Below are 72,089 nucleotides of genomic sequence, written 5' to 3'. Positions count from 1 at the left end.
CATTAATTGCCAACAGCACTCTAGATTAAACCCTTTCTTCTAGAATGAACAAAAGACTGTATTAAAAAAATAAAGGGGGATGCGTGCAATCTGTCCTGAAATATCTTTCACTTGTTTACATGGATTTTAAAAGGTAAGGAAATGGGAAGAGAGTTTACTAAAAAGGCTGCAAAATTGCCTCACTCTGCTGGTAATAACTATGTTTATTGCAATAGTAATACAAGTTGCACTTGCTTAAAAAATTAGTCATTCACTTGTGGATCTTATCTGAACTCACTGTGCTATGCTTGAATTCCTGGATTTATGAGAGTCATTGGAATGCATAGTATCTCATAAAACTATCACAACTAAAAATGCCCCCCCTTGCTCAAAGTCCTATTTTCTTTTCACAACTTGCATAAAATTCCTCTCTGTATTTATTATATTAATCCATAGATCTATAATGAAAATAGAGAAATGGTTTTACTTAAAATATCAGCTTTTGGCATATTAAGAAAGTAATATTCAATAAACCAAGTCCCCAACTATTGATACAGAGTTCCTTCTTTTCAGCACCATTCTTTTTTAGGAGATGTCAGTGGACCAAAAAAATAAAATGAAATGAAATGGGAGGGGGGGAGAGAGAGAGAAGGAGCAAACAGCAGTTAAAATTAAAAATTTTGCTTGGTGAAAATAATGATGAGAATATGTTGTGTTAACTCAAATATTAGAATTTTATTATGTTTTCTGGAAATAACCATAGGGTAATATTACTAGATGGCCTCAAATTAAATAATAAGTATCCTATAAGGGGAAAATGAAAACATTACTTGCATACATAACATTAGGATGGTAGCCCAAATTTTGAGAGACATAAGGAATGTATTTGCTCTATATGATTCTGACTTCATAACTTTTGCAGTATAAATCAGTTTAGTTATAAGAAAGGTGTCTCAATTGTGTTGAGCTTTTAAAAACAACTTGAAAGTAAAAAATGATATACTTCATGATCTCTTTCTGTGTCTAGGAATATAATAGGTTTGTAGTAAATGTTCTAATATGAATATTTTCAGAGGCTCAAAATATTTTTTAGATCTCATGACTTCGTGCTTGATTAAACAGCATTAGGATTTAACTTCACTTTCTTTGCTAAGCTCTCCCTAGTTTTTATGTATTATAATTTTTAATTAGCCCAAATCATGTTGTAAACAACAGCTCCAGTGCACAGTCCCTTCTCTTAACATACTTGTATGTCTTCAGTCTGGTGGGAAAGCTTTCAGTGCCAGGTGGGAAACAAAGCTGTGTGTAAGCTTCTTCCACTGGCCCAGCAGCCGCAGGCTCTGTTCAGGTGGCCAGGGACGGTACACATTCTGTAAGGTTAAGGCCTGTCGAAAGCTTCTGAACTGCCTTTCCTCAGTTCATGTTTGAATGCACTCAGGGCTGCTTTACCCAGTGCAGTGCTTAAACAGTTCCATGATGCCATTCATTTATCATTAAGACAAGGATGGGCCTAATGGTTATATAGTTATCTATCTTTATGAGGCAGGGAAAAGTTATGTATGTTTACTTAAATGATGAAAATTGAGCCTCCTTAATTCACAATGATGTATTTCTTTACTAAGGAGTATAAGGCAAACTTGAATGAATATATCCCCAAGCCACACCCTCAATAAATTGGCATAGACAGTATTTTAAAACATACTAACTCTGTTATAATAGTTGTGGGGTATATAAATTGTAGTTGGAGAGTTCAAGATTTGTGAAGTGAGGGTATATTCATTAAGAGTTAATTACACTGAGATTGATTTGTTTGGAAAATTAATAAAATCTAATGATAGCTTTGTCCTAAAACTTTGAATATAAAATATATTTTATGCTCTTTAATAAAATGAATTAAGCTAATAAAATGTGCACATAAATATTCTCATGGTAAAATTGCTCAGAATTTCCATGGTGTGCTTTCAGTTTTACATGCACATAGGGCATTGTTGATTAATGCAAAGCATAAGCTCACTCTAGTCAATTTAGTATTTGGGGCTGTCTCTCCAGCTGATTCAAATGCCTCATAGCTGAGTCAATCAATTATGCATAAAATGACCATTAATAGGATTAAATATCATCACTGTGCTGCAACTAATTTGGTCATTTCTTAAAAATAGGGCCTAAGTTAACTGTCAGTCATTTAGAATGATGCCTTGCCTGTTATCTTTACTACTCTGTGACAGTGGTTCTGAACCAGGGATGATTTCACTCTCCCTGCCCCCAGTGGTCATTTTAAAATGTCGGGAGAAATTTTGTCACGTGGGATTTGTGGGGAGAGGGGTGCTATTGGCATGTAGTGGCATATAGTGGGTAGAGGCATATAGTGGGTAGAGGCATATAGTGGATAGAAGCCTGTGATGCACAGGACCACTCCTGACAACAAAGGATTATCCAGCCCAAAATATCAAGAGTGCCACTATTGAGAAATGGTGGCCCACAGCAAGCATTACTTTGTGGAAGGAAACCTGTTACTTACAGGGTGACTCTTCTGAATCTCCATTTCATTATTTGCAAGATGAAGCTAGGAATTACCTCATAGGGTGTTTGGGCAAATTTTAATAACAATTATAATAATCAATTCTTTGTTTCTTGTTGTTTCTCAAATATTCTAGGCATAGTCTCACATCAGAACATCAAGGGTTAACTTTTCCCTCTATCTGGAATGCACTTCTCACAGATTTTGTTAGGTCTTCCCTCCTCAGCCAATTCATGTTTTGTGCAAACATAACTGTCTTAAAGCGGCCTCCCGATTTGCTCATTGGCAATTGTGATCTACCCCTCTTGTCTCCTACGGTCCCTGTCCTCTTTCCTCTTTTCTTACTTTTTCTCTATAGAACTCATTACCACCTGGGGAAAAATATGTTTTTCTCTTTTTAAATCCCAGCACTTAGCAACTTAGCACAGGAACTGGAATATACTTTTGCTTAAAATTCAATAAGTTAAAGTATTGTGGAGTGCCTCCTCTCTCCAGCATTGTATATAGCACAAGGAAGGGGAAAAAAAAAAACCCTCCTTCTTCTTATGGAGCTTACATTTTAGTGGGGAGTCGTAAAATAAACACTCCAGTGTGGCTTCCACCTCATCTACCTCTCTCTGCAAGACAGATTCTGCAACACAGCATTCATGTTGTAGAATCTGTTGGAATCATTGCAGTAGTGTTCAATGGTTGATTAACTCTTCTTTCTAGAAACCCTCTCTTAGCTTCTATAAAACCAAACTTTTTTGTGGACACTCTATCTCTTACTTTTCTGGACATTCCCTAGATGTACAAATTTCTGAAATCTGGCACTCATAATTAAATCTTACTATAGCACTTCATCTAATGATATCCAAGGTCAAGTTGGTATTGAAAGTCTACTGTATAATTGTATTCTTCCTAGCACAGACAAATGTAAAAACTGTTACCTACCACACGTAGTATTTCATTTTTAAATTAAAAATACTTTGAGAGTAATGTCCTAAGGAAATAGATGTAAGAATATGACTATTTCACTTATTCATGCTATACATATTTTTTATGTTGAAAAGATTTTCTTTAGAGCTCAGAAAATGATCAGCAGATGAACAGCATCTGAAAGCTTGTTGTGTGTAAGATTCTCTGCTAAGTTATAGATGACCCACAAAAACAGTAACTTTGAGTATTGAATATATAATTCCTCTCTACTAATAATCTAGTTGAGAAAATTACATATACGTACCTACTCATACCTATCTACCTAAATACACACACACATACATACATAGCACAAGTAAAGACAAAAGCAATACTATATATTAGCATGGTTTGTAACACTGCATTTAATGTGTGCAATATGAATATGTATGTATCCGCATGCCAGTTAAGCATGCTTTATTAGAAAAAACATAGACGTTAGAATATAGATTTGAATCCCAGTTCACTTCCTGCTAACTGTGTGACTTAGGGCAAGTCTTTTAGCTTCTCTGAGTGTTGATTTTCTCATCTGTAAAATAATAATTCTTACTTTCAAGGGTTCAGAGATGAGAGACAAAGTATGTTTGACATAGAAGATTCTGAAAAACTGTGGCTGTTATTTTTAGTATATAACATAAAAATACCTTACCACCCTGAACAGCATAGGAAGCATCAGTTTATAATTGCTTTATTTTTATAATTTGCTTGCTTTTTAATTAACTATCACTAGTTCATTCCCACACTAAGCTATGCAGAAAAACTGAAAGCGTTCCTGTTTAATGTTTAATGGCCAAATATGTTATTTACTCTATTATTTCCATTTGTACTATTGGGGAGTTCTCTCCTTAACGTCCTTTATGCTTCAATCTAGACTTGTTCTTAACAAGTCTCATCTATGTTTTCTTTTGCCGTCACCCTGGGAATCCCTTCCACCTCTCTTCTGGGATTGAGACTTATGTTTTCTTGATCCCATGTTGTCTTGCTTTCTCAGTTTACCTTCTTGTTTTAGTGGAACATATTCACCAGTAACTTTGTCAAAAGAGGGCAATGGAGACATACTTTTGGAGAACTTGCAGTTCTGAAAATGCTTTTAAAAATTCACACAATTAATGCATGATGAGAATATGAAGTATTGAATTCAAGATTTTCATTCAGAATTTTTAAGACATTGTTTGACTATCACTGTTGGTCTTAAGATATCTGATGTGTTCTAGTTCTTATTCCTCTGTGTATGATATATATTTTTTCTCTCTGAAAACTATTAGGGTCCTCTTTTTATAGCTGAGACTTAAAATTACGGGATAGTTTGTATTGGTGGATGGCTTTTATTATTGGTAGTTTTTCCTTGGTAATTTTTCTTTCAAGTTCTCTTTTCTTGGAAATTTTATTAGAATAGTTGATCTCGTGATATTAGTTTATCCTGTGATATTCCTAGTTTTTCTTTCCTATTTTCTTTGTCTGTTTAATCTTTTTTTCTGGATCATGTCATCAAATGTATCTTCCAAACATCTACTGATATTAAAAAATTAAGTAATTTTATGTTTAAGTACCAAGATCTTACCTTTTTTATGATTCCGTTTTTAAACCTTCCCTTCTTATGTGCACAGGATCTTCTCATCTCTTTAATAATATCAATTGTAGTTTGTTTTTGTTTTTTCCTTTTTGAGGTTGCTCTTCTTTCTGTATGGCTATTTCCCTTGAGTTCATTTTCTTTTTCAGTTTCTTTTGGTCTCTGTCTTTCATATTGGAGCCTCCATCAAATATTTGGTGACCCTCAGCTCTCTTTATGTTTAAGAGTGAAGTATTAAGGACACCCTCAATGTTAGGTGACTTTGTCAACTGGTTGGCTTCTCTGTTCATTTATAGAGTCTTTCACCATCCAAATACTCTTGGCAGCCATTTTCTTGGAGACAAAAAATATCAGCCTCTGAAGATCTTTTTTCTCGGGTTAGTTTCTTCTGAAAGAATCCGTTAATCTCCCTTTCGGGGTTATAAGCCTGGCTGCTAGCATCCTGATAACAACTAGGGTAAGATGGGCTCCCCATTCAACCTGTAAACTGTCACTTAATTCCTATTTTTAGAATGGAAACTCATCAGCTATGGCTGATATCTTTTATAACAGATACTAGAGTCTGTGGTTCAGTTTCTTCAAAGAATAAGCTTGCTGCTGCAGAGTAGAAGTAACAGCATGCTGTTTGGATGGAGAGACTAAGTATGTCCAAATGATGATTTGGTGCATTTTGTTGCTTTCCTAAGCCACTGTATTTAAAATATACTACCTGAAACACACTGTTCAGAGAAACATTAAATAAAAGAAAAAGGAGAAAATAGCATTTAGCAATATTCCCAAGGTAATGGGGCGTGAAAGATTCTGGCTGGAGGCCTAAGACTGATGGGTGAACTGACGACTTCTCTAATCATTAATGCTACATGGCTATGGTGTCAGGATGCAATGATCTTTGGACCATTGATTAGAATTTTCCCCTTGGTTGGATTGAACTGAAAATAGAGATAATACAATAGCAACTCAATGATCTAATGAAATAAATAAATGATCCTATGCCAATGGGGAAAACAAACAGAACCTCTGAATAGTGAACAAAATGGGAAAATAAGCTCTCAAAATAAGCAATTTCAATGTATATTTCAAGAAAACATTTCTGTCACCAAACCAGATGTATAATCAATCACTGAGCTGAAGCTTTTTAAGAAGACTGAGCTCTTGATTGTATTATAAGGCTTGATTTTCTTTCTATTATGAGGGAAAGAAAAACTGGAGGGCCTCAGGAAATCTTCACTGCCTCTTGACACTGAAGAGAATAGCCAAAGTCAAGTCTCTGATCCCAAAGAAGAAAGATACTTTCACTATAAAGGTCATGCATTTGAAAATTTATTGTCTTCTTCTATTGTGCTTAAAATTGTCAACCTAGCTGTTTTTTTGGGTTGTTTGTTTTATTTTGTTTTTTATTGAGGACATGAATTTAACACTTAAACCTTTGCATTCATGTTAATTAATGTCTCTTAGTAAGTCTTTAAGGTGGACCAAGTACAATTGTGATATTTTTATTATAGAGGAGGAGACTAAGACAAGTGTAAGTAATTCACTCAAGGTAGAGCTAGAAAAGAACCCTAGACTAGATATGTTTAGTATAGTTGTACAGTATTTTATGTAGTTTGATTTTGGAATAACTTTGAACATTAAAGTGATAGAATTTGCAATGAAAATACAAAATGAGTTCCCCTTCTAATTTCTTCCAGTGTAATACCAGTACTGACTTCCTCTGTATGCCCAAGAGATGGCAAAACCTTATTGATAGGATATTAGAAGAGCTGTATTTAAAAGAAAGTTTTCTAGTTAAAGGTAAAAACACTGGATCATAAATGACCCTGAGATAGCATGCTTATGAGATCCCAGCAAAGGTAAATATTTAGGTATAAGAATTATGATTAGATTAGATTGTATTTATACCTGACACAATTTATGCCTAATCTAATAATTCAATTAGAATCATGTCCGAGAAGAAGCTACTCTAGGAGAACATTCAGATGTAACAAAGCTAAAGATTCTTATGGGAGAGAAACTCCAGTGGTATCGTGGCCATATAAACAATCTGGATATCTAGGAAAGATGTGTTTAGGGAAATGGTTTTTAGCTCCTCTAACATTATCACTGGTATTGCCCCATTTTCTTAAAATATTTTCTCTGTATTTGGTTTCAAATACAAATGCAATTAATGCTCATCTGTTTCTGCTTCTTTTTGATTAGCTTGTTAAATCCTAGTTCTGATAATCCCTTTAATGTTTGTGACCAGCAATCAAAAAATAATGTGGGATTTTTTTTGTTCATCCTGTTTCAGTTCATTTAGCTCTCCTATCAGCTTTTTAATTTGACATCTCATAAAGAAATGAATGAAATTCTTTATTCAGTTTCATTTGCATTGTATATAAATGGAACTTTCCTTAGCTCCCATATTATTTATCCTATTAAGTCAATGATGAGGAAAGAAATTTATTTTTCTGGTAATTTAGTTTAGATACATATTGTTTGGGATTTTTACATGTGTTAAGAAATATTTTATATCAAAGCTGTAGCTGTCTATGGTTGGAGGATGCTACAGCTATCTGCACATCTGCAGAATGGTTCTCCCATCATTTGCCTCATTTTTCTCGCAACAGTGGTGTTGCCTGTTGCAGGGGGTCACAAGTTAGATTTCTTAGGAAACAGACTCTGAGGCAGAGATTTGCAGGAAGTTTATTGTCCAGAATAGGGGATTAAAAGAAGCACTGTTGAGCAGGGGTTGAGTGTGCCTCACTGCTCAGCTGATAGCACGGAGAGCTCATTTGCTGGGATGTCTCTTCTGAGTTATCTGAAATTAAGGAAAGGAGGAAAGCTTTTATGCCCTACAGTGGCCAGTCATTAAGGTTCAGGCTGCCCCAGGAAGAGAAATTTACCCTGGGTGAAGTGTTCTCTTCGGCTGTGGCTGAACTCAGGTGAGAACTCTCAGCTTCTAATACTCCCAGTAGCTGGGAGAATGAATGTTTCAGTCCTGGGACTGGGGCAAATAATCTGCATGGCTCACCAGAGCATCTGCTACCATCTATTCCTTGTGCTTTGCAGCTCCATGTGCATCATGTAAGTTCTTGGAGAGTTCCTTCAGGATTTTGGTGTGGCACTTTTCCTGGGAAGCACACAAAAGGAAAAGTGATCAGATAAACTGCAGGCCGTCTAGCTGCACCCCACTGCAGTTTGTTCTGAAGCTGCAAATGATAGTCTTTGTCTCCCTCCTCTATCACCCGTTATAGATTCCCCTCACTCTTTCTGCCATCTCTGCTGATCTACATGTCTTAACTAGTGAGATGACACAGAATTTTACATTTATGGGATCTGAGCCACTGATCACTATGATCTGCTTAAGCCATGGCTGCTGCATTTGACTACTTATTGACAAAGTTGGGCAAGCATCATTGCAAGGGATCCCTTAGACGCCAAACATATTTTTCTTTGCCCTGCCTCCTGCTGACGGTCAGCATCAATAAACCTTTCTAAATGGTGACTCCTTTCCTTGCCTGGTGGCCTTTTGGCATGAAGATCTTGAGAAAAACATGTTGCAGCCATAGCTTAAAATATAATGGGAAACTCAGTGTCCTTTTGTGGAAGTGTTCACTCTCTGTAAACCTGGACCCCTAAGCAACCCACAGAACTGAGTTTCAGGGATGATAAGCAAAAATAACTCAAGTGGATCCCTAGAAGTGTTGGTAAATGGAGCCATTTGTATTTTTATTTCTTTGTTTCTGGACCCATGTATTCTACCTTAAAGGGACACAACACCACGTTATAGGTCATTGATTTAGTGTGTTTACCACATTTTAGAACTATGTACTCTATGCTTTTAGGATATCATCTCCAAGGTGGTGTTTCAACTGTACTTTCCGTAGAATGTTTCATTGTTCTACCAGGCCAGCAACTTCTGGTTGATGTACTATGTGATGGAATCATTGGATTCTATGGTCAGTGGCTACCACCACACGTCTTTTGCTATAGATTGCTCTTATGCAATATTGTATGGGATCCTGTGTCAGTGGATAAAATACTGTGTAAATCCTTGAATAGTGATACCAGCTGAGGTCCTATGAGCATAATAGGCAAACCCTTACTTTGAATATGTGTGTGTTAATTTTAGTTAAGGTGAATAACTGCCCTGTACAGGTTGAAGGGGCCTAGTGGAATCAAACTGCCATCAAACTGCTGGTTGGACTCCTCAAAAGATGTTGCCATTTGCAGAGCTGAGCTTAAGTCTCTGTTGTTGAAAGTTGAACATCTGGTAGCAGCATTAGCTTGAATAAACTTCTGTGGTCCCCAGACTAGTATAGTAGACCCAGGCAGAGCCTTTGTCCCTGTCACCATACTGTTCTGTTTATCTATCCATTGCTCCATTCATGGCCAAATTATAGTCTGTCTGACATCAACTAGCTGACTCCATCAAAGATCTTCACAATTGTTCCCAGGGATTTGTCCATATGATTCTTCCTTGGACCTTCTTATGCCTGATCTACCAATACTTCTTCTAAGCACTTGACTAAAGCACCAGATCATTATCCACTCCTCTAGGATACATAACAATTCTACCACAGGCTACTTCTCTTTCCACAAAGAGTAGATTGTTCGGAGCACCACCCAAACTTCTTCCATTGAGAAAATGTATCTGAACCAAATCTCATCCCTGAATTAAATGTTGTCTTCTTCTTCCTCCATCAACTGCATTAGGTATCCCCATATGGTCATAGGCATGAGCTGAAGGAAAGGTACTGCTTCAAGAGTGGAGGCTCACGGGGATCTGGACCACTTAATCACCCTACTTACTTATGCCTGCACCTCTTGGTGACCCTGTTCATGTCTGATCTGTTGTTTCCCTTGAACTTGTAACTTGATGTTTCTGACAGAATACAACACTTGATGAGCAATTTGGGCTTCATGGTCACTTGATATCCCATGGTTAAGTGCTTCATTTTTTTCAAGACCCAGTAGCTCCCAAGAAGCTGTTTTTCAAAAAGTTTGTCATTCTCCACTGTGAGAGACCCTATATCCTGAACCCTATGGGTTTATGTTGTGATTCTTTTATGGGAGTTTGCCATAAACTCAAAACTCTATCCTTTCTGGCTCTATGTTTCACACGTTAGACCTGCTGCAGAGACCTTTCCTGCTCTAGGTCCTGTAAAGCTGGAAGCCTTTCTTATTATTTGTAGTATAGGTTGGAGAAGCATTCCCAAATGAGAAATATGCTGCCTCTAGTATCTGAAGAGACTTAGCAAGTATTGTCCTTTCATAATGGTGGGAGGTTTCCTTTGAATTTGGCATAACATTTTTAATTTGTTATTTAATATTCTAAAGTAAAAAATTGATTTAAAATTGTTACTATACATTTTGCTTTTCATCTTTATATCATGTAATGCTGGTTTTAGAAGTGAATGTAAGGGCATTTACTCATATGCAGAATCATCAAAATGACATAATTAGCATTTTATAACTCATACACGCATATACATTTTATTCTTACCAGCATAGCAGAAATGCTCCATAAAACTAATTCAACTATTTTTATTTCACTTCTTGATATGCACACATTCTACCAACACTCTATCTTCAAGTTACTGATGAGTAAGGAAGGACTGAAGGAAAAGGAACGTAGGTTGCTCTTTCTAAGTCATTTTCAGCATTAGTGGTTGGCTAATACAGGCAAGTAACAAGAGTAAGAAAGGATGTGATAGGATTCCCGGGTCATTTGTGTTTCTTGGAATGTAACTGCCTTCTTTCTGAGTTCAGTTCTTTCTGAGCAAGTTCTGGTTAAGTTGGAAAGTGTGGCCCTTCAGGGACTCTGCTTACCTAGTCATAAGTGTAACACTATAGTACTCACTCTGAGTCTCACTGAATTCTCAAGCTTCATGGGTCTGCCAGAATTCTCTTGTCATGGGGCATTACAACACTATGCAAATGGAATAGCAAGACAAGGAGGGCACACAGATTGTGCATATCCAATCTGCTCACATACAGGCTCTTTTGTTACATCAGACTTCACTTGCAAATCACAAGTTCAATGACAGAATTATTAAGAATTTCAAGATGGTAACAGCAGAGCACTGAACCAAGGACAGGGCCCTCCTGAGTGATGAGGAAGATCACAGGCCCATGAAGCTTGCCCTGCCCATAGGTCATTTTTGGGAAAATTTGGGGAAGTTATTACACAGCCACTTGCTGCAGTGTTGTGGGGTCCTTCCTCTTCAGGACCTGGCTTCTCTTTAGGCCACTGGTTTCCAGATCTGAGATTTGGCTCAGATCCTGAAACTGAACAATATACTGTGACATTTTATTGAGATGGCTGCTCTTATATTCCAAATCATCCATTCCTGATTTTTTAAATTTATTTTGTTATTACAGATGATAAATGACCTTTGTTGTCTGCGCATTTATCTTGCCCCTAAGAACTCCATAGCTTTCTGCAGGTTAGGATCCCCTGGCTGCCACTCCGATTGTGCTGTTTATTATAATAGTTGTGCACACATTCCTTCTAATAGCTAACCACTGACACTTCGTCTCTTGGGATCCTATAATCCCTATTGCTGTCAAGGAACCCAGTTTTATAAGAACATTTCAACCATTCATCCTGTCGTACCAAAGGTAGCCACCACTGAGCTTCTCAGTGACGTTGCTGCCCTTCTCACCAGTGTATACCATATCACTGGTCAAGTGAGTGTCCTCTGGTATCTCACATGTAACATAGTCATCTGCCGCCTTCATAGCATATCCCGCCAGCATGCCCGCATCCCTGAACTTTTTATTCCCCCTTTCACTATCTTTTACAAGAGTTCTAGCACTTCTGTTTCACATAATACGAGCCATCACTTTCTGAAGCTTCTAAGAACCATCCTAGTAGTATGTGATCATTGTTTTCTGGGTCGAACTAGGGTGTGAAATTCTGAATAATAGAAGAGTACCCCAATATAAACTTTTTTTTTAATCCAAACTTAATGTTTTCATCTCTCCTTGATTCTGCACTCTTAGGATTCAGTGTCATGCATCTTCTACAGAATCCTACTCGTACATACTGGTTAACTTCTGTAGCTTCTTTGAGGCTGGTTTCTTTCTGCTTTAATAGACCCGGCACTTTCCTGGACAGGTTATATTGGGACATATTGGTGACCAGAAGAGCAGGTGGCAATACATTTTGATGAAGTCTGTATTTTCTTACACGGAAAACTTGTTTGCATCATATTTGGGAAGTGAGATATTTCTGAAGGTCAAAAAGTGCATTTGAATCTAAGTTTTCAGATGCATTAACACAGATATCTCTATTCCAAGTCCCAGGATTTCACTCCGTCCTAATCAAGGCTGTCTCCTTGACATAGAAGATCTTTCAGAATTGAGAATCCAACCTGCTATCAAGCCTTTTTAAGTGTTAAGATATGACCTCACCCTCAGCTTCATCAGTGCTTCAGCTGTGGGAGATGAGAGTCTCTTTATACGCTGCCAAGGTTTTCACGCTTAATGTTTAATTGGTGATTAATCAACCTCAATCCTGCATTGTTTTTCTCCAGCACATTGAATAACCCATTTAATTCTATAATCCTTGAAATTACTACCTCAGCCTGAAACACTGCACCTGCCAGTGAATTTCCTCCCACCTGTGAACATTTTAACAATCACACCACCACAGCATACCAGGGACTATTAGTGCTCCACATACCATCAGTAATGGTTCCTCACTGCCAGCCAGTCGGAGGGCCATTCAGCTCCAGTATCTCCTTTCAGTACCTGTTTTCCTTTAACCCTTTTTGGCACCAAGTTTATAGGTCAGCTTCCTGGGGAAAGAGAAACTGATGTGGAGATTTGCATGCAGGAAAGGTGTTAGTGACTACTTTTGAAATCAACATCTAGGAACATTGAAAGAGACAGAAAAGTAGTGAAAGGAGGAAGTTCAACTGTGATGCAATTGCAGCAGAAGTGTCAGCTGATACCATGCCAAGGTCTAGAGCTCAGCGAGCCTCCCACAATTGTTCCAATATGAGCAGGGGTCTTCACTGACCATTCATTGGATGTGGCCTGCCCTTGAGGAGTGGTCCTGACCTTAGACAAGGCAGCTGTCTTCAACACAGGGAAATCCCAAGCTAAGAGGCTGCCCAGACTTCCTGCAGCTGGGGAATTAGTGCTCCAGTTCAGGGAGGTTAAGCGTGGAGTCAGTGTGAGCTGTGTCACATAACATTCACTGCCTAGGGTTCCAAAAAACTGTTCTGGGGAATGTCATCAAGAAAAGATTCTAACCAATTCTGGTGTTCTTTAGTTTATTTGTTTGGTCATTTGTAAGAGTGAAATGTATAAAGTGAAATGAAGATATGATATTACTTTCCAGAAAACCTAATTTAGAACAAATTATTTAGATTCTCAAATATCAGTACTTTTTGCATAGTAAAGCAATGGTACTATCTACACAGCCTTAAGTACTAATGTAAAGCCAACAATGGTTTGAAGCTATAATCGTCTTACTAACTTAAATAACAAGATGTGCCTTGTTTAATTTCTCTTAATGACCTCACTGTATTAGCCAGTAAATTAGAGTTTCTAGCTTGGTAGGCAAATCAACTTGGCCCTAAACAGTCAATTTACTTTGGCATTTAGAGATAGTATTTGAGCACTTCAGCTTGTCTAAAAAAATTTTTTTTTAAAATACAATGTACTAGGTTTAACCTATATTAAGCAATTTTTAAATTTACTTTTTATTTACATGAAGTAAAATTCACTGTTTTTGGTGTACATTTCTACTAGTTTTCAAAAATATATAGTCATGTAATCAGCACCACAAGAAAGAACTCTTAGATCACCTTCAAAAAATTCTTTTATGCAAAAGGGGGTCATCCTACGCCCCCCCTTTTTTGTGATCAAGTCCTGTTTATTTTAGTGGCATAAACGGAAGAACTAGGAAGGAATGATGAGACCACCAGCCCCCTTGACAGGGCCAGATCTAGCACAGGCCGTGTGTGTGTGTGTGTGTGTGTGTGTTTGTGTGTGTGTTTGTGTGTGATATCAAGGCCGACCCACCAGCCCTGACCAGTCTTTTCTTGTGAGGAGAGGATGGGAGGACAGCCTGAGCAGAAGTGGATCTTCCATGAAGGTGGGGTGGTGTAAGTTGGCTCTGGGTCCCCCTGGACCAGGTGACGAAAGCCAGAGGGCCCACAACACCCTTGGCTAAGAGCATCCCAGGTGCAAAGTGCCTGGTACAAAGTCACATTCTGGAGGAGAATCCATGGTGCCCATAAGTCACCAGGAAGGCCCCAGGTGTTCGAAAACAACCTGCAGTAGACCCTTTGGCCCACACGTACCCATTTCCTCCAGCCCCAGTCATGTCTGTAGAGCCCTCGAGGAGGGGGCATCCAAGGTAGCCAGACTTCTCTGGGCCCTCTGTTTCCTTTACCTTTAATGCTTAGTAAATACTAGTATAGTCTCCATTTCTAAGTGTTGTTTTTTCCAAGCAGTCATATATATGGGCTCATACAATATGTAGAATTTTGAGTCTAGTTTCTTTCATGTAGCATAGAGATTTGAGATGTATCCATCTATGTATAAATTGTTCCTTTTCATTGCTAAGTAATATTCCATTGCATGACCATACCACCATCTGTTTCTCCATCCTCTATTTGAGGAACATTTAGCTTGTTTTCAGTTTTTGGTGATTTTGAATAAAGCTCCTGAAATATTAGCATGCAGGATTCTATGTGAATGAAGATTTACATTTTATATGGGTAAATCTTTAGGAATGGGATTGCTGGATTATATGGTGAGAATATGTTTAAACTTTTAATTAACTGTTGAAATGTTTTTAAGAATGTATCCCCATTGGTAGTGTATGAAAATTCTAATTGCGCATGCTCTTTAGTTCTTGGTCCTGTGAGGTTTATTGTTGTTGTTTTAGCAGGCAATAAATCTTTTTGGTTTAGACTACAAGTTCTCTTAAATCTTCTTTAGGTTACAGTAGTAGTTATATTTTAAAACTTTTGTTATGCTGTTTGGTTCTGTGGCTGGTATGCTCCTCTCAGGTGTTAGTGTGTGACTTAGGTGGTGATTTGTATTGTAGTTCAGTTCTCAAAGCCTTCATTATACTTCTCGGGTGCATTAAATGTGTACACAGTTTGGAGGTGGGCCTGGGACATATGGGTTCATACCCAGAATTAGGGGGCCCCCTTCTCTATTCCTTGCCTCTCAAGCATTTTCTTTACACTTGTAGGCTCCCAGTAGTCTTTTCCCCAGTTTCTCTGGCGAGTACATGTCCTTTTAGCATTTTTATCTCTCACACTATTGCATAGTTCCACCTGCTGAATGAACTCATCCTTGGCTAAGTGTTGAAAGAAAAGGAGAAAAAAACTAAACAAACAAATATTTCTTCCAGTAGTATTTGCACCAAAACGGCTTTTTTCACATTTCCTCTCTGCAGAGAAATGATTTTTCTCTTGAGTTTTAGGTGCCAAAGCCATCACTGAAATCATGCAGATTCATGGCCTTGAGGTAGAAACAGTAGAGAGAAGAGAGCATGAGAGAGAGAGACATACAGACAGACTGTCAGAAACAACAAGAATTTCTACCACACTTTCCAGCTCACGGGGGCTTCTTTACCCAGTTCTTCAGCCAGGAGGATGGGTTTCCCCTGGATGCAGTTTATTTTTAGGGTTGCTTTGTGTATCTTATCCCAAGTGAGCAGTAGTGTCCCTCCTCTATTCTAGCCACCACTGGAAGTTCTGGATCCTCTGTCCAAACAAGTTCCTTGCAGGCAGCATTTCACTGCTATAGTCCCTGCAACTATGGCACAACATGGCATCTAGAGCTATGGAGAAGTGCAAGTAGTGCCCCAGGGAAAAGTTTGAGCATCTCAACTCTTGGTGTGGAAAGCAATTTTTTTTTTTTTCTATCTCACCTGCTCTGCTTAGGCTCTGGAAGTCAGTTCCTGTGCCCTCATTCAGCCGTTTTTAAGACACCTTTAAATCTTTTTTTCCCCTTTAATTTTAAAACTCACTTTTAAATGTTGACCAATTAGTTATCTTTCATGTGATATCAACCATAATTATATATATTTTAAAGTTGGATAAAAAAGTAAATTTAGTGACCAACATGATATTATAGTTATTTAGAAAATATGTCCTATAGTATCACTCCTAAATAAAGAATATGCAATTAAATTAGTTTGCAAATGTCACCATTACTGAGAATGTGTCATGAGCTAAAGGTGAATGCATGATAAATGAGCTTGGATGAAGCATTTAATTTCCTGCCAAACTTTTCTGAGAAGTTCTCAAAAGTGTCTTCCATCACATCATTTCCTTTTATCATATGAGGTGTTATGCTTTACTCTAAATAAAACTATTTATTTCCTCTTTTAACCTGAAGTCTTTAATCCAAAAATAAATAGACCTCACCCTTTGAAAAGATGGTTTTTAAATCTTGGTTCAAGAGTGTTTAGGAAAAATAGCTTCATTCATGTCAGAGAAAGAATAGCCTACCTGCCCTTATTTCTTGTTGCAAATAACAGCACATAATTCATCTACGCAGACAAAATTAGAGGTGTACACTGTGGAATTTTCACCATAATACCTGGTACAGCTGACATAACCAATAACATGCAGAAGAAACATGGTAACAGTAGATATACTAGGATAATCTCAAATAAACTAAAGCATAAGACAACAACAAAAAAGTCCTTTTTGAGTTTAGTCACTGAACCAATATACCACAGATAAAGCTCTACTCAAAGTGTTAGGGTGGCTACTGTATCTCTACAGTCTCTTGTTAATACCCCAATGTACCCATTGCCCTCTTATTTTCTGTTCACTGTCCAGGAAGATGTACTGTGGTGTCCTCTATCAGCAGTAGCACTTCAAGCTATTAAATTGCTAATACTTTGATACTGCCTCAAGCAATATATTGTAGTTTAAATCTTTGTTCAGTGTTTATTTGGTGAAGGGGCTAAAAGACACATGGAGGAGAGGTAGAGAAAATGAGTATCTCTTATTAGTGGAGTTTGGTTCTTTTCGTTATGTACCCAAGGAATGTAGATCTGATCCCATTTTTTATCCCCACTAAAGAACCCAAAAGCACTTCAGGCTATAGGAGTCATCTGTGGTAATTTTGAGGATTTCAGAGTTGATCAAAAAAGAGATAGGAGTAGGGCTTCCCTGGTGGCGCAGTGGTTGAGAGTCCACCTGCCGATGCAGGGGACGCGGGTTCGTGCCCTGGTCCGGGAAGATCCCACATGCCGTGGAGCAGCTAGGCCCGTGAGCCATGGCGGCTGAGCCTGCACGTCCGGAGCCTGTGCTCCGCAACGGGAGAGGCCGCAACAGTGAGAGGCCCGCGTACCACAATAAAAAAAAGAAAATAAAGAAAAAAAAGAAAAAGAGATAGGAGCATAAGAGGTGATAAAATATACAAGCTTTATTGGACAGTATTTAGACAGGATTAAAAGAGAGTGCAAGTCCCTCCTCCTAGAGGAGACCTTGCAGAGATAGTAAGGCAAGGTGGTCAGCTTCTGGGCAGATAGCCCCCAAGGGAAGCAGCGGTTTGGGGTCTTTTACAGTTACAGTGTCTGTCTTAGTTATGGGTAGCAGATTTGGGAGCAGTTTCACAGGCTGGGTGAACTAGGTAGGCTCTAAATGGCTGAATTTTGTTTATTTGGACTATGTTTGAAGCAATTGTCTGGTAAGAATTTGAGTTTGGCACCAGTGGACTTTGGGTTAATGTTTCTAGCTTGCTGTGAAGACGTAAACAAAACAGGGGCCATTTGAGACTATTAAACAGGGACCATCGTTAGCCTATTTACATAACATTTTTCTCCTAAGAATTCACTTAAGAGCAAACTTTTTGAAAGTGTCTCTTCTCTGCCCCCACCCTCCACCCTAAGACCCAGACAGCTTTTAAAAGTACTCCTTCCAAGCACACATGGTATTGTATTGCAAAGAATTCTGGTAAATGCATTTTCCCACAGTGATGTTTTGAGATCTTAGATACACTCTGGGCAGTCTCTTCTCTGTCTCACCACTGACTCCGGCCCTGATCAGATTCCCTCATCCCCATCATCATCTCCCTAAGGTCTTCCTAATTGACTGCTGTTAGAGTATATTAGGAGTCATTGCTGGGATAAGGGAGATAAGGTTTGCCAGGAGTCTGGCATTCATAATCAGGGCAACTTTAGAGAGGAGTTAACTAATAAAAAAACAAAAATAAACAAAAGGTCAACCTATTTAGTGAATGAAAATCAGAACTTTACAGATGGAGCTAAGACTGGGTTAGCATAGCCACAAAGAAAATACATTTAAGTTTTACTTGGAGAGGAGAGGTGCAATGGGGAAGAAAACCTGATATTATATATTTTTATGTGAAAATATTATGTAATATAGAAATATTTTGAAGGGCAATTTTCTATACTACATAATTCAGAGGTTTAAAAAATGTATTTTTGAGTGTGAAGATTAGGATATATCCTGTCAGAGATTAATATGTTAAACTAATTGAGAATCTTTTTTAATATAATGCAATTGTTAATATTGATTTTTAAGAATGTAGCATAACCTATTTTCAGAGCTTGCTTTCACTCTTAGAGAACAACAACAACAAAAGTTTGCCACTCCATTTATGTATTTAAACAGATCTTTGTTGCACAAAAGTACACTATCTTTTGAAGTGGAAAAGTTATGGCAGAAATGTTAATGACCGTTAGCCCCATCATTTTAATAACCATTGGCACCAGCATATCCTGATGTCTGGAAGAAACCACCTGTCCTCCAGTTGAATGACTTTCTTGAAATCATACGTGTGATCTTGGATAAGTCACTTAATGTCTCTGAGGCTCAGCTTCTTCATCTTAAAAAGAAGATAACTTTGATTATAATGGTACCTACCCACAAGGTTATTAGGATTAATTGAGATAATTCATGAAAAAGATTTAGTACAGGGCTTCCCTGGTGGCGCAGTGGTTGAGAGTCCGCCTGCTGATGCAGGGGACATGGGTTCGTGCCCCAGTCTGGGAAGATCCCACATGCCGTGGAGCGGCTGGGCCCGTGAGCCATGGTCGCTGAGCCTGTGCTCCGCAACGGGAGAGGCCACAACAGTGAGAGGCCCGCATACCACAAAAACAAACAAAAAAACCAAAACAAAACAAAAAAGATTTAGTACATTTCCTGGCACTGTAAACATTAACTATTATATTTGAGTGAACAGAATATACTGGGCAAACTCTGAGTTATGCTACTCTCTCAAAGCCACACAGAATTCTATCACCATGTTATAGACAGGAGCAGCAAGTTGGCAAGACAATAAATACACAAGTTCCTGATGACTCATAATCTCCGCACTCACACCACTCATGAGAAATTGTGTGTTCTCTGTTTCTTTGATGATGGAGATTCTAAGATCTTCAGGAAAAGTAGATATTTTTTGTATTCTGAATACCAAGCCCTGTTTTGGTTTTCTAGTTTATAGTCAAATTTTCTAAGAAAAATAGGCAGTCACTTCATTTTTACCTTTCATTTAGCAAAGAAGTTGTTTAGTATTTTCTAGAATAGACAAATAAGTTGATGGACTGAATTTTGCAGTAAAACTGCTAGAAAGGAAAGAATAAATTTTGTTTGCCACTTAAAAAAATATAAACTTTTTTTAGTTTTTGAAAAAGTTTTCTTTTTGTTCCAGACTCACTGAAAACCTGAGACCTGATCTACTTTTCTGTTTTAAATAAACAGATTTATGTGTGTGTGTGGGTGTGTGTGCACAACTTTGTAATTATCTTAATGTGGTTTAGTATGATTTGTAATGCGTCAAGACTATAAAGAAACAGTCAGTGGCCTGTCTTAATTCTTTATGAAATTCAGCACTGTACTTCACTGAACAACTATTAATTAAGATAATTGCTCAATTGGAATGTTTCAGCTACCAGTAAGATATGGAAATTAAGCAAAATGTGCTATTTCCTTAATTAATATTGTAAGCAAGAAACTTTTTTTTCTTAGTTAATTCACTACGTAATGAATAGGATAATATAGCAATATTTTTAAATAGATTGTGGAAGAATTCTACTTATACATGCATGCATATGATATTTTTATAGTATGTAATACTTTATATAATACTATGGAATGTTGAATTCAAAATTACATGGAAAAAGAACATTTGTTGAGAACAAGAACAAAAGGGGCTCATGAGGCTTGTGTCAATCAGGCAAACAAAAAGTATCACTCCAGAAAAATAAAAATTCCAGCTAGTGCAGAGCTAAGAAACATTCAAATAAAAGAACAAATATTGTATGGTTCCTCTTATATGAAATATCTAGAATGGGCAAATTCACAGAGACAGAAAAGGTTAAAGATTACCAGAGGCTAAGGAAAGGGGTAATGGGTAGCTTTTGCTTAATGGTTATAGTTTTTGTTTGGGGTTATGAAAAATCCCTGGAAATAGATAATGGTAATGGTTGCACAACATTGTGGATATCATTAATGCCACTTGAAGTGTACACTTAAAAATGGTTAAAGTGGCAAATTTTATTACACACACACATAAATTTTAAAAAATCACACACTAATATGGCACCTGGGGATTATAAGAGTTGTAAGGCCTGTTGGGTGCTTTATCTGTGACATATTATCTATTACAACAATCTTTGGAGTAAGAGTAGCTGAAGGAGATTAACAGGGCAAATAGTAGACATTAGGGAAAACTCGCTTTCTCTCTTTGAAATAGGGGAAGTAGTAGGGGTTCCACTTTGAATCTAAGTACTTCCCCTCTTTCAAAGTTTTGAAAAATTGATGAGACCAGGCCCCTTTTCCACAAACTGAATATTTGGGGGAGGAAGAGTAAACTGTAGCAATAAATGACCATGTTATCATGTATTGTGGTTTGTGGTAATAACTTGTTGTAACAGGTATAATAGTTTTGCACATATTAAACTTAAGTATTTTAATTTTGGCCTTTAAGCCAGTGGTTTTCGACTTTGGTTGCATAAATGGAATCACCTTGAGTGTTTTGAATAAATCCTGATGTACATGTTGTACCACAAACCAATGACATCAGAATCTCTAGAGTAGAGCCCAGGTATCAGGATCTTTAAAATTTCTCCAGGTAATTCCATTATGCAGGAAAGGATGAAAAGCACTCCTTAAATCATGTTGTATTACAGGCTTTTAATCTTAAGGGGTATTTAAGTAAATACAAATGAGGATGAATATATTTAGCCAAAAAAAGATTTTCAGCCAAAAAAAGAAAAAAAAAGGCTTGATAGGGAAGAACTATGGAGAGAGGGGGTTTGCTAAATTATTTTATCTCTTTAGTATATCAAGTGCCAAACTTGAAGAACTCAGCCCATAAAGTTACTCTGTATGGTGGAGATTCTGATAGAAACCTTGCCCACTAGTATAATCCAACTGAAACTGGGAAGAAAGAGGGGAAGTAAAAAAAAAAGGTGGGATATATACACCCCAGAAGTTACACAAAATAATCTGATTTGTGTGTGGGAAGAAAATACTAGATCCTATATTTAAATTTAATATTTATCTAAAAAAATTAGAATACTATAGTTTACTAATACTTAACATACAGATTTTAAAAGGTGCCCTAATTCTGTCCCTTATGATAGAGGGTCAGTTGTCACCTGTTTCATGAGCTACTCAGAGGACCTCGTAGGGGCTCCATAATAATAAGTGATGATGTCCTTACCAGTTGGCTTATCTTAACATATTGTGACATACTGCAGTAATATGTATCTGATAAATGGATTTTCAGATTATACCATCTCATCTCAATCAAATGCAATCCTTACAAAATGGATAAGTTGCTTGAATAATTTATGCAATGAAGCTGTGCATTGAAGGTAATACCCACATGTAGACCAGCAAACAGACAAGAAATTGATGGCATAGATATTTCTGTTTCTTGTATGAAGGCACACTTGAACATATTATGAAATAAAGAAGTGGCAATCTGACAAAAAGTTGGAAAAAATGACTGTCTTAAAAATTGATATCATTTTCAGTCCCTAACAACTGACCTGATCTTTAGGTTTCTTGTGCTTTGAAATAATAGTTATTGATATCATGGTGCTGTTATGATCGACAAAGTATTTTTAAAAAGTCAATTCATTTTATATTTATCTGATTTATTATTATCTATTTTTGAGTCACTTTATATATTTAAAAGTTACCTTTTAACTACTATACTTACTAACATAATTTCTAAAAAGTAAAATAGACATTATCCTGGAATGGACAATGGCCATTTCATAGTGGTAAGTAGTTGGTGAGCATACAACTATATATTCTAGTGGTACTACTGTAGATACTCCCTTTTCTAACAAATATTAAGAAGGGTCTAAAGTAAGCCTATGAGGCATAATTGTAATATAGAGAGTAGCCAACTATTAGGTTTTTCTGAACTCACATTATATGATTTGTTGGAATGTTATATTTTATTACTTGTATGCCAGCCTAGCTTTAAAAGGTTCGTTTCTGACTGCCCAATTGTCTTAGTTGCCTTTTATCAGTTTTTGATATGTTAGATGACTTTTGGGAAGTACCTGAAAAAAAAAAATCCTTTTGGGCTGATTTCTATACAGTTTTGTCTGATTGTTTTTAAAGCAGTATGGTGAACTGAGAATGAGAATTTGCTTTTTTCATTACCCCTCCTCTACCTCAAAAAGCAGTTTTTCAAAGCTCCATGAATTTCATAAATGCCAATAATAAATCTTAAACTTTTTGTGTGTAAAGTATACTCCAAATCCAAATCTTTTTTATGTCTTTTCTTGTTTTCCAACCATAACATATATTGTGGGATGTAGTGGATTCTGTTGGTGCCAATGAAATCCCCTTGGATTCCTTTCATTATTTTTAGATTCCCCAGCTTCTGTCTATATTTTCTTTCAATGGTGCACACCTGTGGTTCTCTTTGGATGGCTGCAGCTGGAGCTTCTTTCCCTGCTGGCACTCAGAGCTAGAAGTCTTGGGAGTTTATCTTCCCACCGCCCCATTCCCCAAGGAGCCCTTAGCCAATGACTAATCAAGGCAGGAATAGGAAAACTCAGCTTCTCTCTCTTAAGCTAGGACAAACTCTTGAGGCATAATTTACACTTAGGGTTTCTCTTAAGACTCAGACTAAACCTGTATGCCTAAGACTGCCTGAAGTTGCACTTCTGGTTGGCCCCTTTCTCTTTTCTGTTCTGCTTCACCCATTCTGTAATCACTTTTTCCCCTTGAGTACATTTCCTTAATAACTCATTTGCATGTGAATTCTCGACATGATTTTTACTTGGGAGAGTATTAGATCAAAAAATTTAGAGACTATTGGGGCAGAGGAGAGAAACCAGTTAACTATTAAGCCTGAGATAGAGCAAGAAGAATAGTAAAACAAAATAAAGCAAAAGGCACCACCAACAAAAACCCTCTAGCGTTAATCATCAGCACCACCTTGACCATAACTGCACAGTCATATTTATAGCCCCTAGAGATGTGGAAAGAAAAGAAGAGAGGTACATAGTAGTGTGAAAAAAGCTGACCTGTGTCCCAATTTTTCCTCTTTGGCTTTCAAATAAAAGAAAGTATTCTGCTTATCTATTGCTGTAGAGCATATCCCCCCAAAGCCTATTGGCTTACAACAATGAGTAAAAATGATCTTGTTTGGGTTGCAGCTCAGGTTGATGGTTCTCCCTTGTGGTTGCAATCAAATGAAGGCTGAGACTAAAGTATTAGAAAGGCCTCTTCCACTACGTGTTTGGGTACTTGATTTCCAATGGCTGGAAGAGCTAGAGCTGGTTGAGTATTTTTTTCCATGTGTCACTCAACATGGCCAGCTTGGGCTTCCTCACTGGGCATTTTCAGGGTATTCAGATTTCTCACATGGTGGCTTGCATTCTGAGAAAGCATTCTAAAGGACTAGGGTGGAAGCTGTGGTGCTTCTTCTGGCTTAGACTCAGGAGACTTGCAGTATCACTTCTGCCACTGATAAGTGAGTCATATGGCCAACCCAAACTGAATACTCTGAGGTGTAGTTCACTGGGGGCCATCTTTGGATATGTGTTTAATAGAATTAAGGGATTACAGAAAGCACAGAGCGCTCACCTTATTCTCAGAGGAGACTCCGAGCAGAGGCCCCACTACAAAATGGGGTAATGTATACTGGTCAAGAGGGTAGAGCACGATCGCCAGGCCCTATCTGGAGCATCTGAATTGCCCTCAGTTCCCTTGAGATGTGGGTTCTGAATTGAGAGCCCGTGGGTCTGTCAGGGGCCCTGCTGTATAGAGCTAAGTGATTTTAAAACAGAGATGGAAGTAGACAATTTTAGCAGAGCCAGGCAGAGGCTATACCAACCCTCAGATATCTGATTCCCCTTGTCAAGGGGAACCTAATTCTTCAAAGGGGGATGACCGATGCTCCCCCCAAGAACATAGTATAAGGCAAATGACAGCACAAGAGGCAGGTAAGGAGTACAGGGACACAGCAGCCAAGAGACATCACTTTGGACATGGGGAATAGCCAGCTAGTGAATACATAAAAGCAACTTAGAGGCCCAAGGACCTCATTTTTCAATGTAATGAGCTCTTATAAGCCATACATTTCTCCCCTCTATATGTACTTTACCCCTCAAGGATTTGGGAATTTAACACCCTGATTTCTATGCTCAGCAAACTATTTTTGCCTCTTGCTGTATCAAAAATGGGTTTTAAAAAAAACTACCCTGGATAGTCTGGATTTAGTGAGAAAGGAATTATATTTATATACAGAAAATTTGAGGCTCAAGGAGGTTAACTACTCCATCAAATTCACATGACCAGTAGTGGGAAGGATCTGGGTGTCACATTCAACTCTGCTGCCTCATCCTATGTTCTTTCCACTTTACCATCCTATTTCCAACATTTACTTCACTGAAAGGTACAATTGAAATACAGTTCTCAAAAATTCATCATGTTGTAATCTTCACTTTTCACCAACAAATTCATTTTCTGGTTTTGATAACTGCAATCTGAAAACTGCTGCATATTAATAAAAAGTGACACTGATATGTTTTTAGGTGTTCATTTATGCAGTGTGCATGAAGTCAGCTGTGTAAAAGGGACAGGAGAGAGAATTTCTTATGGCTCATTAGTAGAACATACAGCAGCAATCAATTGTTGTATTTAATAGTCACCACACACACAAGATAAAGATTTATTTCAGCAAAGGAATTAAACTTGATAAAAACAGGCAGGAAACAAAGGATTGGAGATGGCCATAGAAGGGATTGCAAAAAGAATCAAACTTTCACCAAGTTACATGGATTCTTTCAGTTTTAAAATTAAATGTACGTCTAAGTTGAACCAGAAGTATTTTCCATCATCTTCCTGTTTTCTCCACTTTCTAAATCCTTCTGTCTCAATATAATTTTAATAATGTAAAGTGTCAAAGATATTAATCACAAAATTAATTTTAGGGATACACTTACAATACAACAACAACAACATAATATAATAGCTAGCCCTTATTTAGTACTTTCTGTGTACCACACGTTATACAGATCTCTTTACAGTAATTAATTCATTTAATTTTAACAATACTTTTATGAAATTAGTTACTAATATTTCTGTGATGAGAAAATGAGGCACAGAGAGGTTAAATAAGTAGTATAAGATGGCACACAGCTACTGAGTATTGGAGCTGAGATGTGAACTCAAATAGCCTGGCCTCAGAGTCCACTCTGTTAACCCACTGAGATGCACTTCCTTTCTATCTAGACTATTGTATTAGTCTTTGCAATATTTAAGTGGTTTTCTCTTTAAATCGGATCAACATATTCATATGCACAAATACAAAGAGATTTTAAGTAAATTTTTTGCCACTTAAAATAATTACTATGCATTAAAAAATAAAGTTTTGGGTAATCAGAGTGACTTGGACCAGAGCAGACAGGATGAATACACAGATATGTCAATGAGGATCCCACATCTTCTATAAGATCTGGAAAGCCAAAAAGCACTCTTGTTACTTTTTTTGGACAGGAAGTCTGCGAACATAAAGGAAATGGCCTTAGAATGTGTGGTAAAAATTTTGACAGGTTTCAAGCCAGGCATTCTTTTCTGGCCACCAAATAGGTTCTTTATAGAAACTGTAGCACCTACTCTTGAAAGACACTTTAAAGAAGGAACTTGCGATGCCCAAGAAAATAGAAAGGTGTGTGGTGTTGGATTTTCGTGAAGATAAGCTCTGCTTGTAGTATCTCAAGAACTATTTGTGATAGAAAGAAGAGATGAACTTACATACAGTAACTATTTGTTTTGGTGTAGTTGAAACTACCATTGAATTGCATTTTCACAAATTATTATTCATATAAGGTCTTAGGGCTGCTGAAGTGGGACTGTCCCTCATTTCACTTGTATTAAGGACCACTGCAACTGCATGAATTATTAAGAGAACATTTTAAAACAAAAATCCTCAATCTTCAAACCCCTAATTCATTTATTCATTCAGCACATAGTTACTGGACAACTACTTTGTGTCAAGCAATGTTCTTTGTGCTGGGAATTTCTGCTGTCATCAAGTTTATATTCTAGTGGGAAGAGAAAGACCGTCATAATGAAATTGTACTTTAGAAGATACAAGTGTATGAAAAATAATAAGGGAGAGTAAGGTAATTGGGTGTGCTGAGGGTAGGAGTAGAGGGAATGTAAAACAGAGTGGTCAAAGTAGGTTTCACTCAGTAAATGATGCTGAGGCAGGTAAGGCTGGACCAGAGTGAGCAAGTGGAAGCAGGAGAAGTTGGAGAAAGAATGAGAAGCCAGATCATAATAAATCTTGGGAGAATTATAGGACCCTTGGTTTTCACTCTGAGTGAAGTGGAGTCATTGGAGTGTAAGGACAGAAGAGTGGCTTAAAACCATAAAACTCCTACAAGAAACACGGGGTAAAAGTTTCTTGACATTGGTCTTGGCAATGACTTCTTGGATATGACATGAAAAGCACAGACAACAAAGGCAAAAGTAGACAAGCAGAACTACATGAAACTAAAAAGCTTTTGCACAGCAAAGGAAACAATCAACAAAATGAAAAGGCAGCCTATGGAATGGGAGAAAATATTTGCAAGCCATATATCTCTGATAAAGGGCTGATATCTAAAATGTATAGGGAACTCCTTCAATAGCCAAAAATAATAACTCAATTAAAGAATGGGGAAAGAAACTCAATAGACATTTCTCCCAAGAAAACATACAAATGGCTAACAGGTATATGGAAAAGGTGCTCAACATCACTAATCATCAAGGAAATATAAATTAAAACCCCCATGAGATATCATCTCACACCATTTAAGATAGCCATTATTTTTAAAAACGTATATAACCATTATTGATGAAGATGTAAAGAAAAGGGAACCCTTGTGCACTGTTGGTGGGACTGTAAATTGACTCAGCCACTATGGAAAACAGTACAGAGGCCCCTCAAAAAATTAAAAATAGAACTACCATATGATTCAGCAATCACACCTCTGCTTATATAGTCAAAGGAATTGAAATATTGACGTGATATCTGTACTGCCATGTTTATTGCAGCATTACTTATAATGGCCAAGATGTGTAGGCAACCTAAATGTCCATTAATTGATAAAGAAAATGTGATATTCATACAAAAGAATACAATTCAGCCTTTAAAAAAAAAGAAAAGAAAATCCTGCCATTTGCAACAACAGGAATAAACCTGGAAACCATGCTAAGTGAAATATGTCAGATACAGAGGAAAATACTACATTATACCAATTATATGAGAAATCTAAAATATTCAAACTCATAAAAGCAGAGAATAGAGTGGTAGTTGCCAGAAGCTGAGAGGAGGAGGAAACAGGAAGGTATTAGTTGAAGGGTACAAAGTGTCAGTTATATAAAATGAATAGTTCCTAGAGATCTACTGTACAGCCCATTGTCTATACTTAATTATACTATATTGTATACCTAAAATTTTGCTAAGAGAGTAGATCTTATACTGTGTTCTTATCACAAAAAAGTAACAACAATAAATAAAGAGGGCAGGAGGAAACATTTGGAGGTGATGAATATGGCTGTGTTTATGGCATAAATTGTGGTAATGGTTTCATGGATATATACTTATCTCCAAACTCATCAAGTTAGGTACATCAAATATGTGCAGACTTTTGTACATCACTAATGCCTCAATAAAAGGTTTTTTAAAAAACAATAATGGTATGTTGCCTACAGTTAAAAAAATGACTCTGTCCTCTGTATTGACGATAACCCAAGGGTCCTAAGAGTGGAAACAGAATACTAAAAAAGCTATTTTAATAATCAAGAATGAAGGTGATGATGCTTGGTTAGATGATAAAAGAGTTGAGAAATTGTTAGTTCTATATACATTCTGAAAGTGAAATATTAGAATTTTCAGAAGTATTAAGTTGGAGTTTATGACAGAAAAAGAGTCAAAAATGATTCCCATACAACTCAACATCAAAAAACCAAACAACCCAATTAAAAAATGGGCAGAGGACCTGAATAGACATTTTTCCAAAGAAGACATACAGATGGCCAACAGGTACATGAAAGGATGCTTAACGTCACTAATCATCCGGGAAATACAAATTAAAACCACAATGATATATCACCTCACACCTATCAGAATTGGCTATTATCAAAAAAACAACAAATGACAAGTTTTGGCAAGGATGTACAGTAAAGGGAATTCTTATACTCAGTTGGTGGGAATGCAAATTGGTGCAGCCACTACAAAAAGAATATGGAGTTTCCTCACAAAATTAAACATAGAACTACTACACAATTCAGCAATCCCACTTCTGGGTATTTATCCAAAGAAAACAAAAACACTAATTCAAAAAGATATATGAACCCTATGTTCATTGCAATATTATTTACAATAGCCAAGATACAGAAGCAACCTAAGTGCCCATTGATAGAAGAATGGATAAAGAAGGTGTGATATATATAATATATTGCATGATTTCCCTGCTTTCAACCCCTTCTATTTTGTTAGTCAAGGTCCTGAAAGGAAATTAATGTCACACTCAAATTTGGAATTTTAAGAGAATTTAACAAGAGAACTGTTTACAAACTTACTGGTATGGTTTGAGAAAAGCAACAGAAAAAGCTGCAGTGGTTGGGGGCTAGTAATAGCCAGTAGCTATTACCACACTTTGGCTTAGAGGATCCAGGAGAGGGAGCAGTTACCAGAATCAGGAGAGGGCTATAACAAGGTCTACAGCTTTTGGGAATGTTGGGGAAATATAATTAAAAACAAAATCCCCTGCCAACCCAGAAAACCTCACCACAAATGTAGGAAAGGAAGAAAACAGTTTTATTATTAAATAAGCATTAAACTAGAATATGATGTGTATCACAGGCAATCTGCTAAGAGACTGCAAAGACAGAGATGAATCTCACCCTTTTATAGCCAAACAGAAACAATCAATTATGTGCATGTTCTTAAGGTACAAGATAAACAGTAACTAGTCCTCAAGTAAAAGGACTTGACAGCACCATTTGTCACAAATAGTTCATCCTAAATTCACCTGATAATTAAGGTTATCATCTGTGCTAATTAATTGGCTTTATCCAGAGAAAAAGTGAACTTTTTACATCTTTATAACAGGAGGTAATTTTGCGACTTGAACACAGAGCCCTCTGAAGTTAGGCTCCTACTCTCCCACAGAAACCAGGAGATAGGAACATTATCTTCCTTGATTACATTTCAACGAGAAGGCTCGAAGGTCCTTGAGAAAGACATGCTTGGGTTGTAAAGCCGGCAAGAGGCTTATTTAGCTCTTAAAAGATTTACATACATTTCAGAGACAGAAAAAGAAGTTACAATTACAAGTTTCTAAAGTAAATAGGAAAAGGGAAGGAAGGGAAGTCTCTTTCCTTATTTTCACTGGGGAGAATTAAGCCTCTTGTTTTTATTTTTGCATTTGCCCTTACGGTAGGAGGATTGAGTACACGCACAGTGACTTGGCAGATAAGTCAAAGAAATAGATATCTTGACCTCACTCTCCTCACAACTTCTAGATCTCCTATCAGTGCCTCCCTACCAGTATCTTATCCTGGGCTTTCCTAAAAGCAAAGACTGAAACAATTACTCATATGCAGGTAGATCATTCAGAAGGTTATACAGGGAATGTGAGAGAGGAATAGGAAATAATGAAATAAGACAAGACAGAAAAGTCAGTACAAGTATATATTACTGAGTTTGATTCCCTCCCGAGACAGCTGAAGTTTGATCCTTCTTGGACCTTCTCAGAAACATACAGAATACTTTTAGATGTGTCAACTAAAAATTAACAGAGGAAAGCATTTTCCATTTTGTCTCATTCCATATTGTTTGAAGGTTAGTCCAGGGGCATTACAGATAAGTGAGTCAAAGCCAGTAGGTGAGTGTTGAGCTGCAGCTGAAAAGGAAAATGTAAATCTGGACTCAGAAGGTATATGATGCACCTCTATTGGCCATATCCAATTAGAAGCTGGAAGAAAGGAAGTCAGTTGACATTCATACGGAGTGACCTCCTGGGACACAGGGTAGGGTGGAGAAAGATGGAGAATAAATTTGGAGTTGCAGATGAAAGATGTTCACTATACTGCTTTGAAAGGCTATTCTCGAAACAGTAGCCAAAATGATCTTTTAAAAATCTAAGCCAGATCTTATTATTTCTCTGGTCAAAACCCTCCCTATTTCCCTTACTCCGCTTAATGCTTTTTCCTGTATCATAAATTGAAACCAAGTTTGTTAAGGAAGGAGATAAGTTTTCATTTGGCAATACACAGAGAATAATTGTGCTATGCTAAGCTAAAATATTGTACAAATATTTGAAGCATGAATATCACACTGAAAAGCACATTTGAGCATAGAATTATGTTGCAGACTGTTACTATGTAGTTTTATATGTTTGAAAGCTTGAAAGTATTAATCAGCTCTGGAATGCTAGATTAAGCAGATATTAAATAGTAAAAATGACAGAGTACAGTTCTTAGATTAAAACTAATAGAAGCTGTGATGTCTTCTTCTTAATAACATTTACCTTGACTGTAATGACCTGTCCTTCTTTTTTTATTGACTTGTTTAAAGACTATTTATAACCCTTTCATTTTGAATCTTTGTTTAATATAGCATTCTTACTAGAGGTGACTAAATTATTTTCAAATATTTGTGTAAATGTCTACTGTATAAAAAGCAATTCCATTATTCATTCCACAGATATTTGTTCATCACCATGATAGATAACAGATTTCAAAAATACAGAGATGGAATATAATTCTGTCTCTCAGTGAGCACTCAGTACATTGTAAGTTATGTATTCCAATAAATGTTAAAATGCAGGTGAAAACTGGTCTAATATAAATACATGAGGCAGAAAATCTAATTCATTCTTCTGTAATCATATGTTGCTTCCAAAAAGAGACTATTATTAACATGGATCTTGAAATTCTGGCAGGATATAGCAGAGGGAAAGGTGAATACACAAGTGTAGAGATTCTAGAGATAATGGTTTAGTCTAGAAGGTACTGTTAGTACAGCAGAATATTGACATTTATGATGGAGATGTGACCATATAGACAGTAAAAATCAGATTCCTTGAGTTTTAGTTGTCCCCTTAACGAGTTTACTGTTTATCCTGAAGGTAATGACTAGCTGCTGAAGGCTTTTCAGCAGGAAGCTAATAATGCCAAATTTATCCTTAAAAAAAAAAAAAAAAAAAAAAAAAGTCCCCGACACAAAGTACTAGTCTGACTAAAAGTTCAACTGGAGCTAGGAAAATCAGTTAGAAGGCTATTGCCATCTCTTGGATGAGAGATCTAACTGCCTGAGTTAAATTTCTGGCTATGGAGATGGAAGGATTTCATGATCTACCTAGTAGGTAAAATCTGTCAAACCTGGTAAATCCAGGAAACTGGGGTGAGAGGGTTGGAGAAATCTAAGAAACTCCCAGGCTTCCAACATATGTGACTGGATGCTTGGCCGTAACAGGGAATGTAGGAAGAATTTCAATTAGGTAGAAAAGCCAAGAGACAAGAAGTTAGTGTTTTAGTTATCTGTCATTGTAGAATAAACCCATTTTCGTTAAGTGGCAGAAGACAACCACCGTTCTTTTATGGTCATGGATTTTGTGGGTGAAGAATTCAGAAAGAGCACATCATGAATGGCCTGTGTCTGTTCCATGATGTCTGTGGCCTCAACTGGAAAGATCTGAATGGCTGGGATGATTGGAACAACTGGTGCCTGCAGTTGTCTGGAGCAATCTTTTTTATCTCAGAATACTTTCACATGTTTAAAAATTATTCAGGACCTCAAAGGGTCTTTATTTAAGTGGACTATATCCACTGATATTTACCATATTAAAAATTAAAAGAGATTTTTAAAATATTTATTTTAATTTATTTAAAATAGTTATCATAACCCCTTTAATATATATCATATATAATTTTTAAAATAAAAAGCTATATTTTCCAAAACAAAAAAAAATTGTAAAAAGAGTGGCATTGTTTTCTTTGTTGTTTTTTTGTTTTGTTTTTGCAAAACCCCTTAATTTCGGACTTACTAGAAAACATGCAGTTTTTCATGTTTCTGTGTCCAGTGCTACAGTATGTTGTTTTGATTGAAGTGTATGAAGAAAATCTGACCTTATACAAACGTAAAGTTGGGAAAAAGGAGGAATATTTTAATAGCCTCTAGAGATAATTGTGAATATTTTCCTTCAATACTGTACAAAAACTTGACAAGAGGTATTTTCTTAAAGTTCAGTTTCAACAGGGAATCTGAAACTGTACTAGTGAACTTTTTGCACTCTGTAACATTAAAATCCATCCTTATATCTTGCACTTTGAGTGGATCTTTTACCCATGAATGATTTTTATAATGTGCACAGATCCATTAGGAAAATATTGTTTCACTCTGCAGATCTTGCAAATGTTGATACCTTTCATTATAAAAATAAAAGAATGACATTTATTAAAGTCATCACCCATCTTACTGGAAAAGTCTTGGGAAGCTATTAAGCTGATAGTAGCAGATAAAAACTTAAAATTTATTATTGACAGTCAATACTGTCAACTTTTTTCTTTGAAACACTTTCTTCTTTTCGAAGAAAATATTTTCCAAATACCTAATGATGAATTACTATAGTTTTTCAGTCATTCTTTCATGTAAAAATGGTGTTCCATAAAAGAAGCACGTAGTTCAGCCCACAAATCAATTGCACAAGTGCTATTTCTTAAGACAAGGATCATACTTTCATATGCAGCAATGCACTTCATACGTATTTCCCATCTTGATACATAGGATATTAAAAAGATGAGTACTAAAGAATTTTGATTTGATAAAATTAATATTTTTCTGCATCACTAAGAATATTCTTAAGTGAAAGTGACATTTTATGACTTCTTTTGTCTGCAAGTGTATGGTGGTAAAGAATTTGAAGAATGTTAGTACAGCATGGTGTATCTGCCCTGATTTATGCTAAGGCCTCTGCAGTTTCTTTGCACCACTTCAAATATCAACACAGGGCAAAAGGCAAATAATGTGTTAGCATTATTTAGAAAATAGTTTTGACTTCATGGACTCTTTGAAAGAATTTCAGTAGCTCTTACAGGTCCATGGACTAAACTTTGTGAAGCATTGATCTTCATGTATACTATTCGATGATCTGAAGACTGGCTCAGCTGAATGTCTTCAGTTGGCTTCTCCATATAGCTGGGTTTCCTTATAGCATGATGGCTTCAGGGTAGCTGGACACCTTAAATGGTATGTTAGTGAATGTCACAGTAGGTAAGGCAGAAGCTGAATGGCTTTTTATGACTTAGCCTTTGCAGTGACATAGCATAATTTTTTAAATCATATTCTATAGTTTAAATAGTCACAAGCTCAAGGGGAGAATGCATATATGCCTGTCTCTCAATGAGATGAATACTCAAGAATTTGCAGCAATGTTTTAAAATTTCCACAGACTGATAGTGGCCATAAATTATTTACATTCTTCCACTATGCAAAATATAGTCACCCCTTCAAAGAACTTTTTCAAAATCTCATCGTGTTAGAGAACCAGGGTCAATATTCAGATTTTTTATCTAAATCAGGTCTAGGTGTGAATGAGAATCCTTGGCTTTGGATCCTTGGTATGATTCCTCTTGATTTGAAGACGTATTGTCTAAAGAGATCAGTTACCTGCTTCACAATCACCCAGTATTCAATAATAGTCAGGTATAGGATAACATAATTGACATTGCAGTTTAAAAAGAGGAGAAATGGGAGGCACACAGCAGTCACTTATCATTAATTCTAAAATTTGACAGAATTCCTCTCGCCAGTTCCTTGATTAAGGTCCAGTCCTGCTCCCTGCCCTACTTCTGGCTACTAGTCTGCCTGTTGGATTTTAGATGTGCGTTGTCTTTCCTTTTACATAGGAGATGGCCTGTATTTGCAGTTAGGTAGTTTGCCCTGCCTCTTCCTGTCCAGAGAGATTTGGGTGTTCAAAGGCCTTTTTAAACTTTATCCTGAGTCTGGGTTTTCAGCTTTTCAATTATTATTATTAATAATAATAATCAATTATTGATGATTCAATGGAATTATCAAGTTTGTACTCATAAATGCAATCCTAGGCCCACTATTTGTTGAGTGCTTAGTATGTGAAGGCAGTGTTAGCCACTGGAATAGAGAATTTAATAGGATAGGCATGGTTTCAGCCTTCATGGAGACTAGAATCTAATTTGAGAGCCTTCACCATTGAGATTCAGGCCATGAAAGGAAAATAGAGGTCACTACAGCATGTAGATCAGAAGAATAGACCTCTTTTGGAGGTTGGTCAAAGAAGGCTTAAGGAAGTGACATTTAAGCTAAGCTCTGAAGGATAAGTAAAAATTGACTTTAAAGTGTGCACTATTCCTGTATTGATGCTATATATATTTGGGCATTAAATTGATGCCTTCTGATAGCTCAAAATGGCATTTTTAGTTTTTAATATAAAAATAAAACAACCTAAAAGGTACGTGCTTTCACCCTAATCTCATGTATCTAGCAAATGTTTAGGGGAGAGATTTCCTTCCGTTTCTGTTGCCGAAGTAGTCATTATTATAATTTCAACCTTACGCAACTAAATCTATATGCAGCAATACTGCCATGATGGTATTGGTAAGCACACATATATTCACATGAGTGGTTATCCCTCATCATTTGATCTCTTCCATAAAAAGAATAAAAGTTACTGTTGAAATAAATAAGAATGAGGAACACAGCTTATGGTTATGGGCCTATGCCTATGATTAAATATTTAACAGGTTTCCATTGGAAGCCTGCATTTTCAGGGATTTATTGTTCTGATATAAAATTCATTGGGATTAAACTAGGCAGATAGCAACTTTTTATTTTCCAAATCTAGTTTAAATTGGTTTGCCTGTTTTATGTTATGGGGGTTTAAAGGGAGAAAAAAGCATATTTCTTTAGTCTTCAATTACATCTGAGCTCCTTTTACTGAGCGCCTGTCTGAATTTTAAAAAGTAATAATAACAAAATAAAAAGATAGGCTTATAGACATTCATTTTATGATAGAAGACGAGAGTATGAGATAGGTTTCTGGTAATTAAGTGCGTTTCAACTAATTGTATTTTCTTCTCTTTCACAAAGAATTGTGTGCCATGTGTAAACTGAGGCTTACTGTGTGGTATATTTAGTACCATTTCTGCTGGTTTGTAAATGTCACTGCTGCTTCATATAAATAAAGCAGTGAAATGGATAAACAGCATTTCAGAAGCATATTATGATATCATTGTAGGGTATTTTGATGATTTGTGCATTTCTCCATAAATTAATACAGTATATTTGTTAAAATGGTATAGTGACATTTAAAGAAAACATATGTTTGGCAAGTAATTGAGTCATTATGGAATGTAACATTCATCTACAAATTAAAGTGTTTTTCCTCATTCTGGATATAAAACCTCTGTCTTAGAGAAAATGAGTAAAAAGGCTGGAAAATGAATAGTACAACCGAATGTAGATGTTACTGATAAAAGTCATGCCAAAAATATAGAAAATTGATTCCTTTTAAAAAACAGATAATATGAAATTTAAATTTAAAAGGCAAGGTGTCAAATCATATATTTTCATCCTTTTTATGTTCTGGCTGTATTATGATAGGGCATAGTCTGTATAATAAATGTTTCTTATGAGGGCCAAGGGAACTATTTTGTTAAAACTATCATTTTTATAGGATGTAGAGAAAGCTATTGATAAACTATATTAAGGATGATAAGATTATCATCAAAGACACATATAAGAATATATATCCAGCGATAGCTGTTTTACACTATTTTGTATGTACTGTACTGTCACATGAATATGCTTTAAGACATTAAACTATGATTATATGATAAAGTAGAAATAAAAAATAAAGCATAGAGGCATATTTCAGAGATATTGTAGGTTTGGTTCCAGACCATTACAATAAAGCAAATATCACAGTAAAGTGAGCCACGTGAATTTTTTGGTTTCCCAGTGAATATAAAAATTATGTTTACACTATACTGTAGTCTGTTAAGTGTGCAGTAGCATTTTGTCTAAAAAAAGTACATACCTCAATTTAAAAATATTTTATTGCTAAAAAATGTTAACCGTCATCAGAGCCTTCAATGAGTCATAGTAGTAACATCAAAGATCACCAATCACAGATCACCATAACAAATATAATAATAATGAAACAGCTTGAACTATTGGAAGAAATACCAAAATGTGACAGAGAAACAGGAAGTGAGCAAATGCTGTTGGAAAAATGGCATTGATAGGCTTACTCAGTGAGGGTTGCCCCAAACCTTCAATTTGCAAAAAAAAAAAAAACCCAAAAAACAGTATCTCTGAAGCACAGTAAAATGATATATACCTGTATAAAACTGTTTTCTCTAAAATGGTCATTGTAATAAGCCAGATACAAATAGTGTAATACATGAGGTTCCTCTCAAGTAGCTCCTCTTAACACATAATTAAAAGAAAGTGACATGTCAGGGTCCATAATGCAAAGCAGAATAGTAATTCAATGTCAAAGCAAAAATTGCACTGGACAATGTTAAACAGGCAAGGAAGACTTTATTTAAGGCTGTTGCCATGGGGGAGTGAGAGCAAAACTCAGTCTGAACTCAACTCCACTGAGACAGAAGGCTATAGGGTTTTTAAGTGTTTGGATGAGGGGAAGATCATAGACCAATTATGTTTGCCAACTGAGTTTATCCAAAGGAAAAGTAAACTTTCTTCTGTCTTTATGACACAAAATAATTTAATCACTTGAAGCAAGAAGCCCTGCAGAAGTTAGGTTCCTACTGTCCCACACACTGAGAAATAGGGGTACTATCTTCCTTACTGATTACATTTCGAATAGATGGTTCCCAGGTTCTTGAGAAAGACATTCCTGGTCTGTACAACTGACAAGAGGTGTTAAAAAGATTTACCTCCTAAAGGAACAGAGAAGGATTTATAATTACAAGTTTTCTAAAGTAAGTGCTCGAAAGGGAGGTCAGGGGCCTAGAGTCAGGAAGAAACCTGTCTAAAAGTTAGTGAAGCCAAGGGGAATGTTTCAAAGCCTTCTTGATCATCAGGAACCACATGTTTATAAGGACTCAGTGCCTCAAATGTTCTTAAAGGGAACATTTCTTGAATGAATGGATCAAAAATATACTATCGATTCAGTAATGCTCCTATTATATAAAGCAGTGTTTCTCACCTTTTTTCTCATATTATGACACTCACAGAAAATGCTAATATTTGAGTGACTCTGTGGATTAAGTCAGCTCAGTCAAATTAGGCCTGCTCAGCCTCCATCAACCTCACCCAACTGCCCTGAGGGGTAACATCTCTGTGCCCCAACAATTTCTTCTAGAAAGTTCTGATAGAGAACTAATTTTAGATGAGTGAATAGTGGAAGTGACCTTGGACGTTAATTGAAATAACACGTTATTTTTCTTATCACTATTTCTCTTTTGCAGGTAGAACGATGCTCTAGCTTTCCATCTCATTGTTGAATCTCATCCTCCCTCCCCCAGTCTGACTTGTTCCTATCTATCGAAACATCTCTTCTGTTCCTCTCTTGGTACACACTGTAGGTTCCAGCTAGACACAGATCTCAGTTTGTGCTTTCACACAGTCTTGATCTCAGGGCTTTATCTTTCCTAAAACATTTTGCCCTTTCCTTAGCCTATCCAAATGCCAACCGTAACTTAACACCCAGTCTCACCTCCATTAGGCTTTCTTCTTTATTCCATCCTTCAGTGATCTCTCCCACTGGAATGTTTTTTGGCTTTTACTGTCTGTAGACTTTGTTTTAGCACTTCATTAAGTATTGACACAAGGCAGATTATGATTGTCTCATAGGTTTATGTCATGTCTGCAAAATGAGATTGTTTTCTTCTAGAAGGCTTTAATGTTTCTCTGCCTTTATTCTCATCACAGTTAGATTTTGATGATTACCTGTTGACTTAAAAACAAACAAGAAAAGTAAATGATATCATGACATGTTTACTTTAAAAACATTTAGCAATGATAGTACTATAATGAATAGCCTCAAGTAAAAAGATAGTGATCTTTCTATTCAGTAAAGGGCTATGTTCAAACACAATTGATGTATTTTTTAATTAGGTGCCCTGATTAATAAAACAATCTAGGTAGTCAAATCAAGTATAACTACAAAGTAGTAATTCAGTGAACCTAATGACATTCTATGGAGACGTAGCCAGAATTTCCTCTTCAACATCAGTCTCCTCTTCAGCATTTATCCATTTGTTATGTGTCATTATTATTTTCTTCCTACTAATGCAGAGTATGTTCTTTCCTTTGTTGACAAGGATGTCAGATGCTTGACCATAAATTTAAGTGTGGCACCTCTGACTGCTATCCACTTGGAGATGCTCAAAAGAATAAGATATAAGGAGATAGCTAAGTCTATCTCTGTTCTCACCCTTTCAATGACTGTGTAAAGCTGAGTTTTGCTCCCTGATACCAATGACCTATAGTATATTTTGGGGATTGCAAATGAATGCACATCTAATATCTAACTATCAATTTCCCATCCATATTAAACCCACCGTGATTTGGTGTATCTGTTATACTCCCTTTAAAATTAATTTCAAATTATATGCCGTCTATCCACACTATAGCTTTTAAAGGAAATCATTTTTTAATTATGCTAGATTAATGATTGCAATATTTCCTGGTTAAGAATTTCATTTACTCAGAATGGAAATTAAACTGTATGTTAAAATGAACAGCTTGTGTTTTATAGAGAAAAGGAATCCAAGTTTGGTAACATTACTTTCTGTGGTATACTGAAAGACCTTATAACAAACACTGAATATTAAAATGTGCTCTTATTATATTAACATCACTGTTATTACTGTTTTTACTATCATTATGACACTTAAGAACCTCCCTAATAAATTTGCAAATGTTCCAATCTATCAAAATTATAAGTTTTCATGATAATATTTAATGTGTTCTTAAACATTTTTGAATTTTACTGTTTTCAATTGGAATAGAAATATTATAAAAGAAATATTCCCCTGATTCTTCTTGCTCAAACTGAGCCTGCATCTTAATACAGTGAGATCAAAGTGTATAGAAATGGTCACTTGGTGATAAGTTAACAATTTCCAGTGGTACAAAACAAAGATAAGTCATAACCCATTTCTCTTAAACTTGTACCTTAATGGCTCATAACTGCTCCTGAAAGATTTGGATCCATGTGCTCCTGCTTTGAATAGAGACTGCTATATATTTTTTTCATACTAATGATATGACTTAATTGTCTTTTAATAGATACAACTTCAAAGTGTCTAGCCACAAAATATTGTCAGAACAATGGTTAAAAGAAATTATTCTATAAAGACGCAGACGTAGAGAATGGACTTGAGGACATGGGGAGGGGGAAGGGTAAGCTGGGACGAAGTGAGTGAGTGCCATGTACATATATGCACTACCAAATGTAAAACAGATAGCTAGTGGGAAGCAGCTGCATAGCACAGGGAGATCAGCTCAGTGCTTTGTGTCCACCTAGAGGGATGGGATGGGGAGGGTGGGAGGGAGGGAGATGCAAGAGGGAGGAGATATGACGATATATGTATATGTACAGCTGAATCACTTTGTTATAAAGCAGAAACTAACACACCATTGTAAAGCAATCATACTCCAATAAAGATGTTAAGAAAAGATAATAACAATTGATAAAATAAATATTAATGCAACAGGAAAAGAGAGATTTGGTCATAGAATGAGGTTAGCTAATATTTAATAAGCTCACGATCCCCTAAGGTGTGCCAGGCTCTTTATGAAAGTTGTTAGATTTAATAAAGGTGTTAAAACTAAAAAAAAAAAATTATTCTAAAATTAAATCATGTTGTGCATACAACAATAATATCTAACCAGCTTATTTCCAACTTCGTTTTACAGAGGTCATTTGTAATTAATCTAAATGAAAGTATGATCCAAGAATCCATATTAATGAATAGTAGATACTGGTGGGGTGCTTTACTGAGAGTTTTTAAATGTTAATTTGTCAATTGGTAATATTTACTTTGACATTTTACTAGACAAAAATAATTGAGATTGATCTACGGGCAAATACTTTGGCCATTTTATCTGTATTGTAATGGATTTGACCATTTTCTGAAGAAAACCTCAAACATGTCTGAGGCTTAGTGTAGAGACTGTGTAGACTATTTCATCAGATATCAGATCACATTATGCATATACAAGGGTGTCACTGTTTTCTTTACTCACAGAATATGGTTTTGCTCTCTGTTGGCAGCAGAATTTAGTTGCACTCCAGGCTTTAGCACAAAATAGAACCTCTGACTCTGAATGTTTGAAGTCGTTATCAGTGAGGGTGTCCACTCATTTCACTAGGTCATCTTATAATTGTTTAATTATTTAATTCGTTGTTTTAGTTTTCCTGAACCATCAGGAAGGCTGTGGAAAATTTCTTTGGCTGAATTGTGTGACTGTGTTATCACCTTGCATTTAAGAAAATGCTGTCGCGTTTTACACAGAAGTGTCCTTTTTCAAACACATAGAAAAGATTTTTTAGGTCTCAGTACTAGAAAAAAAATATTACTTTAACAGATAACTAAGCTTGTTCACCTTTTTACTTTGGTTTCTAAGAAACTAAGAGAAAATTACTTACCTATTTCCAGCAACCTATGGGATGGATTACTTGTATATTCTAATAGTTCCTGATTTAATTTTGCTTTCACACCCTCAGTTTTACTTTGACCTGATTTCCACATGTTTGGTTTCTCCAAATTCTTTGGAAACAAGGCATCATCCAAAAGAATAATTATACTTCAGAAACTCCAAAGTGGATCAAAACTTACCTTAGAAAAGAAGGAAGAATCAATACCAGTGAAGAGGAAGAGGAGAGGAGCAAAGATATCTGGAGTTGAAACCATGTCAGGCATTCTTCTAAGCATTTCCTAAATAGTCTCATTTAAGCATCATAAGAGCCATGTAAACTATTATGATACTAGGTATTATTACTGAGCACTTATTTTTCCCAAGTATTTGTTTAAGTCCTCCACATGTATTTAAAAATTTAACCCAGTGTTCTTCTAAGGTAGGTACTAGGATTATCCATGAGTTTTAAATACCTTGGCTGAGAACACACAACTAGTGTGTGGAGAAATAAGAATCCAAACCCAGATGTTCCAGCTCTAGATCCTCTAATCTTAACATACCATGCTTTTCTTTATTGTCTCCATTTAACCAGTAAGGAAACTGTGGACCTCCAAATCTGTAAATAATTTCATATAGGTAGTGTGTGTTGGAGCCTAGTTTCAGAGCCATTGTGTTGGCAATAGAATCTGCTTTTGTCCTCTATATCACTCTATCTTCTAAAACACGTTTTATGTTCCAGGAATTACTGTATGCCAATGTTTCAAAAATACCTTTCCATGAAACTTTAGTTAATACAGGTATTTGGGTAAAAGCTTCCCAAGGTAAAATTAAGTTTGGGAAATACTGAGTTAAAATTAAATAGTTATCTATCCCTAGAAACATCTCAGAATATTTAGTGTTTTAATGCATTTTCTAAATTTATTTGATAATGAGCCATTATCAATTCTTTTACCTAAGTGTCTCCCAAGATGAGTAACCTATGGACCACAGTTTTGAAAACACTTATCTGTGCTTATTTCAGATTATTTTATGTTTCTTTATGATTTAATGAATCCTCAATGGCTTCATGAGGATTGTACACAAAACGCAATGGTTTGGAATGTATAAAGATTAATCAGATGTCATGATTAAGTCAATTGGATTATCTGTTTATATAAGATAATTTCCTGATATTTATTTAGTCGTTAAAATGACCAGATTGGAATACATTTTAAAGATTAAGTAGGTCAATTTTCCTGTATAGTAAAAGGACAAAAACAAATGACGCAGTTCTCAAAGGGTATAATAAAAGTTCTCTAGAGAAATACACTGTCATATTACATGAAAAATAGAGACAACTATCCTGATTATGTGAGCCAAATTGTGTTTAACCTGGAACACGCAAGTAAATTTCCCCTGAATCACTAAAATTGTCTTTTATTTTGTCCTTAATTTTAAATCAGTGTCCTTTACCCAGCCTTCTTATGATGCTAAACTGATTATCTCAACTCTTTAAAAATCTTCCTTTCTAAGAACTTGTTTACTTAGAAATATTAAATGCACAAAAAAGATCTAATTTAAATTCCACATAATAATACTTGATTCTAAATAAAGAGCAAAAGAAAAAGAAGAACGCTGGATGAATTTAAATTATAAGATATTTTAGAAGAAAGTTTTTGACTTTCTGGCTTACTAGTTTCAACAACTAAAATATAAATTAGTGTTAGTAAAATGAACTGAGTTAATAAAAAAATTGTTCAAGTAGCTAACACTGTAGAATTAAAGTCTCGTAATATTATTGGGTGAGCCAAAAGGTTTGTACATTTTTTTCTGTAAGATGGCTCTAGTAGCACTTAGTTGTCTTTAACTTCATTCGAAACAATTCTGTTAGACTGTATGTAACAGCTGTCATATCAGCGTGCATTTAAAAAAAGACATCAAAATTGGTGAATTTTTGTGTAGCCATTTTAATATTGAAGATGGAAGAAAAAAGCAACATTTTTGGCATATTATTCTTTATTATTTCAGGAAAGGTAAAAACGCAACTGAAATGCACAAAAGATTTGTGCGGTGTATGGAGAAGGTGCTGTGACTGATCGAACATGTCAAAAGTGATTTGCAAAGTTTCGTGCTGGAGATATCTCATTGTAACGAAAAGGTTCCTTTTTTAAAGCAAATTGTGAAGGGTGATGAAAAGTGGATACTGTACAGCAATGTGGAATGGAAGAGACTGTGGGGCAAGCGAAATGAACCACCACCAACCACACCAAAGGCCAGTCTTCATCCAAAGAAGGTGATGTTGTGTATATGGTGGGATTGGAAGGGAGTCCTCTGTTATAAGCTCCTTCTGGAAGACCAAACAATTAATTCCAACAAGTACTGCTCCCAATTAGACCAACTGAAAGCGGAACTCGACAAAAAGTGTCCAGAATTAGTCAACAGAAAATGCATAATCTTCTATCAGGATAACACAAGACGACATGTTTCTTTGATGACCAGGCAAAAACTGTTGTTACAGCTTGGCTGGGAAGTTCTGATTCATCCACCGTATTCACCAGACATTGCAACTTAGGATATTCATTTATTTCAGTCTTTACAAAATTCTCTTAATGGAAAAAAATTCAATTCCCTGGAAGACTGTAAAAGGCACCTGGAACAGTTCTTTGCTCAAAAGATAAAAAGTTTTGGGAAGATGGAATTATGAAGTTGCTTGAAAAATGGCAGAAGGTAGTGGAACAAAAGGGTGACTGCATTGTTCAATAAAGTTCTTGGTGAAAATGAAAAATGTGTCTTTTATTTTTATTTAAAAAATTGAAGGCACTTTTTGGCCCACCCAATAAATTTCCAGGTTGCTTCCTTGATTTTAAACTTTATGTACAATGAGAAACATACAAAAAATGTCTAACTCACCATATAGTCTGAATCGACAGGGTTCAAACTAATTTTTCACTAGAAATGTTTTAGCTCTAATATTCCCTAGGCAAAATCTTTTGGTAGAAAACTAAATAGATATCCAATTTGACCCCTTGGTAGCTTAGAATGATGGAACATACTCATTCTAGTATTCAGCTTCTATATGGATTTGATTATAACTTTCCTGGGCCTCAGTCCCCTCAGTTATGAAATGGTTATAATGGCACCTGCTTAGAATTAGAATTAGAATTCTATTAGAATAGAATTCTATTAGAAATAGAATTCTGATTAGAATTCTATTGCTGTGTAACAAATTACCACAAACTCAGTGGCCATCTGTTATCTCACAGTTCTGTAGGTCAGAAGTCTGGGCACAGCATGGCTCAACGGGTTAGGGCCTTACAAGGGCAAAATCAAGGTGTCAGCTGACCTAGGCAACTGCTAGAGGCTCTGGTTAAGAATCCACTTCCAAGCTCATTCAGGTTGTTGACAAAACTCAGTTCTTGACAATTGTAGGATTTTATAATTTTAGGCCCCTTGTTCCTTTCATCTACAGAACCAGCAACAGTGTGTTGAGTTCTTCTTACATGATTTAAATCTCTTTTTTTTCTTTATCTTCCTTCTTCTCCTCTTTCTTCCTCCTCCTCCTCTTCTTCTTCCTTTTCTTTACATTAATAGACTAATTTTTAGAAATTATTATATTTATTTATTTATCTGTATTTATACCTCTAAAAAAATCCCCTGTACTTCACCTATTCATCCTTCTTTCCCTCCAACTACTGTCCCCATAGTTTTGCCTTTTTCAGAATGTTATATAGTTGAAATGATACAGTGTGTAGCCTTTTCAAATTGGCTACTTTCACTTAGTAATATATATTTAAAGTCCCTCCATGTCTTTCATGGCTTGCTAGTACATTTCTTTTTAGTGATAAATCATATTCCATTTAATAGATATAAAAATTTTTTTTATCCGTTTACCTACTAAAGGACATCTTGGTTGCTTCCAACTTTTGGCAATTATAAATAAAACTGCTGTAGTCATCTGTCTGTAAGTTTTGGTGTAGACATAAGTTTTCAACTCATTTAGGTAAGTAATAAGGAGCATGATTGCTGGATCATGTGGTAATTATATGTTAACTTAGTAAGAAACCACCAATCTGTCTTCCAAAGTAACTGTGCCATTTTGCATCCCTACCAGCAATAATGAGAGTTCCTGTTGCTTCACATACTTACTAGCATTTGATGTTCTCAGTGTTCTGGATTTTGGCCATTCTAATAGATGTGTAGTGGTATTTCATTTTTGTTTTAATTTGTATTTTCCTGACAACACATAATGGGAACAGTTTTTCATATGCTTATTTGCCATCTGTATATCTTCTTTGTTGAGCTATCTGCTAAGACCTTTGATGCATTTTTTAATCAGGTTGTTTGTTTTCTTATTGTTGAGTTTTAAGAGATATTTGTATATTTTGGATAATAGTCATTTACCAGATATGTCTTTTGCAAAGATTTTTCTCCCGGTCTGTGGCTTGTCATTTCATTTTCTTGAGTATCTTTCACAGAGAAGATATTTTTAGTTTTAACAAAGTCCAGCTTATCAATTATTTCTCTCATGGATCGCACTTTTGATGTTGTATCTAAAAGTTATCACTGTGACTAAGGTCATATATGTTTTCTCTTATGTTATTTTCCATGTATTTCTAGTTTCCTGAGAGTTTTTATCATGAATGGATGTTGGATTTTGTCAAATGTTTTTTCTTCATCTATTGATATGATGATGTGATTTTTCTTTTTTAGCCTATTGATGTGATGTTTTTTATTCACATTTCTTTATTTTGTAAGTTCACATCTATGATTTTGTAACCTATTAAAATGTTATTCAGAACTAGGTGCTTTGAGACACACATCAGAAATCTGGGGTTAGAGATAGCAGCTGCAAACTGACCAACAGCAGCATTTAATTCTGCCTCTTGTTTTGATGGCGTAGAATCAATAAAATTCCGATTCACACAGAAAATAACTTCTTAACCCCTATTCACGATCTTCATGATTAATGTAGGGCCATATACACCCCAAAACTATCTATGACACATTATGACATCTGAAGGCTACATTAACTGCTTTTTGAATGTTGAACCAGCCTTGTATACTGGAATAAATCCCAATTGTTCTTGTGTAAAATAATTTTTATACATTATTAGCTTCTATTTGTTATATCTTGTTGAGGATTTTTGCATCTGTGTTCATGAGAGATACTGGTTTGTAGTTTTCTTTCATTGTAATAACATGGACTGGTTTTAGTATTAGGGTGATACAGGTCTTAAAGAATGAGTTAGGAAGTAAGTATTCTCTCTTTTATCCTCTGAAAGTTATGGTAGAGCACTGGTATAATTTCTTCTTTAACTGTTTGGTAGAATTCAGCAGTGAACCCATGTGGGCCTTATGCTTTCTGTTTTGGAAGGTTATTAATTATTAATTCACTTCTTTAATAGATACAGACCTATTCAGATCATCTGTTTCTTCTCGTATGAGTTTTTGCATTGAATCTTTCAAGGAATTTATCCATTTTGTCTGGATTGTCAAATTTGTGAGCACAGAGTTGTTCATAGTAGTTTTTTGTTATCCTTTTAAAGTCTATTGGGTCTGAAGTGATGTTCCTTCTTCACTTATGATATTAGTGATTTGTGTCCTCTCTCTATTTTTTCTTAGTTATTCTAGTTTCTGAAGGTGGAAACTTAGATTATTGATTTTATATCTAACTTCTTTTTTTTTTTTTTTTTCTTTTTGCGGTATGCGGGCCTCTCACTGTTGTGGCCTCTCCCGTTGCGGAGCACAGGCTCCGGATGCACAGGCCCAGCGGCCATGGCTCACGGGCCCAGCCGCTCCGCGGCATATGGGATCCTCCCAGACCGGGGCACGAACCCGTATCCCCTGCATCGGCAGGCGGACTCTTAACCACTGCGCCACCAGGGAGGCCCTCTAACTTCTTTTTGACTATATGCACTCAAAGCTATAAATTTTCCCCTGAGCACTGCTTTCACGGCAGCCCACTAATTTTTATGTGTTTTATGTTAGTTTAGTTCTCATTAAATTTTCTTGATATTTCTTCTTTGACCAATTGTTATTTAGAAGTGTGTTGTTTAGTCTCTATATATTTTGAGATTTTTCCAGTTATCTTTCTATTATTGATTTCTAGTTTTATTCCATTGTGTACTGTGAACCGATGTTGTACGATTTTTATTCCTTTAAATTCATTAATATGTGTTTAATGGCCCAGAGTGTGGTCTATCTTGGTGAATGTTCCATGTGAATTTGAGAAGAATGTGTATTCTGCTGTTGGTGGATGGAGCAGTCTATAGTTGTTAATATATCTAGTTAATTGATGGTGCTGTTGAATTCAACTATGTTGTGGTTTTAAAAAATCTCAACTCATTCTGACTGAACGGGTAGTTGAGAACCACTGCACTAAGGTTATTGCTATTTTTATTTAACATCAAGAGGAAGAATTCAGAAAAAGCAGTTAGTTACACAAGAGTTAAGTTTATCAATCTTCAACTGTTTGGCCCAACAAATTTCTTACGTCTCTTGTAATTTGGTGCCAATGGTGTTGAATTCATGGGATTTTATTCTAAAAGGCTTGAATTAATGTGTCTGTTATTGCTTGTATTATTCTCTTTATCATTTAATAATAAAGAAACCATGTAAAATAGTTAAGGCATTATCTCCTTTCCTACACAGTATTCCTATAAAGAGAGTGGCAAGATATTTTAAAGTATGCTTTAACATGGCTGTATTGCTAAAGATTCCAAAGTCTCAGCATTGAGAACTTTCTTCTCTCTTTAACTGGGAAGAAAGTTTAGGGAGTAAACATCCATTCCCAAATACAAAAAATAGATACTAAGTTCTACAAAACCTTGTGGCATCTAAGAATGCAATGAAAGCATCATGTTTTTTCTTAGTAATAGAAGCATGAACTGAGAAGCAGTTTAATTGCAAGGTGAACTTTAAAATGATTGGTCATATCCTCCCCTCTTTAATATGAACTAGAGACAAAGATAACTATGCTTAGGATAAAATACTACTGAAACCTAATTTAATCCAAGTCACACTCAGTAGTGGATATATTTGGGGACATTGCTTAGATTGAATTGTAATGGTTGGTAACCTAGTACCTGGAGAGTAATACTACGTGGAGTGCATCTTGAGTTTGATTAATCTTATCTTCCAATATCTGTGAGTTCCAAACTCCAGAATTATAGTTATCTAACCAGTGTATTTCAGATCTGACAAAAGGTTCTGAATGAGGTGGAGATGATAGATATATACTAATTATAATAATCTCCTAATGCAGATGTATAATTTACTAATTTATCATGGACTTTGTATGTGAAATCGCATAAAATGAAGATTGAATTAGCCATGAAAATAGTACATGTTAGCAATGGATAGGCAATTTAAAATACACCTTATATTTCTAGAATATTTAAGAGTTGGCCAAGTTTCACCTATATCATCTGAGTTGATCTTTAAGTGAAACTACAATATAACTACAATAACTACAATATCCACTATAGGAGGTTAAATAATGGTCACTGAAGACAAGTTCTAACCTCTGGAACTTGTAAATATTACCTTATTTGGACAAAAGTGTATGTATTCACAGATGTGATTAAGTTAAAAATCTTGCAATGTGGACATTACTCTGGATTATTCTGGTGGACCATAACTACAATAACAAATAAATGTTAATTCTGTTATTTATTATTCATATTATTTATATATTGTTTACATGTGTAAGTAACACATGGTTTATAAGATAGAGGCAAAGGGAGCATTCATATAGAGGAGGAGAAGGAGAAGGCAATGTGCTCATGCAGATAGAGATTGGAGGGAAGTGGCCACAAGTCAAATAATGCCAACAGTTACCAACAGCTGGAAGAGGCAAAGAACAGAGTCTCTCCTGCAACCTCTAAAGGGCATGTGGCCCATACAAAAATGCATGAGACCCACAGAAGATTGTCTCCCAACAACATCCATCCTTCATTTTTTTACAGTGCCTTGGCTTCAAGAGAATTTTCCTGTAAGTAAGGCATCCTATCTGCCACTGCATTATGTGACCAGTAGAGACTAGGACCAAACGCATTCTATTTGTCTCATTGGTATTTGGTTAAGGATACTATCAACAGACTCCAAGCAGCAGAATGAAGCCAGTCTATGATACTGACCTCAACTATGTCCTCCTAGGCCCCAGACCAACCAGCTGAATAAAATCTATACATTATTAGAGTCTACTTTAGAAAGCTGGGTGGCTTTCTACTTGTTTCTGCGTTAATATTTCAATGCAGGGCCTCCCTGGTGGCGCAAGTGGTTGAGAGTCCGCCTGCCGATGCAGGGGATACGGGTTCGTGCCCCGGTCTGGGAGGATCCCATATGCCGCGGAGCGGCTGGGCCCGTGAGCCATGGCCGCTGAGCCTGCGCGTCCGGAGCCTGCGCTCCGCAACGGGGGAGGCCACAACAGTGAGAGGCCCGCATACCACAAAAAAAAAAAAAAAAAAAAAAAAAAAAAAAAAAAATATTTCAATGCAAAGAAATGTCAAATAAATAAAGAATCGGTTATCCTTCCAGAAATCTACCTTGAATAACCAAGGACAGCCGTAGTTTTGAGAGATCTCCTCAGTCTTCTGAGGCCTAATAGCCTACAGGTTTTGGGTTTTTTTTTAAAGACTTGAACGTCTCTTATGACCACCTCTAAGATAACATCACAACATTTATAAATTTTATATATTTAATAATATATACTGTAGTTTTTGCATATGGTATGAGGCAGACCTCCAACTTCCTTCTTTTTCAGGTGGATATTCAGTTGTCCCAAAGTTCTTTGCAATTTTAACACATGTGCAGATTCATCTAACCACCATCATGAGAAATATAACTCTTAACTTAATTTTACTTAACTAATTTAAATGTAAGTAGCCACATGTGATTATTGGGTGCTGTATTGGATAGCAGAGATCTACATTAAAATCACTTCATTGAATTACAATAATGCTAAGAAAAGAAAAGAAAAAACAAAAACAAAAATAGATTCTACAAAGAATATTCTTGAAGAAAAAGAGAAATATATCACTGTGCTGAAGATTTTAAGAAATTAATGGTAGGTTTCTGGAAGTTATTTACTATATAGACCAGAAGAAAATTAAACAAACAAACAAACAAACTTGTTGTCTACAAAAGGATAAGAATTACAGAGAACAGAAGTCAAACTAAGAATTAAAGATGTTTCTGAATATGAAAGAGCAAAAACTGGAACAGAATCAATAATCAAAGAAAAATAATTTAAAAGAATCTCTCCCGAGGCTTAAAAAAATCATGAGCATGCAAAAAGAGATTATTAAACATTAGATCAAATTAATGAGAAAGAGACCCAAAGAAAAACCCTGTTAAACTTTCTATAAAAAGTTAATGAAAATAATTCTATACATTCACTCAAATTGCCTACAAAGGGACAAAATCAAGCTGTTCTTGGTTTTCTGTTTGCCATAAATTATGAATGAGATAATAGTGTCTATGGAGTTGTTTTGAGAGACAAGAGTTTGGTGACCCCAAAATTCTATAATAGCCTAATTGGTATTGATATTTCAAGGAAAGAGTAAAACATTCCCCAAAACTTCAAGATCTCAAACATTGACCATGAATATTTCTTGAAAATAATGATTGGAAAATAATTCAGTCAACTAGAAGTTTAATCAAAATAGGGACACAAAATTAGAAAACTTTATTTTTGTGGAAATATGTTTAAATATAAATCACTTAAAGAGGACCTGTTTATTAAAAAACCTGTATATACTGGAGTGGGTGGAAAGTAAAAATGTAGCAAATACTTTATTTTTTATCCTATAGTTAAATAGAAAAATAAATGTTAAAAAGATATTTGGAGACTTTAATGGGAAGTATTTATAAAACAATAATTCTAGTAAACCTTGATAACATTAAAATCACTGAAGAAATAAAAGACAAAATACTAGTCAACAAAACAAAAGTTAAAAATGTTTGAAAAAACATAACAAGGAAGCATGGAAATTAGAAAGAATGAGACCCAAGGGAAGTACAAGCAAGCATTATCTATTATGGTAATAATCACAACATTTTTTCTCTCCTGTTATAAAATAGTCAAATATAAATCTATACTACTTACATGAGCCAAAACTAAAATAAAAATTTTGAGAAATGTCAAAAATAAAAACAATAGTATAGTTTTACCACACAAATTCAAATCAAATGGAAATGAGTATCATTATTAATTTTATGCAAATAAAATATGCATCAAAAATGCTAAATGAGAAAGAAGGTAATTATATATTCATAAAAGGTGCAATGTACAAAGAAAATGTAATATTGAGGAAGCATTGTGGTTTAAATAACAAGAGCATTAAAAAGCAAAGCAAATATTAAAAATGTTAGAAGACAGTGATAGAAACATAATTGCGTATTTATTTAACAAGACTCTATTAGCTTTCTGACAATAAGTAGGCAGAGTAAATGATGGCAGATGATTTCACAATATAATTAATAAGGTTTCAAAAGATTAATTTTTTACCATTCTGAAAGATAATATTCTTGCAGTAAGCAAGAAAGAAAAATAAATGAAAGTTATAACCATCAGAAAGCAGGGATCAATATAATCAAATACAGTCATTAGCAAGCAAGAGCCAACATATTCAAAATAACAATATCTTCTATAAATAATATAAATATATACATAGGATATCACAAAATTAGTAGAATGATTTTGAAATTTAAACATTTACAAAATGGCCAAGAGGTCAAGAGCCAAATACACAAGCTGGCTTTTAAAAAAGCGAGAAATCCCATTAACAATAGTATGAACACAGTTCCTCAATATAAACATAAAGGAAATGTGTGAGAACTATATATAAAAAGTGAGAAAGAGAGAGAGAATTACACCCATTTGTACAGTGTTAAAAGGATCATTTAAACAAGAGAACATATTGTGAGGAGGAAAGTTTATCTTAAATTCACTTACATGATTAATGAAGCCTCCATTCAAGTTCTAATGGGTTTATTTACAAGAGAACAATTCTAGAATTAAAATCAAAGAAAAATTGTAGTGAATTTGAAACAAAAGTGACGAGCAAACAACTCAGATTTTTAATATATATTAAACTTTAATATATATTAATATATATATATTTAACTTTTTATTTTATATTGGAGTATAGCCGATTAACAGTGTTGTGATAGTTTCAGGTACACAGCAAAGGGACTCAGCCATACATATATGTATCCATTCTCCCCCAAACTCGCCCCCACCACCCAGGCTGCCACATAACATTGAGCAGAGTTCCCTGTGCTATACACAAGTCTTTGTTGGTTATCCATTTTAAATGTAGCAGTGTGAACATGTCAATCCCAAATTCCCTGACTATCCCTTCCCCTCATCCTTCCCTCCTGGTAACAATAAATTTGTTCTCTTAGTCTGTGAGTCTGTTTCTGTTCTGTAGTTGAGTTCATTTGTACCATTTCTTTTTAGATTCTGCATATAAGAGATATCATGATATTTCTCTGACTGACTTACTTCACTAAGTATGACAATCTGTAGGTCCAACCATGTTGCTGCAAATGGCATTATTTCATTCTTTTTAATAGTTGAGTAATATTCCATTGTGTGTGTGTGTGTGTGTGTGTGTGTATACACACACACACATACCACATCTTCTTTATCCATTCCTCTGTCAATGGGACACCTCAGCTTTTTATTCCAGATAGTACTAGAGTATTTCACATATAATGATATAATTGCAAAGAGAAATAAACAGATTGGAGCAGAATAGGTAGCTCTTAAAGAGGACATTAAAATATATGATAAAATATGATGTTAAACAGAGGATGAATTAGTCCACAAAAGATTTTTGGAAAATTGGATGTTTGAAAACAATTATTCTTGACCCTTACCTCACAAAAAACATGAAAATAAAACCAGGAGATAATAAAATATTCATTATAAAGCATTAGATTATAAAAACAAGATTAAATATTCTTAATATAAAAATATTTAAATATATACAAATATTATATAAATTATGTATTTTACATAAATATTTTAAAATAAAATAAAATTTTATAGTTCAAAATGAAAATTAGAAAGTAGCAAAACTTCCTGCTCACAAAAAAGTAGAAATGATATATACAACTAATAAAACTACAAAAAAGTATTTCTCTTCTATACACATAAGTGAAAACTAAAATAAGAAAATATTATTAACCTGATGGGTTTAGTACAGTCACAAGAGCCTTTAAAAGCAGCAGAAAAAGGCAGAAAGATAAGTTAGAGAGATGGGGTGGAAGAAGAGAGAGGGGAGATGCAACGCAAAGAGAATTTAGAGATTAGAGGCATGAGAAGGACTCTACCTGCCTTTGTTAGCTTTTTGAAGATGGGAAAGAGGCCCCAGCCAAAAATATTTGAGTGGCCTCTAAAAGCTGAGAGCCAACAGCCAGAAAGTTATCCAGAACTTCAGTCCTACAACCACATGGAACTGAATGCTTCCAACAACCTGAACGAACTTGAAATGTATTCATTCCTAGAGGCTCCAGAGAGAAAGAAAGCTCTAACACCTTGATTTCAGCCTTGTGACACCAGGAGCAGAGAACCAGCTGAGGCACAGTGCACCTAGACATCTGAACTACAGAATTCTGAGATCATAAATAGATATTGTTTATGCCTCTAAGTTTATGGTAATTTGTTATGGCAGTCATAATAAACTAAAGGATAAGAAAAATTTTTGTCCTGATGATTTGGCAGAAATTAAACAAACAAACAAAAATCATTGCTGGAAGATAGGTGGCTGTATTCAGTATTGACAAAATATAAGTTATTTCAGATTTTCTAGAAACCAGTTTGCTAGCATGTATATAGAGCCTTAAAGATGTCCATACTCTGTAATGTACTAATTCTGTCTTTTAGAATCTACTGTAAAGACCTAATTAGAACTGTGGACCAAGATATAAGTGTAAGGATATTATTCATAATAGCAAACATTTGGAAACCACCTTTACTCTCAAATAAATAAGTTATGGTAACTCATAGGGTATTGAATAGACTAATAATTACTCATAGAATAATTGGAATATTTTTCAGGCAATAACTTCATACTTTCAAATATGACTTAAATAAATTTGATATACCCAGATATACTCAAAATATAGTGCTAAATAAAAAAGTGTACATCAAAAATAAAATCTGCCAGTATCTCTCTGTCTCTCTCTGTCTCTCTTTTCTATTTATATACACATACACCACACACCACACTGAAAGGAGATTGGGAAAAATTTAACCAAATGTTAATGGTAGATATTTCTGGGTGAAAGAAATATGACTGTGTTCTTTTTTATAATTTTCTGTATTTTCCAATTTTTATAATCATATGATTTTTGCTCATGATAAGAAAAAATATTAAAAAATAAATGTGTCATTCCATATGAATAAGTAGAAAAGTTACATGTGTGGGTGTGAAAAGCAGCTAAACTCTGAAGTATACTGTAATTAAAATATTATGCATTCCACATGATATTTTCTAGGTTTTTTCTTTAGTATTTTCAATCAGAAAATATTGATTATATTTGATGTTTTAAACAGATGTTACTTTTTAGAGTAGTTTTAGGTCCATAGAAAAATTAAGAGGTAGGTACAGAGATTTCCTATATATCCCTTGCATTCACACAGTCTCTCCTACTATACTTAGGTGCACAGCAAAACTGAGCAGAAGATACAGATTTCTCTATAGCCCCTGCCCCTGCATAGCCTCTCTCATTATCAACATCCCTCTCTGGATTAGTACCTTTATTACAACTGATAAACCACATTGACAAATCATAATCACCAGAAGTCCATAGTTTACATTAGGGTTCACTCTTGGTGTACATTCTATGGGTTTAGACAAATGTATAATGACAGGTATGCACCATTATAGTTTCATAAAAGTAGTTTCACTGCTGCAAAAATCCTTTGTGCTCCACATTTTCATCCTTCTCTCAACCCCAAACTCCTGTTATTATAAATATTCAAAAATACTGCCTAAAACAAATACAGGATTAAGAGCTATATAAAGTATTATCAATTTGAGAGGTTGCTTAGAGAAGTTGTTAAGAGTATGGATTTTGATACAAGACTGACTGGGTTTAAATCAGTTCCAGCAACTAATAGCTATATGATACTGGGCAAATCAATTAACCTCCTTATATCTCAATTTTGTTTTATGTAACAGATAATAATAGTATTTACTTCAAGGTTATTATAAGAATTATGATAGTATTTCTGAAGCACTCAGAACAATGTCTATCACATAGTACACAGGATGTAAATATTTGTTAAATAAAATAAAGATGAAAAATGGAACTATGAAGCTTCTGAAAATATAAAAATGTTTTACATACCCACACACATTCCAGAGCAATGAAATCATACTGCAAATTCCAATTCTCATTTAACTTTTTTTAAAAAATTGGAAAACAGAAAAGGAGTATTGACAGAATTAAGATCAGTCCTATCTGTCACATCAGTATGGTAAATGCACTTATGGAAAAAATATTTTTCAATTATATTGCCAAATAAGACACCGTTCTCTTTAGAATAGAAGAAATAAATCTAAATTAAAGTGATTCATAAAGCTTAAAAATAAACAGTATGGTTCATACACATAGAAAGTATAACATCAAAAGTGAGCGCTAAGGTAAACTGTGGACTTTGGGTGACTGGGATGTGTCAATGTAGGTTTATCCTCGGTAAAAAAAATACACCATTCTGGTGAATGATATTGATAATGGGGGAGGCAAAGCATGTGGGAGTGGGGAGTATGTGGGAAATCTATATACCTTCCTTGAAATTTTGTAAACCTAAAAGTGTTCTAAAAAATAGTCTTTAACAAAAAATTTTTTAAAAGAGCATACATAAATATAACAATCAAATATAAACCAAAACAGAGTGGTCACCTATATAAATATTAATAATCAGGCCAGAAAGTATTGAATAAGAAAGAGCATTCTAAAATATTTCTATTCTCCACACATTTATAATAGTTTTGAATATCTATGCATGGAGTGCCATAATAACAACATTCAGAAAGCAGAAATTATAAGAGATAAAAGGAGAAGTCAATAGGAAAACATAGAAGACGACTTTAATGCATCTTTGTTAGTGCATTAAAATATCAAGTTGACAAAAATAAATAAGGCTATAGAAGGCATAGAACAGACACAGGTTGCCAAACACATGCACATTGTTCCCTGAAAATGGAGTGTATAATTTATTCTTAAGTGCCTGGGGAGCCATCACAAAGAAAATAAAAAGACATATTAGAATCCCCAAAGTCAAAATTTTCACAAAGGATCACAATACAATAAAACTAGAAATGAATGATAAACACAGAAATTTATTCTATTGAGAAATTAAAAAGAAAACTCACTCGTATAATTTGTTAGTAAAAGAAGAATAGAAATCAGAACTCCAGGGTGACTGAGCACATTTGTAATGAAAACACTTTGTAATAGAACACATGGAATACAGTTAAAGTTGTGCTCAGAGGAAATTTTATAATCATAAGTACTTAAATAAAAAGATAATGAAAACAAAGGAAACAGTGAACTCAAACCCCCAAAATAATAAACAGAAGAGAAATATAAGGAAGGGATTAATAATGATAAAAACACCAATTAACTACTTAGCAGAAAAGAACATGGAATTCATGTCAGAATATGAGAGTTAGAAGCCTGCATTCTTTCATATACTTTCTTGGCAAGTTATTTGACTGCTGTTATTGTCTATTTTTGTCTAAAACTTCCTTCAAAACAAAATTTCATTCACTGGAAACATTTCCCTTATTTTCCCTTGTGATAATGTACACATGCAGTTCTCCATTAGGATTTACCTTTCCCATGGTGATGGTAATGAATGCTTAAGTGGTGTACCTTGAAAAGCGCAATTTGGTTCCTGACCCCAAACTTCTCCTTTTGTTGGCTGAAATTCTGCTTTTTATCATTTATTCCACTGGATGACAGCAGTAGATGCTCCGGAGATCATGTGGAAGGAGGGGAAGACATTAAAGTGAAAAATCGGGAAATGAAAGAGTTCCAGTTGCTTAACAAAATCTACTTTCCAAAGCTGCTACTCAATCAGACCCACAAGCATCTGTTCAGTTAAGAAATGATTGGCTAACACATCCACTTTGAAGAGACTAGATAGGAAACTAGTCCTGAGTCCCTAGTCCGTACCACCTTCAATCTTGTTAGTCAAGTCACTGAGTTTCATTTTGTCTCTTAGTATTTCAGGGAAACAGAAGCTGCTTTTACCTATAATTTAAGGTTTTGATAGACCCAGCAACACTCTGAAAGGAGCCATTTGAATAGTAAATCTTTTAACTTTCTCAGAAGATAGTCTTGATTTGTCCTTTTAATCACAAATTTCAAGCTTTTACATAAAAGTATAACAGCTCAAGCATGCCACAGAAGATAGCATTATAGAAAGCATACAGGGGATCTGGGGATCTAGCGACTCCTTTTACAGTACTTACTTTCAACATATCTATTTTCAGATTGTGCTTCACCACACCATTCACATATATGAATCTTTTCTCAGGTTGGTTAGTTTCTCATTATTATCTCCACTGTCTCCCTACAAATGGAGTTGAGCCTGGGTTGAACTACCTGTGTTCTGCTACTGCTAAGTTAATACACATCTCTGCATCTGACCTCCAGAGATAAATAAAAGTCTTTCTCCAGGGAAGTCCTCTACTACTATTTTTTGGATTTATTCATTTTCTGTTTGATTAAAAATTAATTTCAGTGTCATTCTGTTGGAACCTGGGCATAGATAATTGACAAACACTGTCAATATATCATTTTGGATATATTAGATTGATTTAGATATATTTAAAGTTAGGAAATATTTCTATTTGAATTTTTATTTAAAGATTATTTTTATAAATAAATTGTTCCTATCTCTAATTTTTAGTAAAGTTCTTTATATTAATTACTGTTAATAAATTTCAGAGACCTTTCCTTATCCTTTTTCCTATCAAAGGAGAAGAAGAAATTATTCTGATTAAAATCTAAAGTGGCATCATCCTATGTCAGAGAAGCACTACTTTTATATCTACCCTCTGTCAATTTTGTGATCTCCAGACTTTCTGAAAAGAGATTGCTCTAATTTAAATTTTACTATGGATAAAAAAGTATCCCTTTAGAAATGGTGTATGGTCTGTTCTTACTGAATCCAGCATTCTCTAATCTGTCCTTGACGTGCAATGTTCTTGTTTCCTGAGTTCACATTTTGTATTTCAGACCCTTCCATTTTGTCATTCAATTCACATTGTATCTATGTAAAAATTGGGCAGTTGAGCACTTGAAAAAATTTTTAGCCAACAGGATATTTTAGGAAATAAGATGTTCAAGACCTTTTTACCTGCCAGATGGAAGGGGAAGGGATAATATATATGATAGTCACAAATATGAGAAAGCATTGACATTCTGTGTCCTGATAGTGAGTCAATAGGTTTCAATAGATATGTTAGACAAATTATGGCTCAGAGTAGCTTAGATCATTTCTGAAATTGATTAATTACAAGTTTAGTAGAAACAGTAAGTAATTAAAAGCAAATTGTACAAATGTAACTATATGCTCTGATATTTCATAAGTCATTTAACAAACCTCTAGTTTTCTCATAATTACTTCTGGGAGTATTCCTCACACCAGTAGTTCGAAAGTCTTAATCTATGGTGTGTATATGAATTATCTGTGCTAAAAATGTTAAGAAGCCTGAGTAACACTCCTAAAGATTTCACCCTAAAAGTCCTGGGCTCTGGCCTGGGAATTGAATTCTAGTGCAGGTATCAGTGAGCTAAACTGATGAGAAAGAACACTGCCATAGTTTCTTCTGTTTCAAACAGTGGGTTGTTCTCTTCCATTTAATGTTATTCTCACTTGAAAAGTTTGGATTATGTTTAACATAAACGTGCATCCTATTACATCCCGTACCTCTGCTTTGTTTCCAGCTTTGCTTTGATATAATTCAACCAAGGACAATTCTTTACAAATTAAAATTTACCAAGATAAGGAAGCTATAATGAGCCTCTTACCTTCCTTCCATTTACCATAATATATTCCTTTACTAGTACCAAAATCACTAAAAAGGAGAGAGACATGGTTTAATTCTCTTTTCCCTTTAATTGTAGTTATCGCCAGCCATAATTATTCAGTCTGTACCACCTTTAGTCAATCTGCATATGTCTTGAGTTATTTTACTTTATTGACCATCCAGTATCTGTCAATTACTTGAATATTTAATGTACCACAAACAGCGAAGCAGCATGAGATCGAAGTTGCTTGAAGTGGGGGCTTATGTACGTGGTACAGCTTGAGGCATGACAGATGTTGCTCTAAGTAATAATAACAATAACAGTAAACATCTCTGGAGCATAAGGTCCCACTCTTTAAGCTTTCACTCATTTTTATTAAATATTATGCTCCCCAGATATCTTCTTCCTCAATGCATATACAATAGGAAGTCTAGCTTGCAGAGTATAGACTTAAGGAGTCTTTAGGGACTCTTGATATATGTGACTTTGAAAAACTTACTTGTGTCAAAGAAATGGCATATGGAGATTATTTACAAATTTTTTTGAGGATTAAATAAAATATAGTTGTGTAGGTAATTTTTCTTCATAAAAAGGTAAATGCTTATTTTCAGGGTGAACTATTTTGCTATACATAATTTCTGAGGATGCCTGAAACACTAAGTAAAGAAGGAGGGAAAAATCAGGGAAAGAGCATAAGGAAGAAATGGGGCAAAGTCAGGAAGGATAATAAAAACATATATCATGGTGGATACCAATAAGCAAAGTAAAAATTTTGCCTAATTCACTATTTTGACTGGGGTTAACTTTGTGTAGAGTTACGTCAAATAATAAGATAAACACATTGGTCAGAACTTGAATTTGTGTTTGATGTAGTGAAATTAGTCATCTCAGTTCTTCCTGCTCATGATTGTAATGCTAGTCAAATGTGAGTGTGTCTATAAAGCACTATCCATTCTAAGGAAATAACGGCCTTTCACCTAATAATAGAGTTGGGAGGATGAGGTTGATGGAGCCTGATCCATGGAGCTGCATGAATGTGGCTAGGAGTTGTTCATTTAGGCACATTCATCTGCTGGGAACAATATGAAGCTCAGGCTAAGAGACACCTCAGAATTCTGACTCTGTAATTAGCATGATGGGTTTTAAAGCAGAGGTGTAAAGCTGTTTGTTTACACATGACCAGAGGTGCAAAGCTGTTTGGTTACACATGACTAGCTAACATTGGAAAGCAGAGCATTTCAGTCATAATGTGATGACCCTGTTCTTGACTCTTAGAACCCAGGAGCTGGTGGAGCTATTTGTCATTCATTCATTACCAAGAGCTCTTTGGATGGTTATTTAAGCTTCCTTACTTCAGAGGTCCTTGCTCTTTTCTAGCCCTTAAAACTATTGGAATTTAGGCAGCGTCTTGTCCCAGCCTTTTTTGTGTTCTGAAAAGAATGTTAACAATGATACAGTAGAGCAGGGATCTTTTAAAATTAAAAGTAAGTCTATGTCAAAAAGGAAAGGACAGGGCTTCCCTGGTGGCGCAGTGGTTGAGAATCCGCCTGCCAATGCAGGGGACGAGTTCGTGCCCCGGTCTGGGAAGATCCCACATGCCGCGGAGTGGCTAGGCCTGTGAGCCATGGCCGCTGAGCCTGCGCGTCCGGAGCCTGTGCTCCGCAACGGGAGAGGCCACAGCAGTGAGAGGCCCGCGTACCGCAAAAAAAAAAAAAAAAAAAAAAAGGAAAGGACAGATGAGAAAGATCAAGGCAGAAAGTGGCTATCCCTTATGGACAACAATGTTAAAATGGCAATGATGAGGGACATAAAATGATTATAATGAAACTAAATTATTAAAGTGAAGTGAAAGAAAAGAGCTTGCATTGCATTAAAATAAATGAGGAAATAACATTGGATTTCCCCCCCAAAATCAGGGCACTATATTTAAGAACTGGCACTATATAGGATGTTTACTATTTTAATATATTTTTATTAATAATTCTGGAAGCATATTCTTTCTTTAATGAAAAATTGTATATATTTTAACAAAGGCTATATTAAGCAGAGAGGTAAAGAAGTATTTCTGAAATTTCAGTTTTTTCCTTGAATGAAAATACTTGTTTCCAAAAATCTGCAATATAATTCAAAAGTTGTAGTTCCTAAAGAAGCACTGTTTAAAAATGTGTATTATTTACCCCAAAGTTTAGAATAGTTGTTATTGGTAATTACAAATGCGTATTTTCCATGAGTGTGGAATAACATGTTAAAGGAGAAAGTTCTAGATGAATTAATTTTAGATGAAATGGTTCCCCTCACCATGTCTTCATGTGTGCCAGACTTTAAGGCCTATATCTCTCTTCAGTGAAGATTTCGGTTACACATGGATAACTTTTCATCTTTTAAGGTATTTGTGACTGTAGCGTTCAGCATTAAAATAAGGTTTTACTTGTATCATCTCAGAGAAGCTCTACTTTTTTTAGTTTATCTTAATATCACACCCACACAGAGAGACTAATCTCTGACATGTTTTTTTATGGATCCCTCAAGCAGCAGTGAACCGACCCAGGCAGGCAGTGGTGGTCTAAGGTAAAACTTTGTCAGGTAGCATGGCTGGATTAGCTGTGGAATCATGAGTCAGTTCTTCTAATGAATACAAGGGTGTCTGATCAGCATGCACGATGCAGAAGCAACACTCCTAGGTTGCTGTGGTATACCAACTGTAAATAAGAAAGGAAAAATTGTAATTTTACCAAGTGGAAAGTTATAAACACTACTGGTAGTCTGGAGTGCATAGTCCTCTACGTTTTACTCTTACATCACAGTGCATTTTTGTTGTTTTAAAGCAAATAGTGTTTCCTAGCTTACAGAGGTTCTGTTGATACCCAGCTGTTTTTATTAATTCAATTTTTTACTTAAAAGAAAAAAGAGTACTGCATGATTAAAATCATTGCATAGTCAGGACTATTTTTAAAAATCCTTTTTCTTTCTATTCTAGTTAAAGAAACTAAAAAATAAAATAAAAGTTTTGTGTGAATTTTTTTGGTAAAAATTAATAAATAAATTGTTAGTTTTAAACTAGCATAAATAATATTTATAAGCTGGTACTTTTAAGATGCCTGAAAACAGTTATATTCCTGCAAGTATTATTTAATATACTTATAAAAATAACTCTTGGTAAACTTCAACCTACAGTCTTTTTCAGTGACCACAAATACTAGTCAAATAGATGCCAAGTTAATTCCCTTTTATGGTACTATTAATATGGTATTAGGACGGAACAACTAAAATGCTAGTAGGAAAAAAAACATATAGTAGCCTCTTATAGGTTTGATATGGCTAGATATATTTTAAGAAAAAAAATCAAAATTCTCAAATTGTTGGTTGAGTTCATGATTTTGAGATATTAGGCTCAAAATTACGTAGTTATTAATTATGAGACTTGATCACATGAATCACAGAAAAGGTAGGGAAAATTGGGAGTAGAGAATATCTGTTTTCACATGTCTGAATGGTTATAAGATTAGGGAGATACTATTTATTTTACTAGATAAATAACTTGATTGTGCTTAGGTATCACTTAACAAAATTTTATAAAATGGAGATTTTTAGGGCTCCTTCCAAGAACTAATAAATAAGAAGTGTTAAGAGTGGCCCTTAGGAATCTGTATTAAAATGAAAAAATTATCCAGGTAATTCTAATTAGACAACCAAGGTTGGGAACACCAGTTTATGTGATTCATGATAAAATCAGGCTTAATCAGTAAGTCCATGTACTGTTAGTCTCCTGGGAGCAGAAACAGGAATTAAATTAATTTCCATCCTCTTTGTCCTATATAATGCCTTTCCACACTAGTTGCTCAAATATATGTTTGATGAATGAGTGAACACAGTAGGAGGCATGTTTCGTTCAAGTGCAATGAAAATATTTTTTATCACTTAGAAGTGTCACTTCCTAGGACTGTAGCTGTAAAAACAAAGACTAGATGATCACTTATCAGATGCTGGTACCAGAAAAGCGCAGAGATCAGCATATAGTAAGCACTCCATAAATGCTTCACAAATTAATGCATAAACTAAACGTAAGTGTCTTATTTCATGAATTTCTTAATCAAACTACGTTGACTGTGAAGCAGATCAATGGTAGAATTATAATCAGATTAGTAAGAACAAATGAGCTCCCTAAAAACTCATTCTATAGGAGAATATAGATATAACTAAAATGACATTTTAGCATTTATCAAAAAGAACAAGTCTTCAACTTTAGCTGCATGCAAAATTAATCATTCACAGCATTGTAGCATCAAAACACTTTGTGTTTACTTTTCTTATATCATTTATCATTTATTTGGAAACGTATCTGTTTGTCTATTGTAAAACCAACCTTCCTTGAGGACAAGGACACTGCTATCATTTTATCCTCCTCCAACCCATCTGAAAGCTGAGCATAGGTTTGTTTGACTTGATAGTTAGCTATTGTTCACTGTTTAATAGACATGGGCTTCACCTCACTGCACCAGAGCTGCAGTGCGTGTATCACTTTCAGTAACTTGACAATTCTCTTGACTATCAATCAGTGCTAAGCTTCTGTTATCATATATTCGGGCACTGAAATTGTATGCTGACTTAAAGACAGAAATCCAATTATACCTGAATATTTTATGTCTGATTCTTTACCTCATTATAACACATGGATCTTATTATTTTTTCTTCTTCCTTGGGCAGAAAGGACTTTCAAATATCCTTATTCTTCCTACATGGAAGAAAAACAAAAATTTGGTTTCATTTTAACAAAAAGTTGAAGATAACACAAATAACCAGGGACTGCACCTTTGACATAAGAACTGACCCTTGAGGCTTTGGAGAAGCCAGCTGCATGTTCAGTTTCCTTTGTCCCTGTTTCTTGGGATTTACTTGAAAGAAAAACATATTGGACAGAAACTGTTGCCATCTTGCACAAGCTGGTTACATGATCTTCAGATTTTTTGATGGATTTTACCTGTTGTTTTGGGTAGTAGACTTGGAACAAGTTAGACAATATATATTTTGACAGTGGCTGATTTATGCAGTTCCAGGAATGATTGATTTGTATACTTTTACAGGGGTAAGGCACACTTCATTTTACACAGCCCATTTTCACCATTGTCAGGGTTTAGTTTCTTGACATTCCAATAAAAAATTGAACCACGTTTTTTATTTTTCAGCTCCATTAGTCTCTTCTCTTGTTTCCTTTCTTTATAGGATTGGTGAAAAGTATTTGGCTAATCCCTTGAAAGACACATTACCATTGTTTAAGTGGTTGGGGGCAACCTTTAGGCTCAGGGTATTGATGACATACAAAGTGATTGCATGATTTCTATAGTAAAAAGAATATTACAGGTGGAAGCTGTAACTGGCTAAAGTACAAGTGCTCTCACATCATATACTTTTTCTCCCCTTAGCTGACAGTTCTAAGTATGCTCCTTGCATGTGTGGTTTAGATTTGGTAGAGACTTGGGTAGAGAATACACACAATTTTGAGGTGTTTCCATCTGTTGTTTTGTATCCTGGATTTCTTCACATTCCAGTGACTGTGGCATGCCGTGAAATCCTTCAGAGTGAAAGCTGAGAAAAATTGGAAACTCACATTCATGTGAAGCTCTTCTTCAAGTTTTAGAGTCCCTTCTAGAATCTGCTGATCCTGCTACTATTGAATCTAGAGGCTTCAAGTAGTTGTGTATTATATTTTGTTCAAAGTTTTTAGTTTTTATCTGCCAAGAGATTGGGACTTATTTGGCCACTTTAGAAGAACTTTCCCAGCATTTTAAAAATTTTAAGGTAGAATAGCAGTTTATCAATCCTATATTTTGTTCTATGCTGTTGGTTTCAAAAAAGAACTTGAATAGCTTACTTTGTATAAGTAACCAGAGTCAAATATAAATTTAGTAATTTAGGTAAACATTGAGTAATTCAGTTGGCAAGGTCATTGGTCAGGGAGATAGTGAAGGGAGAGTCCTCAAATCTGAAATAATCTGGAGTAATCTGCTAGAGGGTCAGATAGTTAAGAATTGAGGATGATGGAAATTATTAGAATTTCTGGAGTCATCGAAGCCTGGTATTGGACAGAATCTTGGAATCAGTTTATCAAGCTTTGTAGCTAAAACTAGAATCCTTCCAACGGCATCTCCCTACAAGATAGTCACTACAGACTATGAAAGTGTGCTGAAAAGAATGTTAGCTATGGCAATGAAGTAAATGGGAACAGTTGGCTACAAATGGTAAACTATCACACAAGTTTTCTCACATAAGGTACTCTGCAACATTTCCTATTTATTTCTGAATTTCAAATTTCTAGGCTAGCTATGCCATTGTACAATTTTTTACTGTGTAATTTTTGTACTTATAGGATAAAAATCAGTATTTCTGGGTGAATAATGTCTTATATGTCAAAAACTAGCATTATCTCTCAGTTGTTAGAAGGGTAAGGTATAAGGGAGTCAACTGATAAATAATAAATAAGAAAAGGAACTATGGATCACTTTGGTTTGTTTTGTAATGCATACAAAGTCAAGTCCAAAGAATTTCTGAAACATAAAAAGAATTTTTAAAAAATGTATTGAGATGATGTGAAAAGTTAATCTAATGACAAAGAATTATACAGTTTCTGACTATATATCAAAATTATAGTGTTAAGAAAGCATGAGAATCTTTATTTTCAGATCATAAATACCAACATAAAAGAACACTTGAAATGAATTTTGACAGTTTCAAGCCTTTGCCCAAGACTCATTAATTCTTATCTAAAAGAATTATAAACACTGGATCAGCATAATAATCATTAAAACACTAAATGTAAATAAACATGTACAAAATACATTATTTTCAGATACTCTTACTATTTATGCAGTACATTGCTCCCAAGAACAAATATACATAGTAAATAACTTCTGTAGGGAACAGCACAAGTTACGGAGGACAAGAACTGAGTCTAATCAGAGATTCATAATATGATAATCTTCTAAAGACAAACTTAACGTTGCATCCATACATTCCCTTAGGATCAGTGAGGCACTGATGTTTTATATCAGCAAGGACTTAAAATGCCTACTTAATGCACAATCAAACAAAATACCACTGCACCTCAACATCACCACTACCACTAAACCTGTGAAGAAAAAAATACAGCATAATGCAGTTAATCTCAAAATAAACCTACTTTAACTCTGTACTATTATAGGATACATATGGGATATCCACTATTTTAAAAAGGCCAGGGCTTTGCATCCCTTCTTTTTAATGTAGATGGCATTCTTGTATATTTAGTTCTATTGAGAGTCTAAGCTACAGAGTAAACTCAATGGAGGAGAGTTTAGTGAATGGATTCATAGTAGCTAAGTCCCCTTAAGCACTGTGTTTCATGAGTGTAGACATGCAAACCCTCTCCCTTTATTATTTTCTAGAGGCAGTTTTTTCTTCACTTCAAGTGAGCCAGTGTTTTAGTCCTTTCTAACATGTAAAAGGTCATTCATTACCTTCTCTCACCTTTCTCTTCAACCTCTCCCTCTCTACTCTTCCCTTTTAGCTTATAAAAATGCTTGAGTACTGCCTATCTGTAAACAACAAAAAAACCAAATTATTTTCCAAGTGTTTTCTTCCCTGTACCGTTACAATATTTTTCTCTTTCCTTTCAAAGAGAGCCACAGTACTCAAAAGTACAATATACAATTTAGATCTCTTCTTCACCTTCCTTCATTCCTTCGCACATTACAGTTGGGGTTCTGCCCACATCACACTCTGTCTAAATGACTCTTGACAAGATTACCAATTAATACCCAAGATATCTACTCTTCCTTCCTACTGGGAACTTTCATCCTCCCTAGGCTTCAGGTATATTTTTTTCTCTTTCATCTTATTCCTCTTTCTACCTCTTTTGGTTTTTATCCTCAGTCTTTTCAGTAGAATCTCCTTTCAGTACCTCTTGCTTACAAGCTACTGTTTTCTAAGATTCTGTCCCTGAATATTCCTTATCTCTCTGTCACTCTATCAAGACAGGATAAGCTAAATTACAAGTAACAACCCTTACAATCTCAGTGGCTTAAAACAATCAGCATTTATTTCTTGCTCATATTACATGTTTATCACAGTTGAACTGGGGGTACCCATCACATTGTCTTCATTCAGGTACACAGGTCAACAGATCCTCCGTCACCAGGGATATTCTTGGTCATAGTGGCAGGGGGAAGAGAACCACCAACTTAGAAGTGAGCACCAACTTAGAACCTGCTTCTGCTCCAAAGAGGCATAAATTCCTTCCTCTCAATTTTGTTGGCAAAGTGAGTAATATAGTCAAGACTAACTTCAAAGGGGGCAGATCAGTATAATCCTATAATGTTCACAAAAAGTGTAAACCAAAATAGAAGAGAATAGTTCTAATGACCATTACAGTCTCTGAGTGATTTCATCCAATAAATGTGGTTTCAATTGCTACATAAATGGTAATGACTTGCAAATATATACCTTGAGCTCATGTCTTTTAATATCTATACCCATCTATACAACTTCCTACTTCACTTGTATATCCAAACACTGAAGTCAACCCTCCCCAGTGAAACTTGTTATTAAACTTCTCATCTTGGTTACCTTCCAAGAATACAAGTTAGACACTTCTTAGTTATTCCTGATTTATTACTCTTCCTTAACCCATATGTCAATAGTTACCTACTTTAATTCAATCAATGGTTTCAGTACTGTTAGAATCTACCCCTTCCCCTCTGTTTACATTATTTCTTCCTTAATGTAATCTCTCCATATTTATTACCTGGATTGCTGTAACAGCATTTTCTTGTGTTCTTCTTGCTAATGGGCTTAGTCCCTCCCAAACTATCCTTGTCCCTGCTGTCAAAGTTATCCACATCACAAATTTGATCATTTAATGTTTTAAAAAGTCACTTACTGTTTGCTCCCTGTTGACTTTAGGATAATATTCAAACTTTTTTATATCACACCAGGCCTTTTCTGATGTGATCTCTGATCGTCTGGCTAGTTTCATCTCTCTCCACTTCCCCCAACTCATCTCATTCCATGATCTACTATTTATGATCAAGCTCACTTAGAGATAAAAGAGAAGTGTAACTAAATGATACGTTCAGAAGGAAAAAAAAAAAGAGGAAAAAGAAAATGAAGAAAACTCTTAAGTTGATATAGAACCTGGGATAGCCTGTAGTCTCCAGGAGGAAGTTCTAACTCTTTTTGTTCAAACATTTCATTCACCTAGAAGGAGATCTGAGTAGGAGACTAGTAGAGGTAGTTTTGCTATTGGAGAAAGGTAAGTAGCTTGTGGAGGTAGTAGGTCCTTGAATTCAGACTAGGAAGGTATGTCCAATCCTGACATTTATGATATTCCTCCTTTGATGAAAAGCTGTGTCTGTAGGTAATACCAAGGTTATTATGTGAACAGGGACAACACTTCTCAGCTACATGGCAGTGACCAACTCAGCTGGGTCATGTCACATATAGGGCTGCCCCTTACAGGGCTACAGAAGAGCATGTTCTTTATGAACATGGTACAGGATTAGTTTGGAAATGTTTGACAGATATAATGATCGGCATACTCTGCAATAATTTTAATGTTTCAAAGCTACAGGTCAAAGACAGGGAAAAAAAGAGAAAATCAGAGAAATTGCATCCTTTGGAATAAGAAAAAGAACAAAAAAGGATACAAGTATACTTTCACATCTAAACAATTCTTGTACTAGATTTTAAACAATTTTAAGACTATGGAAATGGTGAAAAGGGTGAGGTTTTTGTAGTAGTTGTTTGTTTGATTTTTTTCTTAATTTCTGTGTTTTTTTAAACCATACCGATCTCTTTACTTTATGTAATTTAAGGAGAGAAAAACACAATTTCTATAGTAGTCTGCAGTTTTTTAGAATGTGTCTTTTGTTTCCTACTAAGGGGGAAACAATGCAAAGAGGAAAGTTTCCCAAGTTACTAGTTCAACATAAGTGAATGAAAAAAAAATGTGCTTTTCCTTCAATTGCCAAACATTTATAAGCAGAAGGATGAATTAACAGAATGACAGGTGTTGGGAAATGACAAAAGGAAACAGATTACTGATGGGAATCAAATTACTTAGTCCTCAGTTACATTCCAGGCATAAATAAAGTAAAACAATTAATCTTTTATTTCTGCCACCTGTAAATCTGCCAGGCATTGCATGTTCAACAGCATTAATGAATAGCGATGCAAAGACAGTGCCTAATTTTTTTCTACTCTGTAATTTCAGAGCCACAATATTTGACAGCTGAAATCATCTTCTTTAGTGTCTCTGTGCCAGTCCGAGAGATAGAATGGCTTCTATCCTGAAAAAAAAGTCCCTTCAATTTCATTGAAAGGGGGTGGAACACTTTAACATTCACCAGAATGGAAGAGGAAGAGTACACGGTCTCACCCCTAAGTTTTAAGCACTAAAGTGTGGCTAATTTCTGGATTTTAAGGGAAGAGTAAAGATGGGAAACTAGAATAGAATGAACTGGAAAAAATTGTCTTCTGCTGTTTCTGTTTGTTAAGAGGTTAGTAAGTGTAATGATTTTCTGTTACCATTTTGACAACAAGCACAACTATTATTTATGGTATATGCCACTGAATTTCCACATTTTTCTGGATCTCTTAACCAGAATTATGCTTTATGCTTTTAGAACTATGTTTTCACATTGACAGCCTGAGAAATCTGATTAGGCACCAGGACATGAGAGAAAGTCTAGGACTCTTACACTTGCATCATAATAAATTAGCCTGAAAGAGTCATTGCGGACATATGCCCCAAATTCTACCCTGAAGCTATGATGTGTCTAAGGACATCCATTCTTGTTTCTAAGGAGAAATAGATATTTTTCCTTCTTCCTGGTGCCAGATACAAATCTTCCTCTTTCTGTGTAGTTTTCTCTGATACGTGCCTGGCCCCACTAGGTAACTGGGCATATGTTTGACTGTCACTGGCTTCCCTAACTCTGAGGTTATGCAGAAATGCATCAGTAGAAGACCTCATAGAAATTATGTTAAATAGCAGACGTTCTCAGTTTTTATAAGAAAAGTGGTTTCTTTTTAATACAAGCAATATTTTCTTTGCAGCATCTCTAACTCAAATGCAAAAAGACTCTGCTTGTTTACTTACCTGGCATTTTCTTTCCCTGGATTATCACCCAGAACATTGATTTCTCTTTAGTTCATCCCTCTTTTGAGTGACTTAGCAGTTAATCAGTCTTGTCATGACTACTGCAAGTGATTGGATTTTGTTTGATTTTTAATGAAGTGATGTTTCAGTTCCATTTTGGCTTATGGTGATAAATTATTTGCAAAGCACCATGAGGGAAAAAGGGGGGGAAAAGAGAGAGATGAAAGCTCCAGGGTCATTCTGGCTTATTCTAATTTTTAAATATGTTCTCAGCAGTTGTATCCCCCAAGTGTTCAAAAAATAACTGAAAGCTGAATACTGCCTAGAAACAAGAAAATATGAATTGATTCTGGCTTCTTAGAAATTCCATACCCCGTGGAGCTCCCAGTAGTGTTTTCATCTCTTTAAAAATGTTTCCACTTTGATTCTTTTTTTTTTCTTTAGAATCAAGCTTTAGTAGTTAATTGCTGATAACATCCTTTTTTACTTAGTTTTATACTGAGCAATCAAGTCTGCTTTCTTCTCTATGTAGCTTCCAAAACTCTTGGCTATTTTAAGGATTTTTTCCCCTGAGGTTAGCTAGTTTCCTAGAGCTAACAACAAATGCATTAAATATCCATCCCAAGAAAAACTGCAATCTGACTTTAAAAAAAATCTTTCAAAATATGTTCTCAGAGTTTTATAATTATGACTCTGGAGAATAAGTTACCTTGTTTAAATCACCCAGGATATTTTCCCCAGGCATTTAAACATTTTAAGATGCTAAGACAGTCTGAACATAGAAGCAGTGGGTAGCCTCTGCTTGACCCCAGAGAGCTATGTCCAACCTCATGTGTTTCTAACACCTCTCCTACCTCTGCCCAAAGTCTTTTAAAAAATCAAAACAAGTACTAAATATCGATTCCAGAGCCTACATAAAATATACAGACCTGGGACCAGGAAAAGAGATAAAGCCCAATAATCAACTTTCCGGTTGTTGCCTTGGGACTCTGAAGGAATAAAAAAATGAATAGGTAAATGCTAGCGTGGGGAATGCAGGGTTTGGCAGTCAGGCAGTGGCCCAGGGTACCAATGAGTGAATTGGCCTAGATGTTGGCAGATATAAGAGGTCGAATGTGGATAAAAGTGGCTGAACTGTAAAGAACATGGCAGAACCAGCTGGCTGAGTCAGTATCACGTTACATTTATACTTCCCTTTCCCATCTGTATCTTATCTTTATTGTCTAACCCATTGCTTCTAACCTTCTCCCTTGTGTTTCCCCAAAATGGTTAAATTAAAATAAAATAAAACAAAAGCACAGAGAATATTTAATTTGACAGAATAATTGAACAGAAAAAAATTGCATATTTCTCCCAAAAAACTATGAAAATATTCATTCAAAGCATTTCTAGCTATTTAAAGTAGAAGCATAGGCCTTCACAGAAATGGGAGCATTATAACAGACATTGAACAAAGTAAGCACGTGTACGTCCATTGCCTCAGATATCCTTTGCACTCTTTAGGTGTTAAGTAATCTTAGGAAAAAAAAATTAATTTTCAAGTGTTCATTTCCAAATTTTTAAACATATTTTTAGAGGTGATATACATGTTATTTATCATTATTATTTTCACACTTCTATTACCAGCAAGGTATTGGAATTTGGAGTGGAACCCCGAGTGTAGATGATAAACTTGTCAAGTTGTTGGTGGTCTCTTGGCCCCTTCTTCCCCTGGTTTTTAAACCATTTACCCTTTGTGCAGTACTTCTTTGCCAGCCCTTTATTGGTGCCACTGTGCT

Source organism: Mesoplodon densirostris, chromosome 9 (genome assembly GCF_025265405.1).
Source record: "Mesoplodon densirostris isolate mMesDen1 chromosome 9, mMesDen1 primary haplotype, whole genome shotgun sequence".
Lineage (NCBI taxonomy): Eukaryota > Metazoa > Chordata > Mammalia > Artiodactyla > Ziphiidae > Mesoplodon > Mesoplodon densirostris.
The sequence above is the reverse complement of the archived record's forward strand: the minus strand, read 5'-3'. Positions refer to the sequence as shown.